The following is a 72,089-nucleotide window of genomic DNA, read 5'->3' as shown; positions in this document are numbered from 1 at the left end:
GATTTCAGATATTTTCTGGCTGAAATCGAGGGACTTGAGCAAAAATCAGATTCAGAGGTTGAAGAAGGACTGCTGATGCTGTTGGATTCTGACCTCCCTGCACTCAAAGTGGAATCTCTGGAGCTACAGAACTCGAAATGGCGCGCTTCCAATTGAGTTGGAAAGTATACATCCAGGGCTTTCCAGCAATATATAATAGTCCATACTTTCGCCAAAGATAGACGATGCAAACTGGCGTTCAACGCCAGCTCTCTGCCCAATTCTGGCGTCCAGCGCCAGAAAAGGATCCAAAACCAGAGTTGAACGCCCAAACTGGCACAAATGCTGGCGTTCAACTCCAAGAAGGACCTCTACACATGCAACACTCAAGCTCAGCCCAAGCACACACCAAGTGGGCCCCAGAAGTGGATTTATGCATCAATTACTTATTTCTGTAAACCCTAGTGACTAGTTTATTATAAATAGGACCTTTTACTATTGTATTAGACATCTTTGGACGCCTGGTTCTTAGATCAGAGGGGCTGGCCATTCGGCCATGCCTGGACCTTTCACTTATGTATTTTTAACGGTAGAGTTTTTACACTCCATAGATTAAGGTGTGGAGCTCTGCTGTTCCTCAAAGATTAATGCAAAGTACTACTGTTTTCTATTCAATTCATCTTATTTCGCTTCTAAGATATTCATTCGCTCTTCAACCTGAATGTGATGAACGTGACAATCATCATCATTCCCTATGAACGCGTGCCTGACAACCACTTCCGTTCTACCTTCGACTGAATGAGTATCTCTTAGATCTTTTAATCAGAATCTTCGTGGTGTAAGCTAGAATGATGGCGGCATTCAAGAGAATCTGGAAAGTCTAAACCTTGTCTGTGGTATTCCGAGTAGGATTCAATGATTTAATGACTGTGACGAGCTTCAAACTTGCGATTGCTGGGCGTAGTGACGGACGCAAAAGGATAGTAAATCCTATTCCAGTATGATCGAGAACCGACAGATGAATAGCCGTGCCGTGACAGGGTGCGTTGACCATGTTCACTGAGAGGATAGGATGTAACCATTGACAAGGGTGATGCCTCCAGACGATTAGCCGTGCCGTGACAGGGCATTTGGATCATTTTCCCGAGAGAAGACCGAAAGTAGCCATTGACAATGGTGATGCATTACATAAAGCTAGCCATGGAAAGGAGTAAGACTGATTGGATGAAGATAGCAGGAAAGCAGAGGTTCAGAGGAACGAAAGCATCTCTATTCGCTTATCTGAAATTCTCACCAATGATTTACATAAGTATTTCTATCCCTATTTTATTAATTATTTTTGAAAATCCCATTACTGTTTTATATCCGCCTGACTGATATTTACAAGGTGACCATAGCTTGCTTCATACCAACAATCTCCGTGGGATTCGACCCTTACTCACGTAAGGTATTACTTGGACGACCCAGTGCACTTACTGGTTAGTTGTGCGAAGTTGTGAACCATGGTATTGGCATCATGTTTTTGGCGCCATTACCAGGAAAAGAAAGAGCGATGAATTTTACATAATTAAAGTGTAATCATAATTTCTGCGCACCAAGTTTTTGGCGCCGTTGCCGGGGAAAGAAAGAGCGATGAATTTTACATAATTAAAGTGTAATCACAATTTCTTCGCACCAAGTTTTTGGCGCCGTTGCCGGGGATTGTTCGAGTTTGGACAACTGACGGTTCATCTTGTTGCTCAGATTAGGTAATTTTCTTTTTGTTTTCTCTTCAAAATTTTTTCAAAAAAAAAAAATTTCTTTCAAAATTTTCTCCTTTGTTTTCGAAAAAAAAAAATTTTTAAAATAAAAATGTTTTCAAAAATTTTATAATTTTATTCAAAATTTTTAAAAATGAATTATAGTGTTTCATGAAGCATGTGAAGCCTGGCTGGCTGTAAAGCCATGTGTAAATTCATTTGGACTGAGGCTTCCAATTTATTATCAAGAGCAAGCTAGCTGGTGCTAATCCACCTACTACTGTTCATGATCTACCTGTTACATGCTAAAGCTTGGCTGGCTATTAAGCCAAGCCTGACCCTTTGATTGGAGCTTTAGACTAAAGAGCATAAGATTCCTGAAATTCATATTAAAAATTTTGGAATCCTTATTTTTCTTTTTCAAAGTGATTTTCGAAAAAATTAAAAGAAAATACAAAAAAATCATAAAATCATAAAAATCAAAAATATTTTTTGTGTTCTTGTTTGAGTCTTGAGTCATGTTATAAGTTTGGTGTCAATTGCATGTGCATCTTGCGTTTTTCGAAAATAATCATGCATTCATAGTGTTCTTCATGATCTTCAAGTTGTTCTTGGTAAGTCTTCTTGTTTGATCTTTGCATTTGCATATTTTGTGTCTTTTCTTATTTTTCATATGCATTCTTGAATTCTTAGTGCCTAAGCATTAAAGATTTCTAAGTTTGGTGTCTTGCATGTTTTCCTTGCATTAAAAATTTTTCAAAAATATGTTCTTGGTGTTCATCTTGACATTCAAAGCGTTCTTGTTGTTCATCTTGACATTCATAGCATTCTTACATGCATTCATTATTTTGATCTAAAAATCTCATGCATTGCATCATTTTCATGTTTTTCTCTCTCATCATTCAAAAATCAAAAATCAAAAAAATATCTTTCCCTTTTTTCTCTCTCAAAAATTCGAAAATTAGATTTGACTTTTTCAAAAATTTTTAAAATCTAGTTGTTTTTATGAGTTAAATCAAATTTTCAATTTAAAAATCTCACCTTTTTCAAAATCTTTTTCAAAAATCAAATCTTTTTCAAATTTCTTAGTTATTTTTGAAAATTCCAAAAATATTTTTTTCAAAAATCTTTTTTTTATCTTTATCACATAGTTTTCGAAAATAACATAATCAATTAATGTTTTGATTCAAAAATTTCAAGTTTGTTACTTACTTGTTAAGAAAGATTCAAACTTTGAGTCCTAGAATCATATCTTGTGATTTCTTGTGAATCAAGTCATTAATTGTGATTTTAAAAATCAAATCTTTTTCAAAAACTAATTTCAATCATATCTTTTCAAAATATCTTCTTATCATATCTTTTTCAAAAAAAAAAAAAAAAAACTTGATTTCAAAATATCTTCTCTAACTTCCCAACTCCTTATCTTTTCAAAATTTATTTCAACCAACTAACTAACTTTTGTTTGTTTCTTATCTTTTTCAAAACTACCTAACTAACTCTCTCTCTAATTTTCGAAAATATCTCCCCCCTTTTTCAAAATTTCTTTTTAATTAACTAATTATTTCAATTTTTAAATCTTAATTTTCGAAAATTACTAACCTTTTTTAAAAACTATTTTCAAAAATCACTAACTCTTTTTCAAAAAATTATTTTCGAAATTTTTCCTCTCTCATCTTATTCTATTTATTTATTCATCTACTAACATCTCTCCCTCACCCACCAAAAATCCGAACCCTCTCTCTCTCTTTCTGAGTTCAGATTTTTCTCTTCTTCTTTTCTTCTACTAACAATAAGGAACCTCTTTACTGTGACATAGAGGATTTCTCTTCTTTTCTTTTTCTCTTCTCTTTCTTATGAGCAGGGACAGAGAAAAAGGTATTCTTGTTGAAGCTGATCCAGAACCTGAAAGGACTCTGAAGAGGAAACTAAGAGAAGCTAAATTACAACAATCCAGAGACAACTTGATTGAAAATTTCGAACAAGTAAAGGAGATGGCAGCCGAACCCAACAACAATGCAAGGAGAATGCTTGGTGACTTTACTGCACCAAATTCCAATTTACATGGAAGAAGCATCTCCATTCCTACCATTGGAGCAAACAATTTTGAGCTGAAACCTCAATTAGTTTCTCTGATGCAGCAGAACTGCAAGTTTCATGGACTTCCATCTGAAGATCCTTTTCAGTTCTTAACTGAATTCTTGCAGATCTGTGATACTGTTAAGACTAATGGAGTAGATCCTGAAGTCTACAGGCTCATGCTTTTCCCATTTGCTGTAAGAGACAGAGCTAGAATATGGTTGGACTCTCAACCTAAAGATAGCCTGAACTCTTGGGATAAGCTGGTCACGGCTTTCTTAGCCAAGTTCTTTCCTCCTCAAAAGCTGAGCAAGCTTAGAGTGGATGTTCAAACCTTCAAACAAAAAGATGGTGAATCCCTCTATGAAGCTTGGGAAAGATACAAGCAGCTGACCAAAAAGTGTCCTTCTAACATGCTTTCAGAATGGACCATCCTGGATATATTCTATGATGGTTTATCTGAGCTATCAAAGATGTCATTGGATACCTCTGCAGGTGGATCTATTCACCTAAAGAAAACGCCTGCAGAAGCTCAAGAACTTATTGACATGGTTGCTAATAACCAGTTCATGTACACTTCTGAGAGGAATCCTGTGAGTAACGGGACGCCTATGAAGAAGGGAGTTCTTGAAGTTGATACTCTGAATGCCATATTGGCTCAGAACAAAATATTGACTCAGCAAGTCAATATGATTTCTCAGAGTCTGAATGGAATGCAAGCCGCATCCAACAGTACTCAAGAAGCTTCTTATGCAGAAGAAGCTTATGATCCTGAGAACCCTGCAATAGCAGAGGTGAATTACTTAGGTGAACCTTATGGAAACACCTATAATCCATCATGGAGAAATCATCCAAATCTCTCATGGAAGGATCAAAGGCCTCAACAAGGCTTTAATAATGGTGGAAGAAACAGGTTTAACAATAATAAATCTTTTCCATCATCCACTCAGCAAAAGACAGAGAACTCTGAACAAAATACTTCTAATTTAGCAAACTTAGTCTTTGATCTATCTAAGGCCACTGTAAGTTTCATGAATGAAACAAGGTCTTCCATTAGAAATTTGGAAGCACAAGTGGGCCAGCTGAGTAAAACGATCACTAAAATCCCTCCTAGCACTCTCCCAAGCAATACAGAAGAGAATCCAAAAGGAGAGTGCAAGGCCATTGACATAAGCACCATGGCCGAACCTATAAGGGAAGGAGAGGACGTGAATCCCAAGGAGGAAGACCTCCTGGGACGTCCAGTGGTCAATAAGGAGCTTCCCTCTGAGGAACCAAAGGACTCTGAGGCTCATCTAGAGACCATAGAGATTCCATTGAACCTCCTTATGCCATTCATGAGCTCTGATGAGTATTCCTCTTCTGAAGAGAATGAGGATGCTACTGAAGAGCAAACTGCCAAGTTTCTTGGTGCAATCATGAAGCTGAATGCCAAATTATTTGGTATTGAAACTTGGGAAGATGAACCTCCCTTGTTCATCAAGGAACTAAGTGATCTGGATCAACTGACATTGCCTCAGAAGAGACAGGATCCTGGAAAGTTCATAATACCTTGTACCATAGGCACCATGATCTTTAAGGCTCTGTGTGACCTTGGTTCAGGAATAAACCTCATGCCACTCTCTGTAATAGAAAAACTGGGAATCTATAGGGTGCAAGCTGCTAAAATCTCATTGGAGATGGCAGACAATTCAAGAAAACAGGCTTATGGACAAGTAGAGGACGTGTTAGTAAAGGTTGAAGGCCTTTACATCCCTGCTGATTTCATAGTCCTAGAAACTGGAAAGGAAGAGGATGAATCCATCATCCTAGGAAGACCTTTCCTAGCCACAGCAAGAGCTATGATTGATGTGGACAGAGGAGAATTAATCCTTCAATTGAATGAGGACAACCTTGTGTTTACAACTCAAGGATCTCTCTCTGCATCCATGGAGAGGAAGCAGAAAAAGCTTCTCTCAAAGAAGAGTCAAACAAAGCCCCCACAGTCAAACTCTAAGTTTGGTGTTGGAGAGTCTCAACAATGCTCTGAACATCTGTGAGACTCCATGAGAGCCCACTGTCAAGCTATTGACATTAAAGATGCGCTTGTTGGGAGGTAACCCAATTTTTATTTATCTAACAATATTTTTCTTAGTTATATGTCTTTATAGGTTCATGATCATGTGGAGTCACAAAATAAATATAGAAATTGAAAACGGAATCAAAAACAGCAGAAGAAAAATCACACCCTGGAGGAAGCATCTGCCTGGCGTTCAACGCCAGAACAGAGCATGGTTCTGGCGCTGAACGCCCAAAATGGGCAGTATCTGGGCGCTGAACGCCCAAAATGGGCATCATCTGGGCGCTGAACGCTAGAAATGGCCAGTAAATGGGCATTGGACGCCCAAAATGGGCACCAACCTGGTGCTGAACGCCCAGAGTTGTGTGCAAGGGCATTTTACATGCCTAATTTGGTGCAAGGTTGTAAATCCTTGAACACCTCAGGATCTGTGGACCCCACAGGATCATCTCAGGATCTGTGGATCCCACAGGATCATCTCAGGATCTGTGGACCCTATAGGATCATCTCAGGATCTGTGAACCCCATAGGATCCCCACCTACCTCCACTCACTTCTTCTCACCCTTCTTTCACACAATCCCATAAACACTCTTCCCCAAAACCCTTCACCAATCACCTCAATCTCTCTTCCCCATCACCTCTTCACCACTCACATCCATCCACTCTTCCCCATAAACCTACCTCATAAACTCCACCTACCTTCAAAATTCAAAATCAATTTCCCACCCAAACCCACCCTACATGACCGAAACTTAACCCCCCCTCCCTCCCCTATATAAAGCCTTCCATTCTTCCTCATTTTCACACAAACACAACCATCTCTTCTCTTTTTGGCCGAAACACAACCCCTTCCCCCTCTCCTCCATTTTTTCTTCTTCTTCATCTATTCTTTCTTCTCTTGCTCGAGGGCGAGCAAAATTCTAAGTTTGGTGTGGTAAAAGCATAAGCTTTTTGTTTTTCCATTACCATTGATGGCACCTAAGACCGGAGAATCCTCTAGAAAGGGGAAAGGGAAGACAAAAGCTTCCACATCCGAGTCATGGGAGATGGAAAGATTCATCTCCAAAGCTCATCAAGACCACTTCTATGATGTTGTGGCCAAGAAGAAGGTGATCCCTGAGGTCCCTTTCAAACTCAAAAGAAATGAGTATCCGGAGATCCGACATGAAATTCAAAGAAGAGGTTGGGAAGTTCTAACAAATCCCATCCAACAAGTCGGCATCCTAATGGTTCAAGAGTTCTATGCCAATGCATGGATCACCAAGAACCATGATCAAAGTAAGAACCCGGATCCAAAGAACTATGTTACAATGGTTCGGGGGAAATACTTAGATTTTAGTCCGGAAAATGTGAGGTTGGCGTTCAACTTGCCAAACATGGAAGAGAACGCACGCCCCTACACAAGGAGAGTCAACTTTGATCAAATGTTGGACCAAGTCCTTATGGACATATGTGTAGAAGGAGCTCAATGGAAGATTGACTTTAAAGGCAAGCCGGTTCAACTAAGAAGATTGGACCTCAAGCCTGTAGCTAGAGGATGGTTGGAGTTCATTCAATGCTCAATCATTCCCACTAGCAACCGGTCTGAAGTTACTATAGACCGGGCCATCATGATCCATAGCATCATGATTGGAGAAGAGGTGGAAGTTCATGAGATTATACCTCAAGAACTCTACAAGGTGGCTGACAAGTCCTCCACTATGGCAAGGTTAGCCTTTCCTCACCTCATTTGCCACCTATGCAATTCGGCTGGGATTGACATAGAGGGAGATATCCTCATTAAAGAGGACAAGCCCATCACTAAGAAAAAGATGGAGCAAGCAAGAAAGCCCATTCATGGAGCTCAAGAGGCGTATGAAGCTCATCACCATGAGATCCCGGAGATGCCTCAAATGCACTTTCCTCCACAAAACTATTGGGAGCAAATCAACACCTCCCTAGGAGAATTGAGTTCTAATATGGGACAACTAAGGGTGGAACATCAAGAACACTCCATCATCCTTCATGAAATAAGAGAAGATCAAAAAGCAATGAGGGAGGAGCAACAAAGACAAGGAAGAGACATAGAAGAGCTCAAGGACATCATTGGTTCCTCAAGAAGGAAACGCCACCATCACTAAGGTGGATTCATTCCTTGCTCTTATTTCTTCTGTTTTTCGTTTTCTATGTTAAGTGCTTATCTATGTTTGTGTCTTCATTACATGATCATTAGTAGTTAGTAACTCTGTCTTAAAGTTATGAATGTCCTATGAATCCATCACCTCTCTTAAATGAAAAATGTTTTAATTCAAAAGAACAAGAAGTACATGAGTTTCGAATTTATCCTTGAACTTAGTTTAATTATATTGATGTGGTGACAATGCTTCTTGTTTTCTGAATGTATGCTTGAACAGTGCATATGTCTTTTGAAGTTGTTGTTCATGAATGTTAAATATGTTGGCTCTTGAAAGAATGATGACTAGGAGACATGTTATTTGATAATCTGAAAAATCATAAAAATGATTCTTGAAGAAAGAAAAAGCAGCAAAGAACAAAGCTTGCAGAAAAAAAAATAGGCGAAAAAAAATATAGAAAGAAAAAGAAAAAGCAAGCAGAAAAAGCCAAAGCTCTTAAAACAAAGAGGCAAGAGCAAAAAGCCAATAACCCTTAAAACCAAAAGGCAAGGGCAAATAAAAAGGATCCCAAGGCTTTGAGCATCAGTGGATAGGAGGGCCTAAAGGAATAAAATCCTGGTCTAAGCGGCTAAACCAAGCTGTCCCTAACCATGTGCTTGCGGCGTGTAGGTGTCAAGTGAAAACTTGAGACTGAGCGGTTAAAGTCAAAATCCAAAGCAAAAAAAAAGAAAAAGAGTGTGCTTAAGAACCCTGGACACCTCTAATTGGGGACTTTAGCAAAGCTGAGTCACAATCTGAAAAGGTTCACCCAATTATGTGTCTGTGGCATTTATGTATCCGGTGGTAATACTGGAAAACAAAGTGCTTAGGGTCACGGCCAAGACTCATAAAGAAGCTGTGTTCAAGAATCATCATACTGAACTAGGAGAATCAATAACACTATCTGAACTCTGAGTTCCTATAGAAGCCAATCATTCTGAACCTCAATGGATAGAGTGAGATGCCAAAACTATTCAAGAGGCAAAAAGCTATAAGTCCCGCTCATCTGATTGGAGCTATGTTTCATTGATAGTTTGGAATTTATAGTATATTCTCTTCTTTTTATCCTATTTGATTTTCAGTTGCTTGGGGACAAGCAACAATTTAAGTTTGGTGTTGTGATGAGCGGATAATTTATACGCTTTTTGGCATTGTTTTTAGTAGGATCTAGTTACTTTTAGGGATGTTTTCATTAGTTTTTATGTTAAATTCACATTTCTGGACTTTACTATGAGTTTGTGTATTTTTTTGTGATTTCAGGTATTTTCTGGCTGAAATCGAGGGACTTGAGCAAAAATCAGATTCAGAGGTTGAAGAAGGACTGCTGATGCTGTTGGATTCTGACCTTCCTGCACTCAAAGAAGATTTTCTGGAGCTACAGAACTCGAAATGGCGCGCTTCCAATTGCGTTGGAAAGTAGACATCTAGGGCTTTCCAGCAATATATAATAGTCCATACTTTAACCAAAGATAGACGACTCAAACTGGCGTTCAACGCCAGCTCTCTGCCCAATTCTGGCGTCCAGCGCCAGAAAAGGATCCAAAACCAGAGTTGAACGCCCAAACTGGCACAAATGCTGGCGTTCAACTCCAAGAAGGACCTCTACACGTGCAACACTCAAGCTCAGCCCAAGCACACACCAAGTGGGCCCCGGAAGTGGATTTATGCATCAATTACTTATTTCTGTAAACCCTAGTGACTAGTTTATTATAAATAGGACCTTTTTCTATTGTATTAGACATCTTTGGACGCCTGGTTCTTAGATCAGAGGGGCTGGCCATTCGGCCATGCCTGGACCTTTCACTTATGTATTTTTAACGGTAGAGTTTCTACACTCCATAGATTAAGGTGTGGAGCTCTGCTGTTCCTCAAAGATTAATGCAAAGTACTACTGTTTTCTATTCAATTCATCTTATTTCGCTTCTAAGATATTCATTCGCTCTTCAACCTAAATGTGATGAACGTGACAATCATCATCGTTCCCTATGAACGCGTGCCTGACAACCACTTCTGTTCTACCTTCGACTGAATGAGTATCTCTTAGATCTCTTAATCAGAATCTTCGTGGTGTAAGCTAGAATGATGGCGGCATTCAAGAGAATCCGGAAAGTCTAAACCTTGTCTGTGGTATTCTGAGTAGGATTCAATGATTGAATGACTGTGATGAGCTTCAAACTCACGATTGCTGGGCGTAGTGACAGACGCAAAAGGATAGTAAATCCTATTCCAGTATGATCGAGAACCGACAGATGAATAGCCGTGCCGTGACAGGGTGCGTTGACCATGTTCACTGAGAGGATAGGATGTAACCATTGACAAGGGTGATGCCTCCAGACGATTAGCCATGCCGTGACAGGGCATTTGGATCATTTTCCCGAGAGAAGACCAAAAGTAGCCATTGACAATGGTGATGCATTACATAAAGCCAGCCATGGAAAGGAGTAAGACTGATTGGATGAAGATAGCAGGAAAGCAGAGGTTCAGAGGAACGAAAGCATCTCTATTCGCTTATCTGAAATTCTCACCAATGATTTACATAAGTATTTCTATCCCTATTTTATTAATTATTTTCAAAAACCCCATTACTGTTTTATATCCGCCTGACTGAGATTTACAAGGTGACCATAGCTTGCTTCATACCAACAATCTCCGTGGGATTCGACCCTTACTCACGTAAGGTATTACTTGGACGACCCAGTGCACTTGCTGGTTAGTTGTGCGAAGTTGTGAACCATGGTATTGGCATCATGTTTTTGGCGCCATTACCAGGGAAAGAAAGAGCGATGAATTTTACATAATTAAAGTGTAATCACAATTTCTGCGCACCAAGTTTTTGGCGCCGTTGCCGGGGAAAGAAAGAGCGATGAATTTTACATAATTAAAGTGTAATCACAATTTATTCGCACCATGGATCTATCCACATGAGAAAGACAATTGAAGAAGCTCAAGAGCTCATTGATACAGTTGCTAGAAATCAGCATCTGTACCTAAGCAGTGACTCTTCCATGAAAGAAGAGGCTAAAACAATAACTGCTGAACTCAGTCCTGCAGAGCAAGCTGCTGAATTCAAGGATAAACTACAAGAGACAAGGATGGCTAATATAAACATGGAAGTACAATTAAAGCAAACAAAGCAGCAGCTGTCAAAACAAATAACAGAAGAATGCCAAGCAGTTCAATTAAGAAGTGGGAAGACATTAAATACCCCACCTCAAGGCAGCAAGAAGCCAAGAAATGAGCAAACCACCCAAAATCCACCTGAGGACAGTAAGAGCCCAGGAAAAAATAATTCTGGCGCTAAAACGCCAGAAATTGGGTGGAAGGCTGGCGTTGAACGCCCAGACCATGCTCAGGACTGGCGTTCAACGCCAGAAACAAGCAAGGATCTGGCGTTGAACACCCAAAAGAAGCATAGTTCTGGCGTTCAGACGCCAGGAACAGATGAGGAGCTGGCGTCTAACGTCACTCCAGCTTCTAACTCTGGCACTCAATTGCCAGTGAGGGATCAGACACACACAAGTGCTGATGACAACCCATCTAAAAAGGCCTCTTCAACCACTTTTGTAGGAAATAAACCTACAGCAACTAAGGTTGAGGAATATAAAGCCAAGATATCTTATCCTCAAAAACTCTGCCAAGAGGAGCAGGATAAGCAATTTGCTCGCTTTGCAGATTATCTCAGAACTCTTGAAATAAAGATTCCATTTGCAGAGGCACTTGAGCAAATACCTTCTTATGCCAAGTTCATGAAAGAGATCTTGATTCATAAGAAGGATTGGAGAGAAACTGAAAGAGTTCTCCTCACTGAAGAATGCAGTGCAGTCATTCTGAAAAGCTTTCCTGAAAAGCTTAAAGACCCTGGGAGTTTTCTGATACCATGCACATTAGAAGGTAATTGCACCAAGACAGCTTTATGTGATCTTGGGGCAAGCATCAACCTAATACCTGCATCCACTATCAGAAAGCTTGGTTTAACTGAAGAAGTTAAACCAACCCGAATATGTCTCCAACTTGCTGATGGCTCCATTAAATACCCATCAGGCGTGATTGAAGACATGATTGTCAGAGTTGGGCCATTCACCTTTCCCACTGACTTTGTAGTGCTGGAAATAGAGGAGCACAAGAGTGCTACTCTCATTCTAGGAAGACCCTTCCTATCAACTGGACGAACTCTCATTGATGTCCAACAGGGGGAAATAACCCTGAGAGTCAATGATGATGAGTTTAAGTTGAATGCTGTCAAAGCCATGCAGCATCCAGACACATCAAAAGACTGCATGAAAGTTGATCTTATTGACTTTTTGGTAGAAGAGATCAACATGGCTGTGAGTCTCGAATCAGAATTGGAAGACATCTTTAAAGATGTTCAGCCTGATTTGGAGGATTCAGAGGAAATGAAAGAGCCTCTGAAATTTCCTCTGGAAGAGGAAAAACCTCCTAAACCCGAGCTCAACCCATTACCACCATCCCTGAAATATGCATTTCTGGGAGAAGGTGATACTTTTCCAGTGATCATAAGCTCTGCTTTAAATCCACAGGAAGAGGAAGCACTTATTCAAGTGCTAAGGACACACAAGACAGCTTTTGGGTGGTCCATAGGTGACCTTAAGGGCATAAGCCCAGCTAGATGCATGCACAAAATCTTATTGGAGGATAATGCTAAACCAGTGGTTCAACCACAGAGGCGGCTAAATCCAGCCATGAAGGAAGTGGTGCAGAAAGAGGTCACCAAATAACTGGAGGCTGGGATTATTTATCCTATTTCTGATAGCCCCTGGGTGAGCCCTGTTCAAGTTGTCCCCAAAAAGGGAGGCATGACAGTGGTTCATAATGAAAAGAATGAACTGGTTCCTACAAGAACAGTTACAGGGTGGCGCATGTGTATTGACTACAGAAGGCTCAATACAGCCACCAGAAAGGATCATTTTTCTTTACCATTCATAGACCAGATGCTAGAAAGATTGGCAGGTCATGATTATTACTGCTTTTTGGATGGCTACTCAGGCTATAACCAGATTACAGTAGATCCCCAGGATCAAGAGAAAACAGCATTCACATGTCCATCTGGAGTGTTTGCTTATAGAAGGATGCCATTTGGGCTGTGTAATGCGCCTACAACCTTCCAGAGATGCATGCTCTCTATTTTCCCTGATATGGTGGAAAAATTTCTGGAAGTCTTCATGGATGACTTCTCAGTATATGGAGACTCATTCAGCTCCTGTCTTGATCACCTGAAACTAGTTCTGAAAAGATGCCAAGAGACCAACCTGGTTTTAAACTGGGAAAAATGTCACTTTATGGTGACTGAAGGGATTGTCCTTGGGCATAAAATTTCAAACAAGGGAATAGAGGTGGATCAAGCAAAAATAGAGGTAATTGAAAAATTACCACCACCTGCCAATGTTAAGGCAATCAGAAGCTTTCTAGGGCATGCAGGATTCTATAGGAGGTTTATAAAGGATTTTTCAAAAATTGCAAAACCTCTGAGCAATCTGCTAGCTGCTGACACGCCATTTGTGTTTGACACAGAGTGTCTGCAGGCGTTTGAAACGCTGAAAGCCAAGCTGGTCACAGCACCAGTTATTTCTGCACCAGACTGGACATTACCATTTGAGCTAATGTGTGATGCCAGTGATCACGCCATTGGTGCAGTACTGGGGCAGAGGCATGACAAGCTTCTGCATGTCATTTATTATGCTAGCCGTGTTTTGAATGATGCCCAGAAAAATTACACAACCACAGAAAAAGAATTGCTTGCAGTGGTTTATGCCATTGACAAGTTTAGATCATACTTAGTAGGATCAAAAGTGATTGTGTACACAGATCATGCTGCTCTTAAATATCTACTCACAAAGCAGGATTCAAAACCCAGACTCATATGATGGGTGTTTCTTCTATAAGAGTTTGATATAGAAATAAGAGACAGAAAAGGGATAGAGAACCAAGTGGCTGACCATCTGTCCCGGATAGAGCCAATAGAAGGGACGTCATTCCCCTCTCTTGAAATCTCTGAGACCTTTCCTGATGAGCTTTTGTTTGCCATTCAGGAAACACCATGGTTTGCAGACATTACAAACTACAAAGCTGCAAGGTTCATTCCCAAGGAATACAGTAGGCAACAAAAGAAAAAATTAATTACTGATGCAAAGTACTACTTGTGGGATGAACCCTATCTCTTTAAGAGATGTGCAGATGGCATAATCCGTAGGTGTGTGCCTAAAGAAAAAGCACAAAGGATCTTATGGCATTGCCATGGGTCACAATATGGAGGTCATTTCGGAGGTGAGCGAACAGCCACCAAGGTCCTCCAATGTGGCTTCTACTGACCTACACTCTACAGAGATTCCCGAGAGTTTGTACGTAACTGTGACAGTTGCCAGAGAGCTGGTAATTTGCCTCACAGTTACGCCATGCCTCAACAAGGAATCTTGGAGATTGAGTTGTTTGATGTATAGGGTATTAATTTCATGGGGCCTTTCCCACCATCATACTCAAATACTTATATTCTGGTGGCAGTTGACTATGTATCAAAATGGGTTGAGGCCATTGCCATACCCACCAATGATACTAAAACAGTGCTAAAGTTCCTCCAGAAACATATATTCAGCAGGTTTGGTGTTCCCAGGGTACTAATCAGTGATGGGGGCACTTACTTCTGCAACAAACAGCTTGACTCTGCCATGGTCCGGTATGGGATTCGCCACAAGGTGGCAACTCCATATCATCCACAGACAAATGGGCAAGCTGAAATCTCTAACAGAGAACTAAAAAGAATCCTAGAACGGACTGTAAGTACCCGTAGAAAGGATTGGGCATGAAGCTTGGATGATGCTCTGTGGGCTTACAGAACAGCATTCAAGACTCCTATAGGGACCTCTCCATACCAACTTGTGTATGGTAAGGCATGCCACCTGCCCGTGGAACTGGAGCATAAAGCCTACTGGGCAACCAGATTCCTAAACTTTGATGCCAAATTAGCTGGAGAAAAAAGATTGCTCCAGCTAAATGAGATAGAGGAATTCAGATTCACTGCTTTCGAAAATGCCAAGCTTTATAAAGAAAAATAAAAAAAGTGGCATGACAGAAAGCTGTCATCTAGAATCTTTGAACCAGGACAAAAGGTTCTGTTGTTTAACTCTAGGCTCAGGCTATTCCCCGGGAAACTGAAGTCCCGGTGGAGGGGACCATATGTGATTACAAGTGTATCACCATATGGTTATGTGGAGCTTCAAGATATTGATTCTAACAAGAAGTTCATTGTTAATGGACAGAGAATCAAGCACTATCTTGAAGGCAATGTTGAGCAAGAGTGCTCAAGGCTGAAGCTAGATTAAAAGCTCAGCAAGGTCCAGCTAAAGACAATAAAGAAGCGCTTGCTGGGAGGCAACTCAGCCATGGGGCATCACTTCCTCTAAGCATTTTGCCCTATTCTTGATTTTATTTGTTTATATAAAGTTCACTGATACTAAGGTAAAGAGTCAATTTTATAAGTTCACATGGTTACAGAAGGATTCTGCACACAAAACAGAGAAAAAGAGCTCACTGGCAAGAAAACGCCAGTAAGAGTCTGTTTTGGGCGTTCAACGCCCAAAAGAAGCATCCACTGGGCGTTGAACGCCAGTAAGGATAGCCATCTGGGCGTTAAATTCCAGACAAAAGCATCTTCTGGGCGTTGAACGCCAGAAAGAAGCTCCTTCTGGGCGTTTAACGCCAGATTTACAGTGTCCTGGGCGCTCAGAAAAACGCCCAGTGACAAAGGAGTTCCTGGCGTTCAACGCCAGAAAGAAGCAACAGTTGGGCGTTGAACGCCCAGGAGAGGCAGCATTTGGGTGTTGAACGCCCAAAACATGCAGCGTTTGGGCGTTCAGACGCCAGGATGGTGGGGAGGAGGTGAATTCGTTTTTACTTCATATTTTTCATTCTAAATTTAATTTTCATGTTTCAATTCATGATTTCTTGCATAAACATGTTAAGAACCCTGATTTCTAAAATCCCTAATTTCTAAAAACCCTATTTTAAAAATATCAAATATATCTTAATCCATAAGCACAAATCCTTTTTTTTATTCAATTTAACCCTTTTTCAAAATTTTCAAAACAAATCTATCTCTTTTCATTCAAAAATCTTCTCAACTAATCAATATCTTTTTCAAATTTTCATACTATCTTTTTCAAAAATCCAAATCTATCTTTTTTCAAATATCTTTCATATCTTTTCAATCTTAAATCATATCTTCTATCTTATCTTTCTTTGTATTTTCGAAATAACCCACCCCTCTCCCTTTAAATATGGATTCGGCCTCCCTCCCCTCTCATCCACCATCCTACACTAGCTCTCCTTCTATCCCTCTGCTTTGTTTTCTTTTGCTTGAGGACAAGCAAACCTCTAAGTTTGGTGTATTTATTCGTGATCACTAAACCATACCCACTAAGATCATGGCTCCTAAAGGAAAACAACCCACTCCAAGAGGCAAGAAAGAGAGTGTTCCAAAACCACTTTGGAATCAAGGGAAGTTCTTAACTAAAGAACATTCAGACTATTATTACAAAATAATGGGTCTAAGATCAGTGATCCCGGAAGTTAGATTCGATCTGAAAGAAGACGAATATCCGGAGATCCAGGAGCAAATCCGAATCAGGAACTGGGAGATCCTAGCCAATCCTGAAACGAAAGTGGGAAGGAATATGGTCCAGGAGTTCTATGCTAATATGTGGCATACAGACAGGCAAAGACTATCTGGATCTGCTATCTATGACTATCGGACCTTGGTCAGAGGAAAGATTGTTCATACCCACCCTGATAAGATCAGGGAGATCTTAAAGCTACCTCAGCTGAAAGATGATCCAGACTCCTTCAATAGGAGAATGATGAGAACAGACAAGGGCCTGGATAAGATTCTAGAGGATATATGCACCCCTGGAGCCAGGTGGACCACCAGCACGAAGGGTGTCCCAAATCAACTCAAAAGAGAAGATCACAAACCAGTCGCCAGAGGATGGCTGGACTTCATTGGGCATTCTCTGTTGCCCACTAGCAACCATTCTGAAGTCACTATTAGAAGAGCAGTGATGATCCATTGCATCATGATGGGAAAAGAAGTGGAAGTTCATCAACTGATTTCAACTGAATTCTACAAAATTGCAAACAAAAATTCCAAAGATGCCAGGTTGGCTTATCCAAGCTTGATTTCTATGCTCTGCAAGGACGCTGGAGTAAGGATGGGAATAACTGAGTATATCTCAGTTGAGCGGCCAATCACCAAAGCATCAATGGAAAAATAACAATCACAGGATGACCCCATCAAGAAGAGAACACAGGAAATTCTCCCAGAAATCCCTCAATCTGAATACTGGGAGTATCTTAAAACATCTATTACCAAGATGCAAGAAGCTATGGAACAAATACAGAAAGAACAGAAGGAACAAAGTAGCATTCTTTGCTATTTGCTTAAAGAACAGGAGGAGCAAGGGCGTGATTTAAGGGAATTGAAGCGCCAGAAATTATCTCTTGAAGGACCAAGCACCCCGCAGATTAGAGGAACATCCACTTCCCAGAACAAAGATTGTTAAATTCCAATCTTAGCCTTAACTTTGTGATAACTGTTTTTATTTTAGTTTTACCTTAGGAGTCATATAGTAGTAATTAGTATCTATATTTTTTATTTTATCCCCAATTAAGCTATAATTTAATTTTATCATCATCATTAAACATGAATAAAATAGAAGAATTTCTTTAGAATAAGAGGCAATATTTTTTTTGAGTTTTTAATAAGATAAATTCTAATTATTTATATCTGGTGGCAATGCTCTATGTCTTCTGAATGAATGCTTGAACAGTACATATGTCTTTTGAATTTGATGTTTAAGACTGTTAAATATGTTGGCTCTTGAAAGAATGATGAACATGAGACATGTTATTGATAATCTGAAAAATCATAAAAATGATTCTTGAAGCAAGAAAAAGCAGCAAAGAACAAAGCTTGCAAAAAAAAAAAATATAGAGAAAGAAAAAGAGAAAGCAAGCAGAAAAAGCCAAAGCTCTTAAAACCAAAAGGCAAGAGCAAAAAGCCAATAGCCCTTAAAACCAAAAGGCAAGGGTAAATAAAAAGGACCCAAAGGCTTTGAGTATCAGTGGATAGGAGGGCCTAAAGGAATAAAATCCCGGCCTAAGCGGCTAAACCAAGCTGTCCCTAACCATGTGCTTGTAGCATGAAGGTGTCAAGTGAAAACTTGAGACTGATCGGTTAAAGTCAAAGTCCAAAGCAAAAAGAAAAGTGTGCTTAAGAACCCTGGACACCTCTAATTGGGGACTTTAGCAAAGCTGAGTCACAATCTGAAAAGGTTCACCCAATTATGTGTCTGTGGCATTTATGTATCCGGTGGTAATACTGGAAAACAAAGTGCTTAGGGCCACGGCCAAGACTCATAAAGTAGTTGTGTTCAAGAATCAACATACTGAACTAGGAGAATCAATATCATTATCTGAATTCTGAGTTCCTATAGATGCCAATCACTCTGAGCTTCAATGGATAAAGTGAGATGCCAAAACTATTCAGAAGCAAAAAGCTACTAGTCCCCCTCATCTAATTAGAATCTGAGCTTCACTCAAAAACTCTGAGATATTATTGCTTCTTAAAATTATTCGTATTCTATTTTATTTATCTAGTTGCTTGAGGACAAGCAACAGTTTAAGTTTGGTGTTGTGATGAGCGGGTATTTTATACGCTTTTTGGGGTTAATTTCATATAGTTTTTAGTGTGTTTTAGTTAGTTTTTAGTTTATTTTCAGTAGTTTCTAGGCAAAATTTATATTTCTGGACTTTACTATGAGTTTGTGTTTTTTTCTGTGATTTTAGGTATTTTCTGGCTGAAATTGAGGGAGCTGAGCAAAAATCTGATTCAGGCTGAAAAAGGACTGCTGATGCTGCTGGATTCTGACGTCCCTGCACTCAAAGTGGATTTTCTGGAGCTACAGAACTCCAAATGGCGCGCTTCGAATTGTGTTGGAAAGTAGACATCCAGGGCTTTCTAGCAATATATAATAGTCCATATTTTTCTCAAGGATAGATGACGTAAACTGGCGTTCAACGCCAGTTCCATGTTGCTGTCTGGCGTCCAGCGCCAGAAACAAGTTACAAGTTGGAGTTCAATGCCAGAAAAGGATCCAAAGCTGGCGTTGAACGCCCAAAACAGCCCTATGCACGTGATTAGCTTAAGTCTCAGCCCCAGCACACACCAAGTGGGCCCCAGAAGTGGATTTCTGCACCATCTATCATAGTTTGTTCATTTTCTGTAAACCTAGGTTACTAGTTTAGTATTTAAACAACTTTTAGAGGTTTATTTCGCATCTCATGACATTTTAGATCTGAACTTTGTACCTTTTGATGACATGAGTCTCTAAACTCCATTGTTGGGGGTGAGGAGCTCTGCTGTGTCTCGATGAATTAATGCAAGTATTTCTGTTTTCCATTCAAACATGCGTATTCCTATCTAAGATATCCATTCGCACTTCAATATGAATGTGATGAACGTGACAATTATCATCATTCCTCCACGAACGCGTGCTTGACAACCACTTACGTTCCACCGTAGAATGAATGAATATCTCTTAGATCTCTTGATCGGAATCTTCGTGGTGTAAGCTAGATTGATGGCAGCATTCAAGAGAATCCGGAAAGTCTAAACCTTGTCTGTGGTATTCTGAGTAGGATTCAGGGATTGAATGACTGTGACGAGCTTCAAACTCGTGAGTGCTGGGCGTAGTGACAGACGCAAAAGGATAGTAAATCCTATTCCGGTACGATTGGGAACCTGCAGATGATTAGCCGTGCGGTGACAGCGCATTTGGACCCTTTTCACTGGAAGGATGGATGGTAGCCATTTACAACGGTGATCCACCAACACATAGCTTGCCATAGGAGGAACCTTGCGTGCGTGAAGAAGAAGACAGGGAGAAAGCAGAGATTCAGAAGACAAAGCATCTCCAAAACTCCAACATATTCTCCATTACTGCATACCAAGTATTTATTTTATGTTCCCTTGTTCATTTGCAAGTCAACTGATAATTATAATTGACCTCCTAACTGAGATTTACAAGATAACCAGAGATTGCTTCAAACCAACAATCTCCGTGGGATTCGACCCTTACTCACGTAAGGTATTACTTAGATGACCCAGTGCACTTGCTGGTTAGTGGTACGAATTGTGAAAAGTGTGATTCACAATTCGTGCACCAGACCTCAACAAGAGCATGAGGAAATCCCTCATCAAGAAATCCCTGAGATTCCTCAAGGGATGCATTTCCCTCCACACAACTATTGTGAGCAACTCAACACCTCTTTAGGAGAATTGAGTTCCAACATGGAGAAACAAAGGCAAGGAAGAGACATAGAGGAGCTCAAGAACTCCATTGGTTCTTCAAGAGGAAGAACTAGCCGCCGTCACTAAGGTGGACCCGTTCTTTAATTTCCTTGTTCTTATTTTTCTGTTTTCGGTTTCTATGCTTTATCTTTTGTCTATGTTTTTTTTGTCTTTATTACATGATCATTAATGTTTAGCGTCTATGTCTTAAAGCTATGAATGTTTCATGAATCTTTCATGTTTCTTAAATAAAAAATGTTTTCTGAAAAAGAAAAAGGAGTACATGAATTTCGAATTCTATCTTGAAAATAGTTTAATTATTTTGATGTGGTGGCAATACTTTTTGTTTTCTGAATGAATGCTTGAACAATGCATATTTTTTATAGTGAAGTTTATGAATGTTAAAATTTTTGGCTCTTGAAAGAATAATGAAAGCAGTGAAAAACACAAAGCTTGCAAAAACATGGCAAAAAATAAAGAAAAAAGAAAGAAAAAGAAAAAGCAAGCAGAAAAAGCCAGTAACCCTTTAAACTAAAAGGCAAGGTTAAAAAGGATCCAAGGCTTTGAGCATTAATGTATAGGAGGGCCCAAAGGAATAAAATCCTGGCCTAAGCGGCTAAATCAAGCTGTCCTTAACCATGTGCTTGTGTCATGAAGGTCCAAGTGAAAAGCTTGGGACTGAGTGGTTAAAGTCGTGATCCAAAGCAAAAAGAGTGTGATTAAGAACTCTGGGCACCTCTAACTGGGGACTCTAGCAAAGCTGAGTCACAATCTGAAAAGGTTCACCCAGTTATGTGTCTGTGGCATTTATGTATCCGGTGGTAATACTGGAAAATAAAATGCTTAGGGTGACGGCCAACACTCATAAAGTAGCTGTGTTCAAGAATCAACTTACTAAACTAGGAGAATCAATAACACTATATGAATTATGAGTTCCTATAGATGCCAATCATTCTGAACTTCAAAGGATAAAGTGAGATGCCAAAACTGTTCAAAGGCAAAAAGCTACTAGTCCAGCTCATCTAATTAAAACTAATCTTTTTTGATATTTTTGAAATTTAATGTATTTTCTCTTATTTTTATCCTATTTTGTCTTTGGTTTCTTGGGGACAAGCAACAATTTAAGTTTGGTGTTATGATGAGCGGATAATTTATACGCTTTTTGGCATTATTTTTACATAGTTTTTAGTATGTTTTAGTTACTTTTTATTATATTTTTATTATTTTTTATGCAAAAATCACATTTCTGGACTTCACTATGAGTTTGTGTGTTTTTCTGTAATTTCAGGTATTTTCTGGCTGAAATTGAGGGACCTGAGCAAAAGTCTGATTCAGAGGCTGAGAAAGGATTGCAGATGCTGTTGGATTCTGACCCTCCTGCACTCGAAGTGGATTTTTTGGAGCTACAAAAGCCCAATCGGCGCGCTCTCAATTGCGTTGGAAAGTAGACATCTTGGGCTTTCCAGAAATGGATAATAGTTTATATTTTGCCCGAGATTTGATGGCCCAAATTGGCATTTAAACGCCAGCCGGAGACCCTTTTCTGGCGTAAAATGCCAAAACTGGCACCAGAACTGCAGTTAAACGCCCAAACTGCATCCAAGCTGGCGTTTAACTCTAGAAAAGGCCTATGCACGTGTAAAGCTCAATGCTCAGCCTAAACACACACCAAGTGGGCCTCAGAAGTGGATTTCTGCACTATCTGCACTTAGTTACTTATTTTCTGTAATCCTTAGTAACTAGTTTAGTATAAATAGCACTTTTTACTATTGTATTTGCATATGATATTTGGACTTGGGAGGCTGGCCATTCGGCCATGCCTAAACCTTTTTCTCTTATGTATTTTCTATGATAGAGTTTCTACACCTTATAGATTAAGGTGCGGAGCTCTGCTGTTCTTCATGAATTAATGCAAGTACTATTGTTTCTCTTTCAATTCACGCCTACTTCTTCTCCAAGATATACTCTCGTACTTAATTCAGTTAAGTCAGAATGAAGGGGTGACTGACGAATGGATTTTTGATGGTATAGAATTTCACAAATGAATTCTCGTTGCAAGTATAGTTTCTAAACCAAGCAATAATCCTTTCATACAAAAGATTGTTTGTCACAAGTAACAAACCCCTAAATTTATAACCGAAGTATTGGACCTCAGGTCGTTCTCCCTAGGAATTACAATAAAGTGTCTTGTTATTGGTTATGAGTTATTTTGGGGTTTTGGATAAGAAGCATGAAAAGTAAATGGCAATGAGAATAAACTAACAACTATAAAAGGCTCTTGGTTTGGTATGAAAATTAGAAGTCCTATCCTAGTTATCCTTCTCAATTGTGATGAGAATTGTTCATTGCTACCACTTAGTTAACCCTTACTAATTAAAGGAAAGTCAAGTGGATGAATTGACTTGAGCCACAAGTCCTAGTCAACTCCCAAGGAAAGACTAGCTTTGGTGCACTCCAAACCAATTAGCAATCTCTCCAATTATCAATCAACAAAGGGATTAGATAACTCAAGTGTCACTAATTACTCTACTTAGGCCAAGAGGAACAAAATCTACACTAAAACTAGAAGAGGCATTTCAACAAACACATAGAGTGCAATAGAAGTAAACATTATTAAATGCAAGAATTAAAGGAATCTACAACTACAAAGGTAAGAGATCAACAATAGAAAAGCAAAGAAGAACAATTATTATGAATTACCTCTTATTGAATTGGAAGAATGTAGAAGGAACAATACTAGATCTACAACAAAGTATAAGAACAACATAAAGGAAATTACAACAAAGGAATAGAAGAAGATTGAATGTAGCAACAAAGAATTGAGAGATAGAAGTGGAAGAATGCAAAGATTAAAACCTAGATCTAAAAACTAAACCTAATTCTAATCCTAATTCTAGAGAGAAGAGAGAGCTTCTCTCTCTAGAAACTAACTCTCACTACTAAACTAAGCTAAAACTAAACTAATGGTAACTAACTTCTAAAGTATGAAAAGTATCTCTATTCCCCCTTCAATCCTTGGCTTAAATAGCATCAGAAATGAGTTGGATTGGGCCCACAAGGCTTTAGAATTCGCTGGCCACGTTTTGTTTTAAGTGAACCAGGTGGCAGCAACGGCGCGTGCGCGTACTATGCGCATACGCGTCACCATGCGTGGTTCAACCATAGCAAATCTTATATCGTTTCGAAGCCCCAGATGTTAGCTTTCCAACCCAACTGGAACCGCATCATTTGGACCTCTGTAGCTCAAGTTATGGTCGATTAAGTGCAAAGAGGTCGGCTTGACAGCTTTCCGGTTCTTTCATTTCTTCATGAGTTCTCCAACTTTTCATGCTTTCTTTCTTCATTCCCTTGATCCAATCTTTGCCTCCTAAACCTTAAATCACTTAACAAACATATCAAGGCATCTAATAGAATCAAGGTGAATTAAATTTAGCTATTTTGAGTCCTAAAAAGCATGTTTTCACATTCAAGCACAATTAAAGGAGAATATACAAAACCATGCTATTTCTTGAATAAATATGGGTAAAAGGTGATAAAATCCCCAAAAATCAATACAAGATAAACCCTACAAATGGGGTTTGTCAGTGACCCGTGACAATCACCCACTATCTTCGTTACTCGCTTAGCCAAGATCCGCGTGCTTGACAACCACAAGCGGTCTACATGATGTTCAACGTAGTCATTGGTCGATAGCTGGAGTATAATCTCTTAGGTCTCTGATTCACTGACCGAGTCTATGAGATTAGAACCTTCGTGGTAGAGGCTAGAACTAATTGGTAGCATTCCTGAGATCCGGAAAGTCTAAACCTTGTCTGTGGTATTCCGAGTAGGATCTGGGACGGGATGACTGTGACGAGCTTCAAACTCACGAATGTTGGGCACAGTGACAGTGTGCAAAAGGATAGAGAGATCCTATTCCAGCACAAGTAGGAACCGACAGATGATTAGCCCTGCGGTAGCTGTGCCTGGTATTTTTCATCTGAGACGAGAAATCCGACAGTTGATTAGCCGTGCAGAAATCGTACCTGGTATTTTTCATCCGAGAGGATGGATGGTAGCCATTGACAACGGTGATCCACCAACATACAGCTTGCCATGGAAGGGAGCACGCATGATTGGATGAAGACAATAGGAAAGCAGAGGTTCAGAAGCAACAAAGCATCTCCAAACGCTTATCTGAAATTTCCACCAATGAAATACATAAGTATCTTTATTTTAATTTACGTTTTATTTATCTTTCAATTATCAAAACCCATAACCAGTTGAATCCGCCTGACTAAGATTTACAAGATGACCATAGCTTGCTTCAAGCCGACAATCTCCGTGGGATCAACCCTTACTCACGTAAGGTATTACTTGGACGACCCAGTGCACTTGCTGGTTAGTTGTACCGGAGTTGTGAAAAGTGTGATCACAATTCTGTACACCAATTAACACACACACTCAAACCCAAGCTAATCAAAGATACAATTCAAGGACATAATGGTTTTTCACTTAGGGTGAATGATGTGGTAAAATGAAGAACAAAAAAGGAAATTGTAAAGGCTCAAAAGTGGTTGCAAATGTAGATATAAGGGTTGGCCATATGGATTAGTGAGTTAAACATAAAAAATGGCATCAATCATACTAAATGCATTCGAAACAATAAATATAGGATATAAAGATTAGAGCAAATCTAAGATTACAATCATAAAAGGAGTATATAACACACAAGAACAAAATTTGTGATTGAAAATATACAACCACACAATTTAAGCTCAAATCTCACTTGGTATTTGTTCTAGCTCTTTTCTATGTTCCATAAGAAGATACTTCAAGCAAGTTCAAAAAATAATTTTCAAATCTAATCAATGGAATGCCCAAAAAGAGATTTCTTGAAAATTCTTTGTCGTTTTATCAAAACTTATTTACTATATGTATATATGTATATATGTTGTGATGGATGCAATTTCAAAATCTTTCCTAGGACAAAATTTTCAAAAACAAAAACTTATTCCTAATTTTCAACAAGCAAAAATTAACATGAACAATTAGGACAAAATTGACTAGGCATTATACTATTCACATCATCCAGTCACAACTTCCGAATATATACTAAGGAAAAGATGCAAGAAATGTAACATGCAATAACTAGAAACAAACTATGCATAAGCTAAGATATATATACTAGAATAAAATTGCAATGCAACAATCAAAATCACTCTAAATATCTACAAGAGACATAATAAAAAGAAACAAAAATAAAGTGCGAAGTGTTTGGAAAAGAAAATTTACACCCCAAATTGACCAATCCTCCCCCACACTTAAGTGTTGCACAGTCCTCCGTGCACAAACAAAATCCGGAAAGAATGTCTCTCAAGAGCTCCACCTTCGGTTGGCGGATGCGGACGCTTGGGTTGTGTGGAAATCTCCAAGTCCAATGTGTGCTCGACATCTCCATCCTCAGTGTCCTCCTCCTCTCCCGGCTCCTTGCCTCACGTCTCATCCTCAAAAAGAATGAATAAAGTATAATTAAGAATCATAGGGCAAGTGGCACAAAAGGGTAAAGAAGTGAGCAAATAAGCATCAAATTGAGGAAGTTTGCCTAGTTGTGTGGTATGATGAAGAGATGAGCCATGTGTGTATTCTAAGTGTGCACGTGGTTAGAATACACACAACGGCCGGTTAAAATGACATCCATACAATCAAAAAGTAAGAATGAGTTCCTCAATTAAATGTCCTAAGATGCAAGTAAGAGGTGAGATCAATTAAACACAAGCAATCTTAGACAATTACAACAAGAGTGAATTGAATATAGGAAATATTGGATATTGAAGGTGTGCAAGTGAAAGAGTAAAAGTGATGTAAATTAGCACAACACACAATAACCAATACAATGATGAAAAGAAAATTACTTATTCATCCTTAGGAAAAATCAAATAATCACATGGTTAAGGTGTTTGTTACAAAAAGTGACAAGTCTTGATAGAATCAAGCCAAGTCAACTCAAACAAATACAAAGTATTAACAAGAAACAAGGACCTTGTGATGTGATTATATTGACTTAAAAACCATGATGAACAAGCAACTCAATTCAATTCACTAAATTTCATGTGTACTCATAAAAGTTTCACCTAATATGCAACATGTAAATGTGCAAATCCAATTAAGTTCTAGAAATTTAAGGCCAAGTATAAGTGCATTGATGAAATTCAATCAATAAGCAACCAAATCAAACAACAAGCAAACACTTGCAAATTATTCAATTAACAAACAACTAAAGCAAAACTAATACAATCACTAAAGGAGAATTAAAAGCAAACAAAACAAAGTAGAGCAAGTAGAGAATAGGGCAAAAGCAAGAGAGGAGAGGGGTGGAAAAAAGAAGAGGAGAAGAAGTAGAGAGAAGAGGAGAAAAGAAGTATATGGGTGAGAAAACGGATGCGTGCGTCGCACGGGCAGGTGTGCGTATGCACACTAGGTGGAAGATGCGCTTGTGCGCGTGCACAACAATGTGCGGGCGCTTCGAATAGAAGGGGCAAAAGGACCTGTGCGCACACACAGGAACGTGTGTGGACGCACAAAAGGAAAAAGAGGAGGGTGTCCCCACGCACAAGGGGTGCGTGTGCTGCGAGCAGAGGAGTTGCCAAAGGTTGTGCGTGCGCACGGCGCTGTGCGCATGCACAGGTGGTTTTTTTTTTACATAGAATGAAGCGTCAACATTGCCAGCTATCACGCCTTCTGTGCGTACGCACATAGGTCCGTGCGCACGCACAGAGGCAAAAAGAGAGGGGTGCAGACGCATAAGGAGTGCGAACGCTCCCAACAGAGGAGGCACAAGCTGGTGTGCGTGCGAACAGGTGGGTGCACGCGCACAGAACGCGAAAATTGGGGTTGTGTGCGTACGCACATGCACATGCTCTATTTTTTTCTAAAAAAAATTAGTGCTCTAAGGCAGCAAATTTGAAATCCAAAATAGCTTTTCAATCCCAACACGTATTATTCAACAAAAACACATGATCAAAGCTAAAATTTAAGCAAATTAAGATTGAAATTAAACTATACCTAGGCTATTTACAAGAGATAAAATGCAATGGATTGAAACTATGTACAAAGAGAGGGTTAGAAAAGTGTTACCATGGTGGAGTGTCTCCCACCTAGCACTTCTATTTAGAGTCCTTAAGTTGGACTTTATTGAGAAGCTCTAACAATGCTTGGGTCTCCATATTCTCCATTGATTGCACCAAGTTTTAGTGGAGTGTCCAACAAGCCATGAGCTCCCAATAAGAACAACAAAACAAACAAGAAAAACATATTCACAATATTAACAAATTCACAATAGTAAACAAAAAGCAAGATATTCACGTAGTAGCAAAGAAGAAACAAGCTATTTACATATTAACATATTTACAATAGCCAAAAACATACACCATTCACTACAAGAAAAAGGCGTATTTGTAACAAAAAATATTGTTACAAAACGTCAAAATTTTGAAACAAAAGTTTTTTGTAACAAAAAAAGGGTCCATTGCAGTAAGTCCCGTTACAAAAAGTTTTTGTAACGAAAAATGGAACTGTTACAATTCAATACCATATTTTGTAACATTTTTTCCTGATACAAAAAACCAGAAGTCGTTACAAAAGTGGTAACAAATTTTGATCTTGAAGGTATTTTTCGTGACAGTCAATTTTTTTCCTATCAAAAAATTTTGTTACAAAATGTAACATGATTTTGTAACATTTTTTTCTTTAGTTACAAAAGTAAATTAATTATTTTGTAACAACTTTTTTTATTACAAATTACATGCATAATATACTAAATTATTTTTTAAATTAACTAATATATTAACGCTTTTAATAAGCAAGTTTACATGTATATAATATGCAAAAACATACATAAATCAAACAAGATCCTTTTAGCTAAAATTGTCTTGAAGCAAAATAACATTAGCTAGTGAGTACATTGATTAGTTCAACCAAAACATAAAAGTTCTAACATAAAAGTTCAACCAAAACATAAAAGTTCTAATATAGATTAGTGTCTCTATGCATCAAAACATTCTTGAGCCCTCAAGGTAGCATATGGTCACCATTTCAGCACTCCTATGAATAAGAAAAACCGAAACAAAAAAGTTAGAAACAAGATATAACACTAATTATAATTTTTCCACTAAGTTTTATCCAAAATGTTTAGAAAAATTTTGGCAGAACCTCCCCTAAATCTTGGATATTTCCACCGTCCATGGTTCCAACAAACACAACCAATTCACAACTTGCACCCTTTCAAACAACACAATGCAGTTTAATTGAGCAACCAAATAGGACAACAACCAAATAGTGAATAACAAAACCCAAAGCTTCCAGCTTCCAACAACCAAAACAGTGAAGCACTTAGCCGGATAATCAATCAATTGAGCTTAGCAATAGTTGAAAACCAAAAGCAATTAAATACCAACTCAATCAATTAATTGAATCAAAGATGAATATTGAAAACAGCTTAAAATAAATTCCGGCAGCATTTCAGCAGTAAATTTGCCTATTTCACAATTTCAATCAATCAATTCAAATTCCATATGAATTCTTTGATAGTTAAAAACACAAAAAATCATAATGAATTCATAGGAAGGAAGTAAATAAGCCAATTCCAGCAAGAAAACATGAGGAAACAATTAAAACCAATCCAACCAGCAAGAAGCAGAGCAGCACTCAGCAGAACAGCAATCATGGCCCATCATACAGCATCCAAAACATTAAAATGAACAAAGGTAATGGATTTAGGCAGCATTCTATTCATTGAAGTCAATAACCATTACACTTGCAAGCAGCAGGAGCATAGCAGTTTATCCATTAATTCAACAGAAAATCAATCAAGTCAAACTAAACGATTTCAGCAACAGATTTATCAATAAAACCAATCTCAGTTCAGCAACCATCATCTATTCCAACACAAACAACAATAACTCAGCAGCATTTCCTTTCTCATTGAATTTAACAATCATTCAATAAGCAAGCAATGAGGGGGGACAAATCAGCAGCAACCAACAGCAAGTAAAGAGCAGCAATAACAACTTAATGTGAGAAATTATTCAACAACAAATACACACACAAATACAAGGATTACTTAAATGACTCATCATGCTTATCCACATAAGTCTGCAGTGAAACCACTTACCGTTTCACTTAAGAGGCTTGTAACAACAGCTTTTTTTATCAACTTCTTTCTCATTCTCCTTTTCAGGCTCACTGTCAGTACTGGTGGGAGGTGGAAGTGCTAAAGCACCAAACATGGCTTCGTCATGAGCAGCTTGGATTTGTTCCTCCCTTCTTGCCTTGATAAGAAAATGGATTCGATCTATGTTTAGTCTTCCATACATAGATGATGCATGTATGTTAACAAGGAACAAAACTGACTATTCATGAATATAAGAAGAGGAATATACCTCTATTTTAGAATACTGGAAACTCTGGCCAATTTGCTTGACCAAGTAAGCATCATCTTCAGCCACTGCAGATAGGTGGGCAAATACAATCAGTTCAATTAAGTTTTAGGCTTCAAGCCAAACCCCAAACCAGTACTCATTATCATTTATAAGAAAAAATATCATTGGCATTCAATAATTAAAAGAATCACCATGACTAAGTAATGAACAATTAAAATAAGTAAGTATTGGTGGTATTAACAAGCACACAACAACAGTACTCAACATTGGATCAATTAAAAATGAAGTTTACATTATCAGGATTCAGGATCCTGTGTTGCATTATCAGGAAAACATAGGAAGACTAAAAAAATTGTCCATTTTAAAACAGATTGTATTTGCAATGAAGAAATCTGGGCAAATTTATTTAGAATAATGAAATTGACAAACAAGTCCAACCTTCAATTTTCTCATCTTCAAGAGGCGCATCCTTGTCAATGAAAGCAGCTCCGACACCTAGAAGAACAAAACCCGGCATAAACGAACCATGGTTGGAACCCAAACTGGAGTGGGATAGGGTTTGGCAGCTGCAGGGGAGTCCTCCAGCGGCTGCAGGAGCGGTTTTCCAGTGCTATTCGGTGAGGTAGAACAGCGGCGGTAACTTCCTCCGCCGTCACCTCCTCTCTTCCGGTGACAAGCTCCAGCGGCAAGGATGGTCGAGCTCCCTTCTAAAAATGGCAACGATGTTACTTTCTCCTTCTCTGCCTAGTTCGATGGCGACGGCTCGGCTGGGGTTTGGTGGCAGTGATTTCTTCGTCGGCGACCACAAGATGCGGCTTCTCGATCGTGTCTCTCCTCGGGCTCCCACAAGCGACGGCGACAGACTCAGAGGCGGCGGCGACGGCACGCGCAGCAGCAGTCCGTGATGGTGACGATGGCGGCGCTGGCTTCTTGGCGAGGACCATGGCGGCGCTGGCTTCGTGGCGAAGATGATGGCATCTGCAGGAACACTTAGAGACGACGACGGACGCAAGGACAGGGACTTCTCCTTCCTCGCGCACGCTATCTGGTCCTTGACAACGGTGGTTCAGCCATGGTTCAGCAGACAGAGAAAAAGAGAAAGGAGCAGAGGAGGAAGAAGAAGAGAAGGGTGATTCGGGTAGCTGAGGCAGTGAGCTCGCTGAGGAGCAAGGGGGTGAACGGTGGTGATGAGGTGGTGATGATCAAACTTGATGATAATGGCTGAATGGGGGATAAAGTTGCTCTGAAGAGGAGGAAAAGTGAAAGGGAGAGGCTGCGCTAGGGTTCCTGGGTAAAAGGGGAAAATTATGGGTTAATTAGGGTTAGGGTTTATAGGGTTTAATTTGGGACAAAAGCGAAATTAAGAATTTTGGGTAAATTGGGGTTGGTAAATTTTTAATAAAATTAAAGTATATTGTATAAATTTGAAATCTAATTTAATCTCTTAAAATTACTTTAAAAATATTACTCAATTATCAATTTATTAATCAATTTTTAATCAAGTATTCTAATTTAAAATTAGAAATAATATAATTTATTTTCTGTTTATAAAAATTAAAGTATTAAATTCTAAAATCTCAATTATTTAAATTAGATCATATAAAATTCTTATTATTTTATATTTGCTAAACTTTATTATTTAAATATAGAAAATAATTCGATAATTATAAAATCAGATAAAATCTTAAATTACTTTAAATTCAATTAATCAAAATTTACTTTAATTATCTTTAATAAATAATTTCTGAGATTAAAATACTTAATAAATAAATAAATGAAAATTAGCTCTTAATAAATTTTTTTCTGAAATTTATGCATCTTACAACGCACACGACGGGACGAAGACCACCGAAGACCACCAGATCGCCGCTCACAACACAACGGTAGAGGAGACGGTAATAACAGACGAGATGACGACGAGGAGAACGTTTTCCAAAAACTACGCCGGTCCTTCTTCTTCCGACAAGATCTCCATTGCGCTTCCTGGAGTGGTAGACGGCGCAGAGTGTTCGTGAGTGAGGGGTGGGGAGACTTAGGATTTTTTACTACAGTGTATCCCTTTTTACAGCTTTTAGTATTTTGTTTTTTTTTCTTTTATATTTAGTTACTTTTATTTATATTTATAATTTAATAAAATTTCTTTAAGTGACATAAATTAATTTTTAGTTAATTTTAAAAATCTGATTATTAATAAAAATTATATATTAATTATTTAAAAGAATATAAAATAATATTTATAATTTTTAAAAATTAATGAATACATACATTATGTAAAAAAATTAAATTTTTGAAACAAAATAAAATTATTTTTAAAAAAATATATACACATTTTTTTTATTTTTAAGGTATTTAACATTTTGAAAAAAGAATTTGTTATAAAATATACTTATATTTTATGACAAATAATTAACTTGTTACAAACAATATTGAATTTGTAACAAATTAATTTTTTGTTACAAAAAAATTAGAGTATTTGAAACAAAAAGTTATTTTGTTACAAAACAATTGGAGTTTTTGAAACAAAAATAAAAATTGTTACAAAATGTTTTGAATTTTTGCAACTTATTTTTTTTTTGTTATAAATTATTACAATATTTTGTAACAAAACATTATATCGTTACAAAAACTAACATAATTTGTAACAAAATAAAACAGATTGTTACAAAATATTATCATGTTTTGTAACAACTTGTAATGTTGTTACAAAATATTATTCTTTTGTAACAATAAAAAATTGTTATTACAAAATACTATTTTTTTGTAACAATTTTAAATTTGATACAAATTTTTTGTTACAAATATTCCATTTTCTTGTAGTGATTGCAACTCCCCGGCAACGGCGCCAAATTTGATAGAGAGAAGAATTTTTTGTATGGTTTGGAATCAATCAAAACACAAGCATCAATTCGTTGGTAGCATAGTCCAAACCAAAAATGAATTCTCAAGATCAAATAATAAATTCAAACTAAATATAAACCGAGAGTAATTAAACCTCGGGTTGTCTTTTCTAGGAATTGCAATGAAGTATACAATTATTGGCTATGAGAGAGAGCATGGGGATTGTGAATGCAAGAGAGAGCAAGAAATGTAAATAGCAAGAAAGCAAATAAACATGCAAGGAATGTAAATGGCAACTCTTGGCAAGAGTTGGAGAATTTGGGTATCCTATCCTAGTTGTGGACCACAAACATGACAATTATGTGAAATCAATCCAAACTAGTCAATTCTCCTTGAGAATTGGTCAAAAGCATAATTGATCTCAATCCATAAGTCCTAGTCAACTCACTAATTACTTAGTGAAAGACTAGCGTCAATGCAAACCAAATCAATTAACTATTCCCACACAATGTGGAATGGACATCCACAACTCAATTCCACCCAAACATCCAATTTCTTAACCAAGAGTGTGAAAACTAAATATGCAAGAAATTAAACGTCAAAGCAATAAAAGTCAAAAGCAATTAAAAGCAAGAAAAAGAAACTTCAAATGCAAGAAAACATCTTGGCAAGTAATTGAGAGTTAAGGCTACCTATCCTAGTTGTTAACCATAAACACATGATGGTTATGAAGAGTTAATCCTACTTAGTCAACCTTACATCGAAGATAAGTCAAATAGGCATAGTTAATTTCAATTCCTAAGTCCTATGTCAACACTAGGGGTCACATAGAGTCAAAGGAGACCAAATTAACTAACTACTCTAATATATCAAACAAGAATGGACATCAATGACTCAAGAGACACCAAAGTCAACAATTCCAAGCCAAGAGTGTAGAAAAACTAAGGTGAAAACTAAGCCAAGTATTTTATCAAATACTTGGTGTGCATGAGAATAAAATAATATTAAATTGAAATAAAATAAATTCTAACTACCAAAAGTAAGAAAGTAATAATAACAACTAGAGAAAGCAATAAATGACATGGAAACATAAAATTCATTAATTGAAAGTAAAATTAACATAGAGTGTTCATAACATAAAAATAGCAAAAGAAAGGAAACTACAAGAGAAATAAAGAAGAGAAAGACAAGAAAATTATGAAAACATAAAGGAAACTATATTAAAACAATAGTTAAAGACAAAAATTAAAGAGAAATTAACTAAACCTAACCTAATTCTAGAGAGAGCGGGGAGCTTCTCTCTCTAGAAACTAAGAGAAAACATCATAAAAGCTAAACCTAATTGCCCCCCTTCATCCTTTTTCAATTTGGCCTTAAATAGCTTCAAAAAATGAGTTGAATTGGGTTTTGGGAGCCCAGAAATCACTGCCAGTGAGTTGCAATTAATGAGGTCACGTGCAGGGACCTGTGCGGACTTGTGCGTCCGCACACATGCTGAATTCCGACTTGTGCGTATGCACAAGTACCTGTGCGTACGCACACTTAAACTTATGTCCACTATAGCAAATTGCATATCATTTTGAAGCTCCGGACGTTAGCTTTCCAATGCCACTGGAACCGCCTCATTTGGACCTCTATAGCTCAAGTTATGACCAATTTAGTACAGAGAGGTCAGGGCTCGCAGCTTTCCAAATCCTTCATTTCTTGAATTCTTCCCTTTTGCATGCTCTTTTCCTCACTTCTTAAACCCAAACTTGCCTTAAAAACCTGAAATCACTTAACAAATACATCAAGGCACCAAATGAGATTAAAGTGAATTAAAATTGACTAAAATAAGCACAAAAGAGCATGTTTTCACTTTCAAGCACAATTTAGGAAGAAATCTCAAAAGCATGCTATTTAGATGAATAAATGTGGGTTTGTGTGATGAAATCCACTCAAATTAAACCAAAATATATCGTAAAATATGGACTCATCAGATTCCTCTCCAGTGGGAGCTCCATTTGCCATTCAAAGACCATATTGTGTTCCTCGTGAGTAGCTATTCAATTTAATCGGTCTAGTATTTTCAATTGATTAAGTTTTTTCTTAATTTTGATTGCCCCTATTTTTGTGAGTTTTGTGGTTTTTTCTAATAATATTGTTTATGGTGGAGGTTGTTGTGTTTGCTAGTGTTGTTGGGATTGTTATTGTTTATGTTTTTGTTGCTACTTTGGCTTGAAGTTGAAGGAGTTAGTAAATTTTATTTGCCTTGAGGTATGTTTTCTAAATTAATTAGTTTTAGTTATTAAATTTCTTTAAATAAGAAATCAATGTGATAATTATAGTGAAACTAATTTATGAAAAAAATATTATTTTGTGAATTATTTCATGTCTAGGTTTGTGTCACCATCACATTCATGTCTCACTTCGCGTATATTACTCTGCTCAATAAGGAGCTTACTCGACAGTTTGAATAGCAGAGAAGCAACAAACGCAGTAAGTAGAGCTTGAGATGCGTTACCATATTGAGCATGATGAGTGGAGATGGACTCACCAGAAACACCAAAATGAGATCACCTGACTCCAGTATACCATCTCTACTCACACTTTAACCATGACTGAGATGAAAAGCTCGTTTGGCCAGATGTTGAGCTCTATAAAGTTCATGCGATGTGTTGGTTCCTCTTCCACCAGCCTTATTGACGTCTCACACATCTACTACCTATTTCGGTCCAACCCATTAAGGACCCTGGGTCCAGTCAAAAGTCACCGACCCGCCGGGTTAATAGACTCGAACTACGAGGTAACCTGTGCGTCACCTCCTGTTCCAGAGAGGAAACATGGATAGCTAGCAGAAGCTTCCATACAGGTGGGCCTAATCGCAGAGGGCCCACCAGAGTACAGTGTATAAATGGGGAGAGACCTACCCCTCTCCCCAGGTACGTCACCCTTCTGACCCTAATTAGCCGCCTCTTCGTACGGACACTGATTTTAGCATCGGAATGTCCTTGGAGGTGGCCCCACCCGCCAACAAATAGGCTGAATGCTTCGTTCCAGTAGCTCACGCTCAGGTCCAGATCATCTCACCCCTTGGCTCCATCGTCAACCTCACCCGATCTACCAAATGTAACACCCTACCACACAGAGCTTTACGCCCAGGATGTAAACCAGAGGTGGCGAGGCGCTACGACCTCTAAAAATAAAAATACTAATGTAATATAATTGAAGGAAGTTGTAACTAGCAGCCTTGAAAGAGAAGTTAATCAAAAGCGAAACAAAAAATGCATCACTCACGAAAGTTACGCATAGATGGATAAGCAAGTTTCGAAAGGAAGGTTTAAAACATATACATATGGATCAGAATTCCAAAATACAGATAACAAGCTCCGACTCGACCTGCGAAGCTAAGGCTGGCCAGAGTATGCTTATATATATATATATATATATATATATATATATATATATATATATATATATATATATATATATATATATATATATATATATAACCCAAAATACAACCCCAAACTGTAAAATGAACACCTGTTTCTCCAATCTCATTTCAATCTCACTCTCCTCTAGTCCTCCATATCACCAGTGGAACAACCTTCAACGTCACTTTAGCCAGAATGAGGGATCTCTCAGTTGCATAAACATATAATACAGACAAAAAAAACACAGATAGAATGCAGCTATAGCAAATAAATCAGATAGCGGTTGGTCACAGGCAAGCATTTAGGCAATCAAAAACAAATACATACACAAACAAGTCATACAAATGCATATGATGCATGTTTGTCCTATGGCTAATGAGTTCATTTGTTGGTTATATAGCTAAACCCGACATGTCCGGTAGCTAATCCGGACACTATCTCTCTGTTGCACAATAATACCATTAGAGGGAATTCGTGTCCTGTCACCATTAGAGGGATTATGTGCCTGTCACCATTAGAGGGAATATGTGCCCTGTCACCACTAGAGGGAATATGTGCCCTGTCATCTTTACAACCAGAGAGATAACACAGATGTACTCATCATCAATCAACCACAATCATGCCTCGTTTATCATAATCATTCAATTTCATAATTCAAACTCAGTTTTCACCATTCTTCTTCCTCATCTCTTTCCCGGAGCAAGTGGACAACGCCACTGTCTCTTACCCGGGGTCATATATCTCATTCATTTACATATTCCTCGAGTTAACTTCAAAACCGTGTCTGAATTTAAACTCTTTTCAAAAGACAAAGGAAAACTATTTATTAGTTAAACCCCTTGACAAGGCCTCTAAACTTTAGGGGAGTGACAACCAATCTAATTTCAAAACTAAATCTTTTAAACTCAAACATAATTCATTCTTTTCTTAAATAAATCAAGATCAAATAAAATAATTCTTTCAATCCAAATTAACCAAAATAAAACTTCTCAGAATTCTTCTAAAAATTCCGACAGCACCTCCTCTAAAACTTTCACATTACATTATATTTTATCTACGAGAAACCAAAACCATTCATTGGTCGATTCCCCCTAAACTCGAAACACCTCAAAAACCTCTCATTTCTCAAGCTCGAAGCTTCCAAATGTCAATTGCTCAAGCTTAATCACCCAAACTTCGTTCCAAATTGCCTAATTGAACTCCAAATCAACAAGAACACAATCTAATTCACACAATATCACTATAATCATCATAGAGTTCACTAAATTAGAAATTCACCAGGAAATAGGAGTTCCTTACCTCACCCACGGCTTAAATGAACAAGACCCAACAAATTATGCTAGCTAATTTAATACTAAAACATCAAAATTGCAAAATCATCAATTACAAATCTCATATATATTTGAAATTGAAAAGGAAAGATCTAGGTGATAAAGAATGAATTTCTTACCAAATTGGTTAGTGGGTTTTGTAGAGAATTCTGAGATGAACGCATGGCCATTGACGGCTCGTCAATTGGAGCTCTGGATTGAAAGTTATGTGGAATTGAAAATTGGAAGTGGGTCACGCTAAGTGTTTTCTTAGCTTGCTTCTTCCCAGCGTAAATGGAGTATGGAAAGGGACAAGAAGGTTGAAGTCAATTAAATGAGGTGAATGGGTTGGGCCCGATTTGGCCTGTTCGGCCCAGTTTTGGGATAAAACTTTTAAAATTAGTGTCAAAATTTATATTTTAATTATTTCTACTTCATTAAACTATAAAACTTATTTTCTTAATTTTTTTGATTAATAATTAATTTATTAGTTAATTATTTACTAATTACCTGGGGTTTACATCCTATCCCCCTAACAAAAATTTTTGTCCTCGAAAATATCGTTCACTACAAGAGTTCGCGAGAGTAGTTCCGTTTCCAACCTAATGGATAGTTTCTCAAATTTTGCCAATCTCCACAACAACCTAATGGATAGTTTCTCAAATTTTGCCAATCTTTGTAGTCCTAATGTCCTCCCAATCTTCGCGCTTCCGCTGTGTCACTCTGATCACTTCTTGTTAAGAACTTACCTATTTATTTATGCTAAATAATATTTCATATGGAAAATCATGATTTTCACAACTCAATCATGTGTTACTAATGAATGCTATTCTTCAGTATTATTCAGAGCGGTTAAAATTTGGTTACTAATTCCTTTATTACCTCAGATCTGAGGATCGAATCTGGCTACATTCCGGTTTTTCCTGTGTGGGAAATCTCTGACCAAATGTCCTAACTTTCTGCAATTATAACATAAGCCCGAACCATAATGGCATAGCCTGTTAGGGTGATAGCTCCCACATTTCTGACAACTCGAATCATCTGAAACAGCCATCGTCTTTTTTCTCTGCCATTTCCTTGGTGGTCATCATTCGTTCCGGAGTTATTGTGAGTTTGTGACCTTGAGGGAATTGTTGTGTGTATCCTCTTTTCTTGAATCCTTAGCCCTTTGGTGTGAAATTCAGATTGTACTCCTTCCGCTGGAATTCTTGGTGATCATTCTCTACCATAGCAACCTTTCTTAAACATTCCTCCCTAACTCTACTCTTGTTTATCAATTTAGAAAAAATTCTAATCTCCATGGGGCCCATTGAACTCAAAATATCACTCGAAGTCCTCCTTCATATTTGATGCACTTCCATTCCTCAAAGTCTCCCAGAGCACCCTGGCAAATTATGGAGAATCGGCACAATTTCTCAAATATATTCGTTTATTCAGCGACCGACATCTGACCTTGTTTCAATTGTAGCACTTCAAGTTCCTTAGCTGTCCTGATGGAGTTAGAAAAATATTTCTTGTAGAATTCAGATCGAAAAGCATCCCAAGGTATTGCGGTGTTTCCTTGCTGTAGGAGACGCCGGGTTCCCTTCCACCAATACTGTGCTTCGTCCATCAGCTGATATGTGGCAAATTCAACATACAGATCTTCAGGCACCTGTTATGCTTGCAAGGCTCTCTCCATAGCCTAAAACCAATTATCTGCCTCTGTGGGGTTTGTCATTCCTCTAAAGACTAGTGGGTTTACTTTCAAGAAGGTTGCTAAGGTCATTGGTCCATTTCAACTGTTACCTCCGTTTCTGTGATTAACTTGCTGACCAAGGGCTTCAGCCACTACCTGCATAGCAGCTCCCATGTTCTCCAGAGCATTCGTAAAGTTCACGGGATCATTCATAGTTGTTTTAGGTTCTGCACTAATATTTCGGGCTTTGCCTCGACCGTGTTTGCGTCCACGAGTCATCATTTGGTTCCTGTTCACACCAAACAAGTGATATTAAGGTGATCAGTCTCAATATCTCACGTCTAATGCTTCAAAGTTCTAAATACATGCTCATGAAAAAATATGCCACATATATCAATTAGATATTCTAGGTAGCATATACACAGAACACAGAGTATGCACAGAAGTATAGTCAGTCTGTCCTTCAGGCTCTACAAGAATGAACTCCTCTGATACCATAATGTAACACCCTATCACACAGAGCTTTATGCCTAGGACGTAAACCAGAGATGGTGAGGTGCTACGTCCTCTAAAAATAAAAATACTAATGTAATATAATTGAAGGAAGTTGTAACTAGCAGCCTTGAAAGAGAAGTTAATCAAAAATGAAACAGAAAATACATCACTCACGAAAGTTACACATAGATGGATAAGCAAGTTTTGAAAGGAAGGTTTAAAAAATATACATATGGATCAGAATTCCAAAATACAAATAACAAGCTCCGACTCAACCTGTGAAGCTAAGGCTGGCCAGAGTATACTTACATATATATACATAACCCAAAATACAACCCCAAACTATAAAATGAACACTTGTTTCTCCAAGTCAACCTCTAGGAGGGACAAAGTACAAAATACAAGGGAGCGGAGAACAACTACGTAAATATATATACAATCAGAGCATAATGCTAAACCCAAAATATAGCTCTTCGCTTCTAAAAGGTTTCCAAAATGCTCAGTGCGGTGCCTCCTGACCTGCATCTGCAAAATAGCAACATATGTATGGAATGAGAATCAGAGGTTCTCAGTATGGTAAATGTGCCCACGTAGATAATATATAAGATTTCGGGAAAGCTAGAGGAAATCCTAGAACTTCGATACCATATTCAAAACTAAGAGTTATACTTTAAATCAAAAATCAAGTAAACTATCTAATGTACTCAGGTTCTAATCCAAATATAACTTAACACTTCAATCTCACTCTCCTCCAGTCTTCCGAATCACCAGTGGAATAACCCTCAGCGTCACCTTAGCCAGCATGAAGGATCTCTCAGTTACATAGACATATAATACAGACAAAGAAAATACAGATAGAATGTAGTTACAGCAAATAAATCAGATAGCGGTTAGTCAAAGGCAAGCATTTAGGTAATCCAAAACAAATATATACACAAACAAGTCATACAAATGCATATGATGCATGTCTGTCCTATGGCTAATAATCTCATTTTTCAGTTATATTGCCAAACCCGACATGTCTAGTAGCTAATCCGGACACAGTCTCTCTGTTGCACAATAATACCATTAGAGGAAATACGTGCCCTGTCACCATCAGAGGGATTATGTGCCCTGTCATTATTAGAGGGGATATGTGCCCTGTCACTCTTACAACCAGAGAGATAACCCAGACATACTCATCATCAATCAACCACAAGTTTATCATAATCATTCAATTTCATAATTCAAACTTAGTTTTCATCATTCTTCTTCCTCATCTCTTTTCCGGAGCAAGTGGACAACACTACTGCCTCTTACCCGAGGTCACATATCTCATTCATTTACATATTCCTTGGGTTAACTTCAAAACCATTTTTGAATTTAAACTCTTTTCAAAAGACAAAGGAAAACTATTTATTAGTTAAACCCCTTGACAAGGCCACTAAACTCTAGGGGAGCGACAACCAATCTCGTTTCAAAACCAAATCTTTTAAACTGAAACATAATTCATTCTTTTCTTAAATAAATCAAAATCAAATAAAATAATTCTTTCAATCCAAATTAACCAAAATAAAACTTCTCAAAATTCTTCTAAAAATTTTGACAGCACCTCCCCTAAAACTCAAACTTCTGTCACCCTTCAAGGGTCCCAACCATCAAACTAAACACCTCTCAGTCATTCAAATCATTCCTAGTATCAAATCATTTCAAAATCAAACCAATTCCAATATTAAATATTTTTCTAAAACTAACCAACTCAAACAACAAACCGTTTATAAAATTGAATCATACATATATCAACCAATCTATTCAATTCAATTTCACAAACTCAGCATCAATTCTCAACACATCAATAATCATGTTTATTTTATACTCATGAAAGTCATAATCCAACACATACAAATTCATTTATCCTTTATACACATATAGTATATGATGAGCGGATAATTTATACGCTTTTTGGCATTGTTTTTAGGTAGTTTTTAGTAGGATCTAGCTACTTTCTAGTATATTTTTATTAGTTTTCAAGAAAAATTCACATTTCTGGACTTTACTATGAGTTCATGTACTTTTCTGTGATTTCAGGTATTTTCTGGCTGAAATTGAGGAACCTGAGCAAAAATCTGATTTAGAGGCTGAAAAAGGACTGCAGATGCTGTTGGATTCTGATCTCCCTGCACTCGAAATGGATTTTCTGGAGCTACTGAAACCAAATTGGCGTGCTCTCAATTGCTTTGGAAAGTAGACATCCTGGAATTTCCAGCAATATATAATAGTCCATACTTTACCCGAGTTTTGATAACGCAAACTGGCATTTGAACGCCAACTTTCTATCCTATTCTGGCGTTAAATGCCAGAACTGGCATAAAAGCTGGAGTTAAATGCCCAAACTGGCACCAAAGCTTGTGTTTAACTCCAAGAAGAGTCTCTACACATGAAAGCTTCAATGCTCAGCCCAAGCACACACCAAGTGGGCCCGGAAGTGGATTTTTGCACTATCTGCATTTAGTTACTCATTTTCTGTAAACCCTAGTGACTAGTTTAGTATAAAAACTACTTTTAGTGATTTATTTCATATCGAAGAATGAACATTTAGATCATCTTTATCTTTGATCACGTTTTGGGGGCTGACCATTCGGCTATGCCTGGACCATTATCACTTATGTATTTTCAACGGTAGAGTTTCTACACCCCATAGATTAAGGTGTGGAGCTCTGCTGTTCCTCGTGAGTTAATGCAAAGTACTATTATTTTTCTATTCAATTCAAGCTTATTCTTATTCTAAGATATTCATTCGCACAAAAGAACATGTTGAATGTGATGATCAAGTGACACTCATCACCATTCTCTCTTATGAATGTGTGCCTGACAAACACTTCTGTTTTACATGAAAACAAGCTTGAATGCATATCTCTTGGATTCCTGGTCCATGCGTTTGATTGTCTCTCCTGACAACAGAGCCTTCAATTCCTTGAGATCAGAGTCTTCGTGGTATAGGCTAAAATTATTGACGGCCACTCTTGAGATCCGAAAAGTCTAAACCTTATATGTGGTATTCTGAGTAGGATCTGGGAAGGGATAACTGTGACGAGCTTCAAACTCGCGAGTGTTGAGCGTAGTGACAGACGCAAAAGGATCAATGGATCCTATTCCAACATGAGTGAGAACCGACAGATGATTAGCCGTGCGGTGACAACACATTTGGACCATTTTCACTGAGAGGACGGACGGTAGCCATTGACAACGGTGATCCCCCAACATATAGCTTGCCATGGAAAGGAGTATGAATGATTGGATGAAAACAATAGGAAAGCAGAGATTCAGAAGCAACAAGCATCTCCATACGCTTATCTGAAATCCCACCAATGAATTACATAAGTACTTCTATCTTATTTTATATTTTATTTATATTTTAATTCTCAAAACCACATAACCATTTGAATCTGCCTGACTGAGATTTACAAGATGACCATAGCTTGCTTCAAGCCGACAATCTCTGTGGGATCAACCTTTACTCACGTAAGGTTTATTACTTGGACGACCTAGTGCACTTGCTGGTTAGTTGTGCGGAGTTGTGAAAAAGAGTTGAGATTAAGATTGTGCATACCAAGTTTTTGGCGCCATTGTTAGAGATCACAATTTCATGCACCAAGTTTTGGCGCCGTTGCTGGGGATTGTTCGAGTTTGGACAACTGACGGTTCATCTTGTTGCTCAGATTAGGTAATTTTATTTCGATTTTAAGCTTTTTTATTTTCGAAAAAATTTTCAAAAAAATAAATTATTCTATGTTCTTCAGAATTTTTAAGAACGAATTCTAGAGTTTCATGATGATTTGTTGAAGTCTGGCTGGTTATGAAACCATGTCTAAACTTTTGGACCGAGGTTTCAACTTATCATCACAAGAACTTGTTGATTTCTATCAATCTTCCTGTTGAATGTAATGATCTGCTAAAGCTTGGCTGGCCATTGGCCATGTCTAGTGTTTTGGACCGGAGCTTTCACTGAAAGCTTGGCTGGCTAGTAAGCCATGTCTAATTCCGGGACCGGAGTTTTAGACTAACATTGCATGATTCCTGGAATTCTCATTAAAAACTTTGAATTCCTTATTTTCTCTTTTTCCAATTAATTTTCGAAAAATTACAAAAAAATAAAAAAAATCATAAAAATAAAAAATAATGTGTGTTTCTTATTTGAGTCTAGTGTTTATTTTTAAGTTTGGTGTCTTGCATATTTTTAATTTTCTTGCATTTTTCGAATATATACATTATGTTCGTCATTAATCTTCAAGTTGTTCTTGATGATTTACATGGGTCTGATCTTTAAATTCTCTTGTTTTGTGTCTTTTGTTGTTTCTCATGTGTATTCTCAAGTTGTTAGTGTCTCTAATATGAAAAATTTTTAAGTTTGGTGTCTTGCATGCATTGTTTATCTGATCTTAGTTTTCCATGATTAGTTCATTTTGCTGTTTTTCATCATTAAAAATTCAAAAAAAATTTCAAAACTTTGTCTTTTCAAGTCAATAATACAGAGAATTGAAGATTCAGAACACACAGCAGAGGAATTACAAAGAAAAAGCTGGACGTTCAAAATGCCCAGTGAAAAAGGAAAATTGGTGTTTAAATGCCAGCCAGGGTGGCTGGGCGTTAAACGCCCAAAAGGGTAGTATTTTGGGCATTAAACGCCAGAATGGATACCATTCTGGGCGTTTAACGCCAGGATAGCAGCAAGGAGGTAATTTTGTTTTCAATTCAAATCTTTTTCAATTTTGAAAGTTTTTAAACTAATTTTTCAAAATCTTATCTTTCTCATATCCTATCTTATCAATCATATCCTTTTCAAAATAAAATCTTTTAAATTATTTTTCAATATTTTCGAAAATCCTTGCTACAATTAATGATTTTATTCAAAAATTTCAAGTTGTTACTTGCTTATTAAGAAAGGTTCAATATTTGAATTTTAAAATCATATCTTTTAAATTTCTTGTTAGTCAAGTAATTAATTTCCAATCATATCATTAATTTAAAATCTTTTCAATTTGTTTTTCAATCATACCTTCTCAATCGCATCTTTTTCAAAATAATTTTCAATCATATCTTTTTGATTGCCAATTTCAAAATCTTTTTCAAAATCACTTAACCACTTTCTCACTTTTAATTTTTGAAAACCATCATTCACTTTTTCAAAATTCTTTTTAATTATTTTAAAAATTTTTAGTTTTATTTAAAAAAAAATTATTTTCGAAAATTATCCTCTCTACCTTATTTTTCTATTCTTCTTTTCCTCTGACACCTCAAGGAATCTCTATACTATGACATAGAGGATTCCATACTTTCTTTGTCTTCTTCTCTATCATATGAGCAGGAACAAAGATAAAGGCATTCTTGTTGAAGCTGATCCTGAACCTGAAAAGACCTTAAAGAGAAAGCTAAGAGAAGCTAAAGCACAACTCTCTAGAGAGGACCTAACAAAAATTTTCAAAAAGGAAGCAGACAAAACAAACATGGCCAAACCCAATAACAATGGTGGAGATGCAAAGAAGATGCTTGGTGACTTTATTTCACCATCTTCTGACTTCTGTGGAAGGAGCATCTCAATTCCTGCAATTGGAGCAAACAACTTTGAGCTTAAGCCTCAATTAGTTTCTCTAATGCAGCAGAATTGCAAGTATCATGGACTTCCATTGGAAGATCCTCATCAATTTTTAGCTGAATTCTTGCAAATCTATGACACTGTTAAGACTCATGGGGTTGACCCTGAGGTCTATAAATTTATGCTTTTCCCTTTTGCTGTAAGAGACAGAGCTAGGACATGGTTGGACTCACAACCTAAGGACAGCCTGAACTCTTGGGAAAAGCTGGTCAATGCCTTCTTGGCAAAGTTCTTTCCACCTCAAAAATTGAGTAAGCTTAGAGTAGAATTCCAAACCTTTAGACAGAAGGAAGGCGAATCCCTCTATGAAGCTTGGGAAAGATACAAGAAATTGATCAGAAGGTGTCCTTCTGGTATGCTTTCAGAATGGAGCATCATATGCATATTCTATGATGGTCTGTCTGAACTGTCCAAGATGTCATTGGACAACTCTACTGGTGGATCTCTTCATCTGAAGAAGATGCCTGAAGAAGCTCAGGAACTCATTAAAATGGTTACAAATAACCAATTCATGTACACTTCTGAAAGGAATCCTGTGAATAATGGGACAACTCAGAAGAAAGGAGTTCTTGAAATTGATACTCTGAATGCCATATTGGCTCAGAATAAAATATTGACTCAGCAAGTCAATATGATTTCTCAGAGTCTGAATGGATTGCAAGCTGCATCCAACAGTACTAAAGAAGAATCTTCGGAAGAAGAAGCTTATGATCTTGAGAGCCCTGCAATGGCAGGGGTGAATTACATAGGAGAACCCTATGGAAACACCTATAATCCTTCATGGAGAAATCATCCAAATTTCTCATGGAAGGATGATGAGCGGATAATTTATACGCTTTTTGGCATTGTTTTTACTATGTTTTTAGTAGAATCTAGTTACTTTTAGGGATGCTTTCATTAGTTTTTATGTTAAATTCACATTTCTGGACTTTACTATGAGATTGTGTGTTTTTCTATGATTTCAGGTATTTTCTGGCTGAAATTGAGGGACTTGAGCAAAAATCAGATTCAGAGGTTGAAGAAGGACTGCTGATGTTGTTGGATTCTGACCTCCCTGCACTCAAAGTGGATTTTCTGGAGCTACAAAACTAAAAATGGCGCGCTTTTAATTGCTTTGAAAAGTAGACATCCAGGGCTTTCCAGCAATATATAATAGTCCATACTTTGGCTGCGTTTAGACGACGTAAAAGGGCGTTGAACGCCAGTTCCACGCTGCTGTCTGGAGTTAAACGCCAGAAACACGTCACAAGCCAGAGTTGAACACCAGAAATACGTTACAAACTGGCGTTCAACTCCAAGATTGACCTCTACACGTGTAACATTCAAGCTCAGCCCAAGCACACACCAAGTGGGCTCCGGAAGTGGATTTATGCATCAATTACTTAATTCTGTAAACCCTAGTAGCTAGTTTATTATAAATAGGACTTTTTACTATTGTATTAGACATCTTATGATCTTCGGATCATCTTTGATCAGTTTTATGCTATCTTAGACTTTCATGGGGGCTGGCCATTTGGCCATGCCTGAACCATTATCACTTATGTATTTTCATACGGTAGAGTTTCTGCACTCCATAGATTAAGGTGTGGAGCTCTGCTGTTCCTCAAAGATTAATGCAAAGTACTACTGTTTTTCTATTCAATTCAACTTATTCCGCTTCTAAGATATTCATTCGCACTTCAACCTGAATGTGATGAACGTGACAATCATCATCATTCCCCCACGAACGCGTGCCTGACAACCACTTCCATTCCACCTTAGATTGAATGAGTATCTCTTGGATCTCTTAATCAGAATCTTCGTGGTATAAGCTAGATTGATGGCGGCATTCATGAGAGTCCGGAAAGTCTAAACCTCGTATGTGGTATTCCGTGTAGGACTCTGGGATTGAATGACTGTGACGAACTTCAAACTCGCGAGTGCTGGGCGTAGTGACAGACGCAAAAGGAGGGTGAATCCTATTCCAGTATGATCGAGAACCTCAGATGATTAGCCGTGCTGTGACAGAGCATTTGGACCATTTTCACAAGAGGATAGGATGCAGCCATTGGCAAGGGTGATGCCTCCAGACGATTAGCCATGCAGTGACAGCGCATCGGACCATTTTCCAGAGAGGATTAAAATTAGCCATTGACAACGGTGATGTCCTTACATAAAGCCAGCCATGGAAAGGAGTAAGACTGATTGGATGAAGACAGCAGGAAAGTAGAGGTTCAGAGGAACGAAAGCATCTCTATACACTTATCTGAAATTCTCACCAATGATATACATAAGTGTTTCTATCCTTGTTTTCTATCTATTTATTATTTATGTTCACAAACTCCATAACTATTTTATATCCGCTTGACTGAGATTTAGAAGGTGACCATAGCTTGCTTCATACCGACAATCTCCGTGGGATCGACCCTTACTCACGTAAGGTTTATTACTTGGACGACCCAGTGCACTTGCTGGTTAGTTGTATCGAAGTTGTGAATGAAAAACGATTTATTAAGACGTGCGTACAGAGTTTCTGGCGCCGTTGCCTGAGATCACAATTTCGTGCACCAAGTTTTTGGCGCCGTTGCCGGGGATTGTTCGAGTTTGGACAACTGACGGTTCATCTTGTTGCTCAGATTAGGTAATTTTCTTTTTGTTTTATTTTCAAAAATTTTTCAAAAATCTTTCAAAAAAAATTTCTCATCTGTTTTCGAAAAAATAAAATAAATATTTTCAAAAATATATTTTTCTTCAGAATTTTTAAGAATGAATTCTAGAGTTTCATGAAGCATGTTGAAGCCTGGCTGGCTGTAAAGCCATGTCTAATTCTTTTGGATAGGGGCTTCCAAAGGGTATGTCAGCTGTGGCATGTCTGAGTTACATACTAAAGCTTGGCTGGCTATTAAGCCATGCCTAACCCTCAGATTGGAGCTTTAGAATAAGAGTGCAAGATTCCTGGAATTCATATTAAAAATTTTGGAATCCTTATTTTTCTTTTTCACATTAATTTTCGAAACATAAAAAAAATTTAATAAAATCATAAAAATAAAAAATATTTCATGTTTCTTGTTTGAGTCTTGAGTCAAGTTGAAAGTTTGGTGTCAATTGCATATTCATCTTGCATTTTTCGAAAAATTCATGCATTCATAGTGTTCTTCATGATCTTCAAGTTGTTCTTGGTAAGTCTTCTTGTTTGATCTTAATGTTTTCATGTTTTGTGTCTTTTCTTGTTTTTCATATGCATTCTTGCATTCATAGTGTCTATACATGAAAAATTTTTAAGTTTGGTGTCTTGCATGTTTTCTTTGCATTAAAAATTTTTCAAAAATATGTTCTTGATGTTCATCTTGACATTCAAAGTGTTCTTGGTGTTCATCTTGACATTCATAGCATTCTTGCATGCATTCATTATTTTGATCCAAAATTTTCATGCATTGAGTCTTTTTCATGTTTTTCCCTCTCATCATTAAAAATTCAAAAATCAAAAAAAATCTTTCCCTTTTTTCACTCATAAATTTCGAAAATTTGAGTTGACTTTTTCAAAACTTTTTAAAATCTAGTTATTTTTATGAGTCAAATCAAATTTTCAATTTAAAAATCTTATCTTTTTCAAAATCTTTTTCAAAAATCAAATCTTTTTCATTTTTCTTATTTATTTTCGAAAATTTTAAAAATATTTTTCAAAAATCTTTTTCTTATTTTTATCTCCTAATTTTCGAAAATAACATCATCAATTAATGTTTTGATTCAAAAATTTCAAGTTTGTTACTTGCTTGTTAAGAAAGATTCAAACTTTGAGTTCTAGAATCATATCTTGTGATTTCTTGTGAATCAAGTCATTAATTGTGATTTTAAAAATCAAATATTTTTCAAAACTAATTTCAATCATATCTTTTCAAAAATATCTTTTTATCTTATCTTTTTCAAAATCATATCTTTTTCAAAAATTTGATTTTAAAATATCTTTTCTAACTTCTTATCTTATCTTTTCAAAAATTGATTTTCACATTTGTTTCAACTAACTAACTAACTTTTTGTTTGTTTCTAATCCTTTTCAAAACTACCTAACTAACTCCCTCTCTCTCTCTAATTTTCGAAAATATCTTCCCTCTTTTTCAAAATTTCTTTTTAATTAACTAATTATTTTAATTTTTTATTTTAATTTTCGAAAAATTACTAACCTTTTTCAAAAACTATTTTCGAAAATCACTAACTCTTTTTCAAAAATTATTTTTGAAAATTCTCTCTCTCTCTTATCTCCTTCTATTCATTTATTCATCTACTAACACTTCATCTCACCCAAATTCGAACCGCCTCTTCCATCTGTGTTCGAATTTTTTTTCTTCTTCTTTTCTTCTACTCACACAGGGACCTCTATACTGTGGTAAAAAGAACCCCTATTATTATTATTTTTCTGTCCCTCTTTTTCATATGAGCAGGAGCAAGGACAAGAATATTCTTGTTGAAGTAGATCCAGAACCTGAAAGGACTCTGAAGAGGAAACTAAGAGAAGCTAAATTACAACAATCCAGCAAGCACCTTTCAAAAATTTTCGAACAAGAAGAGGAGATGGCAGCCGAAAATAATAATAATGCAAGGAGGATGCTTGGTGACTTTACTGCACCAAATTCCAATTTACATGGAAGAAGCATCTCCATCCCTACCATTGGAGCAAACAATTTTGAGCTGAAACCTCAGCTAGTTTTTCTGATGCAGCAGAACTGCAAGTTTCATGGACTTCCATCTGAAGATCCCTTTCAGTTCTTACTTGAATTCTTGCAAATCTGTGATACTGTTAAGACTAATGGAGTAGATCCTGAAGTCTACAGGCTCATGCTTTTCCCTTTTGCTGTGAGAGACAGAGCTAGAATATGGTTGGACTCTCAACCCAAAGATAGCCTGAACTCTTGGGATAAGCTGGTCAAGGCTTTCTTAGCCAAGTTCTTTCCTCCTCAAAAGCTGAGTAAACTTAGAGTGGACGTTCAAACCTTCAGATAGAAAGAAGGTGAATCCCTCTATGAAGCTTGGGAGAGATACAAAGAACTGACCAAAAAGTGTCCTTCTGACATGCTTTCAGAATGGACCATCCTGGATATATTCTATGATGGTCTATCTGAATTGGCTAAAATGTCATTGGATACTTCTGTAGGTGGATCCATTCCCCTAAAGAAAATGCCTGCAGAAGCTCAAGAACTCATTGACATGGTTGCTAATAACCAGTTCATGTACACTTCTGAGAGGAATCCTGTGAGTAATGGGACGCCTATGAAGAAGGGAGTTCTTGAAATTGATACTCTGAATGGCATACTGGCTCAGAATAAAATATTGACTCAGCAAGTTAATATGATTTCTCAGAGTCTGAATGGAATGCAAGCTGCATCCAACAGTACTCAAGAGGCATCTTCTGAAAAAGAAGCTTATGATCCTGAAAACCCTGCAATAGCAGAGGTGAATTACATGGGTGAACCTTATGGAAACACCTATAATCCATCATGGAGAAATCATCCAAATTTCTCATGGAAGGATCAACAAAAACCTCAACAAGGCTTTAATAATGGTGGAAGACATAAGTTTAACAATAGTAAACCTTTTCCATCATCCACTCAGCAACAGACAGAGAACTCTGAACAGAATACCTCTAATTTAGCAAACTTAGTCTCTGATCTATCTAAGGCCACTGTAAGTTTCATGAATGAAACAAGGTCCTCCATTAGAAATTTAGAGGCACAAGTAGGCCAGCTGAGTAAAAGGATCACTGAAATCCCTCCTAGTACTCTCCCAAGCAATACAGAAGAATCTGAGCGGATAATTTATACGCTTTTTGGCATTGTTTTTAGTATGTTTTTAGTAGAATCTAGTTACTTTTAGGGATGTTTTCATTAGTTTTTATGTTAAATTCATATTTCTGGACTTTACTATGAGTTTGTGTGTTTTTCTGTGATTTCAGATATTTTCTGGCTGAAATTGAGGGACTTGAGCAAAAATCAGATTCAAAGGTTGAAGAAGGACTGCTGATGCTGTTGGATTCTGACCTCCCTGCACTCAAAGTGGATTTTCTGGCGCTACAAACCTCAAACTGGCGCGCTTCCAATTGTGTTGGAAAGTAGACATCCAGGGCTTTCCAGCAATATATAATAGTCCATACTTTGGCCGATTTTAGACGACGTAAAAGGGCGTTGAACGCCAGTTCCACGCTGCTGTCTGGAGTTAAACGCCAGAAACACGTCACAAGCCAGAGTTGAACACCAGAAATACGTTACAAACTGGCGTTCAACTCCAAGATTGACCTCTACACGTGTAACATTCAAGCTCAGCCCAAGCACACACCAAGTGGGCTCCGGAAGTGGATTTATGCATCAATTACTTACTTCTGTAAACCCTAGTAGCTAGTTTATTATAAATAGGACTTTTTACTATTGTATTAGACATCTTATGATCTTCGGATCATCTTTGATTAGTTTTATGCTATCTTAGACTTTCATGGGGGCTGGCCATTCGGCCATGCCTGAACCATTATCACTTATGTATTTTTATACGGTAGAGTTTCTGCACTCCATAGATTAAGGTGTGGAGCTCTGCTGTTCCTCAAAGATTAATGCAAAGTACTACTGTTTTTCTATTCAATTCAACTTATTCCGCTTCTAAGATATTCATTCACACTTCAACCTAAATGTGATGAACATGACAATCATCATCATTCCCCCACGAACGCGTGCCTGACAACCACTTCCGTTCCACCTTAGATTGAATGAGTATCTCTTGGATCTCTTAATCAGAATCTTCGTGGTATAAGCTAGATTGATGGCGGCATTCATGAGAGTCCGGAAAGTCTAAACCTTGTCTGTGGTATTCCGAGTAGGACTCTGGGATTGAATGACTGTGACGAACTTCAAACTCGCGAGTGCTGGGCGTAGTGACAGACGCAAAAGGAGGGTGAATCCTATTCCAGTATGATCGAGAACCTCAGATGATTAGCCGTGCTGTGACAGAGCATTTGGACCATTTTCACAAGAGGATAGGATGCAGCCATTGGCAAGGTTGATGCCTCCAGACAATTAGCCATGCAGTGACAGCGCATCGGACCATTTTCCAGAGAGGATTAAAATTAGCCATTGACAACGATGATGTCCTTACATAAAGCCAGCCATGGAAAGGAGTAAGACTGATTGGATGAAGACAGCAGGAAAGCAGAGGTTCAGAGGAATGAAAGCATCTCTATACACTTATCTGAAATTCTCACCAATGATATACATAAGTGTTTCTATCCTTGTTTTCTATCTATTTATTATTTATGTTTGAAAACTCCATAACTATTTTATATCCGCCTGACTGAGATTTACAAGGTGACCATAGCTTGCTTCATACCGACGATCTCCGTGGGATCGACCCTTACTCACGTAAGGTTTATTACTTGGACGACCCAGTGCACTTGCTGGTTAGTTGTATCGAAGTTGTGAATGAAAAACGATTTATTAAGACGTGCGTACATAGTTTCTGGCGCCGTTGCCTGAGATCACAATTTCGTGCACCAAAGGACCAACAGAAGCCTCAACAAGGCTTCAATAATAATGGTGGAAAAAATAGGTTTAGCAATAGCAAGCCTTTTCCATCATCTTCTCAGCAACAGACAGAGAATTCTGAACAGAGCCATTCTGGCCTGGCAACCATAGTCTCTGATATATCCAAGACCACACTAAGCTTCATGAATGAAACAAGGTCCTCAATTAGAAATTTGGAGGCACAGGTGGGTCAGCTGAGTAAGAAGATTACTGAAACTCCTCCCAGTACTCTCCCAAGTAATACAGAAGAAAATCCCAAGAGAGGGTGCAAGGCCATAACCATGACCAACATGGCCGAACCTGGAGAGAGTGAGGAGGACATGAGTCCCAATGAGAAAAGCCTCATGGGACGTCCTCTGGATAGAAAGGAGTTTCCCTTTGAGGAACCAAAGGAATCTGAGGCTCATACAGAGACCATAAAGATTCCATTGAACTTCTTTCTGCCATTCATGAGCTCTGATGAATATTCTTCCTCTGAAGAGGATGAAGACATCACTGAAGAGTAAGTTGCTAAATATCTAGGAGCAATCATAAAGCTGAATGCCAAGTTATTTGGTACTGAGACTTGGGAGGATGAACCCCCCTTGTTCACCAATGAACTGAATTCATTAATGAGGCAGACATTACCTCAAAAGAAACCAGATCCTAGAAAATTCTTCATACCTTGTACCATAGGCACCATGACCTTTGAGAAGGCTCTATGTGACCTGGGGTCAGGGATAAACCTCATGCCACTCTCTGTAATGGAGAAACTGGGAATCTTTGAGGTACAAGCTACAAGAATCTCACTAGAGATGGAAGACAAATCAATGAAACAAGCTTACGAACTAGTAGAGGACGTGCTAGTGAAGGTTGAAGGCCTTTACACCCCTGCTGATTTCATAATCCTAAACACTGGGAAGGATGAGGATGAATCCATCATCCTTGGCAGACCCTTTCTAGCCACAGCAAAAGCTGTGATTACCTTAAGTTGAATGAGGACTACCTTGTATTCAACACTCAAGGTTCTCCTTCTGTAACCATGGAGAGGAAGCATAAAATGCTTCTCTCAATACAGAGTCAAACAAAACCCCCACATTCAAACTCTAAGTTTGGTGTTGGGAGGTCATAACCAAACTCTAAGTTTAGTGTTGAGAGGCCACAACCAAACTCTAAGTTTGGTGTTGAGAGGTTCCAACCCTGCTCTGATTATCTATAAGGCTCCATGAGAGCTCACTGTCAAGCTATTGACATTAAAGAAGCGCTTATTGGGAGGCAACCCAATGTTATTTAATTATATCTATTTATTTTCTATTGTTATTTTATGTTTTCTTTAGGTTGATGATCATATGAAGTCACAAAAACAACTGAAAAATCAAAAATAGAATGAAAAATAGTATTAAAAATAGCTCACCCTGGAGGAAGAGCTTACTGGCATTTAAACGCCAGTAAGAATAGCAGAATGGGCGTTAAATGCCCAGTCTGGCACTATTCTGGGCGTTTAACACCAGAAATAGGCACCAAGTTGGCGTTAAATGCCAAGAAAGGGAGAAAAGCTGGCGTTAAACACCAGAAACAAGCAGCAATCTGGCGTTTAACGCCAGGATTGCACTCTAAGGGCATTTTGCACGCCTAAATGGAGCAGGGATGCTAAGTCCTTCACCTCTCAGGATCTGTGGATCCCACAGGATCCCCACCTACCCCACCTCTTCTTCTCTCCTCTTTACACCTTTTTATAACACTCTTCCCCAAATACCCTTCACCTATCAAATCTCACCCTCTTCCTTAAATACTCTTCACCAATTACCTCATTCACTTTTCTCCAAAACACCACCTACCTTCAAATTTAAAACTCTTTTTCCCTCCCAAACCCAACCCCAAATACACGAACCAAACCTCCCCCCACTCCTATATATACCCCTCATCACTCCTTCAATTTCACACATCACAAACACCTTATACCCCCTTGACCGAACTTACCCTCACCCCCCATCTCCTCCATTTTCTTCTTCTCTCCTTTATTCTTTCTTCTTTGCTCGAGGACGAGCAAACACTTTAAGTTTGGTGTGGTAAAAGCATTGCTTTTGTTTTCCTATAACCATTTATGGCACCTAAGGCCGGAGAAACCTCTAAAAAAGAGGAAAGGGAAGGCAAAAGCTTCCACCTTCGAGTCATGGGAGATGGAGAGATTCATCTCAAAGGTCCATCAAGACCACTTTTATGAAGTTGTGGCCAAGAAGAAGGTGATCCCTGAGGTCCCTTTCAAGCTCAAAAGGAGTGAGTATCCTGAGATCCGACATGAGATTAGAAGAAGAGGATGGGAAGTTCTCTCCAATCCTATTCAATAAGTCAGAATCTTAATGGTTCAAGAGTTCTATGCAAACGCATGGATCACTAGGAACAATGATCAAAGTATGAACCCGAATCCAAAGAATTGGCTTACAATGGTTCAGGGGAAATACTTAGATTTCAGTCCGGAAAATGTAAGGTTGGCATTCAACTTGCCAATGATGCAAGAAAACGCATGCCCCTACACTAGAAGGGTCAACTTTGATCAAAGGTTGGACCAAGTTCTCATGGACATATGCGTGGAAGGAGCTCAATGGAAAAGTGACTCAAGAGGCAAACCGGTTCAATTGAGAAGACCGAAGAGCTATGAGGGAGGAGCAACAAAGGCAAGGAAGAGACATTGAGGAGCTCAAGCACTCCATAAGATCTTCAAAAGGAAGAACTAGTAGCCATCACTAAGGTGGACCCGTTCTTTAATTTTCTTGCTCTTTATTTTCTATTTTTCATGCTTTATGTTTTATTTATATTTGTGTCCTTATTACATGATCATTAGTATCTTAGTGTCTATGCCTTAAAGCTATGAATGTTCTATGAATCCATCACCTTTCTTAAATGAAAAATGTTTTAATTACAAAAGAACAAGAAGTACATAGTTTCGAATTCTATCTTGAAATTAGTTTAATTATTTTGATGTGGTAGCAATACCTCTTGTTTTCTGAATGAATGCTTGAACAGTGCATATTTTTGAATTTGTTGTTTATGAATGTTAAAATTGTTGGCTCTTGAAAGAATAATGAAAAAAGAGAAATGTTATTGAAAATCTGAAAAATCATAAAATTTATTCTTGAAGCAAGAAAAAGTAGTGAAAAGCTTGTAGAAAAAAAAAGAAAAAAAAAGAAAATGCAAAAAAAAAAAAAGAGAAAGAAAGAAAAGAAAAAGCAAGCAGAAAAAGTCAATAGCTCTTTAAACCAAAAGGCAAGGGTAAAATAAAAAGGATCCAATGCTTTGAGCATTAATGGATTGGAGGGCCCAAAGGAATAAAATCATGGCCTAAGCGGCTAAACCAAGCTGTCCCTAACCATGTGCTTGTGGTGTGAAGGTGTCAAGTGAAAAGCTTGAGACTGAGCGGTTAAAGTCGTGATCCAAAGCAAAAAGAGTGTGCTTAAGAACCATGGACACCTCTAATAGGGGACTCTAGCAAAGTTGAGTCACAATCTGAAAAGGTTCACCCAGTTATGTATCTATGGCATTTATGTATCCGGTGGTAATACTGGAAAACAAAGTGCTTAGGGCCACGGCCAAGACTCATAAAGTAGCTGTGTTCAAGAATCAACATACTGAACTAGGAGAATCAATAACACTATCTAAATTCTGAGCTCCTATAGATGCCAATCATTCTGAACTTCAAAGGATAAAGTGAGATACCAAAACTGTTCAGAGGCAAAAAGCTACTAGTCCCACTCGTCTAATTGGAGCTAATTTTCATTGATATTTTGGAATTTGTAGTATATTCTCTTCTTTTTATCCTATTTGATTTTTAGTTGCTTGGGGACAAGCAAAAATTTAAGTTTGGTGTTGTGATGAGCAGATAATTTATACACTTTTTGGCATTGTTTTTAGGTAGTTTTTAGTAGGATCTAGCTACTTCCTAGTATATTTTTATCAGTTTTTAAGAAAAATTCACATTTCTGGACTTTACTATGAGTTTGTGTGTTTTTCTATGATTTCAGGTATTTTCTAGCTGAAATTGAGGGACCTAAGCAAAAATCTGATTCAGAGGCTGAAAAAGGACTGCAGATGCTGTTGGATTCTGACCTCCCTGCACTCGAAATGGATTTTCTGGAGCTACAGAAACCCAATTGGCGCGCTCTTAATTGCGTTGGAAAGTATACATCCTTGGCTTTCCAGAAATATATAATAGTCCATACTTTGTCCGAGTTTTGATAACGCAAACTGGCGTTTGAACGCCAACTTTCTACCCTATTCTGGCGTTAAACGCCAGAACTGGCATAAAAGCTGGAGTTAAACGCCCAAACTAGCACTAAAGCTAGAATTTAACTCCAAGAAGAGTCTCTACACATGAAAGCTTCAATGCTCAGCCCAAGCACACACCAAGTGGGCCCTAGAAGTGGATTTTTGCACTATCTGCATTTTGTTACTCATTTTCTGTAAACCCTAGTGACTAGTTTAGTATAAAAACTACTTTTAGTGATTTATTTCATATTAGAGAATGAACATTTAGATCATCTTTATCTTTGATCACGTTTTGGGGGCTGACCACTCGGCCATGCCTGGACCATTATCACTTATGTATTTTCAACGGTGGAGTTTCTACACCTCATAGATTAAGGTGTAGAGCTCTGCTGTTCCTCATGAATTAATGCAAAGTACTATTATTTTTCTATTCAATTCAAGCTTATTCTTATTCTAAGATATTCATTCGCACACAAGAACATGATGAATGTGATGATCAAGTGACACTCATCACCATTCTCTCTTATGAACGCGTGCCTGACAAACACTTCCGTTCTACATGAAAACAAGCTTGAATGCATATCTCTTGGATTCCTGGTCCATGTGTTTGATTGTCTCTCCTGACAACCGAGCCTTCAATTCCATGAGATCAGAGTCTTCGTGGTATAGGCTAAAATTATTGGTGGTCATTCTTGAGATCCGAAAAGTCTAAACCTTGTCTGTGGTATTCCGAGTAGGATCTGGGAAGGGATGACTATGACGAGCTTCAAACTCGCCAGTGTTGGGCATAGTGACAGACGCAAAAGGATCAATGTATCCTATTCCAACATGAGTGAGAACCGACAGATGATTAGCCGTGCGGTGACAGCGCATTTGGACCATTTTCACTGAGAGGACGGACAGTAGCCATTGACAACGGTGATCCCCCAATATATAGCTTGCCATGGAAAGGAGTATGAATGATTGGATGAAGACAGTAGAAAAGCAGAGATTCCGAAGCAACAAGCATCTCTATACGCTTATCTGAAATCCCACCAATGAATTACATAAGTACTTCTATCTTATTTAATATTTTATTTATATTTTAATTCCCATAACCATTTGAATCTGCCTAACTGAGATTTACAATATAACCATAGCTTGCTTCAAGCCAACAATCTCCGTGGGATCGACCCTTACTCACGTAAGGTTTATTACTTGGACGACCCAGTGCACTTGCTGGTTAGTTAAGCGGAGTTGTGAAAAAGAGTTGAGATTAAGATTGTGCGTACCAAGTTTTTGGCGCCATTGTTAGAGAACACAATTTCATGTACCAGTATACCATATACATAATCTATCAATAACTTATTCAGTTCATTTCTATCTTATGGCCTTCTAGCCTTAGTTTTCACGTTACATTATATTTTATCTACGAGAAACCAAAACCATGCTTTGGCCGATTCTCCCTAAACTCAGAACACCTCAAAAACCTCTTCTTTCTCAAGCTCTAAGCTTCTAAATGTCAATTCCTCAAGCTTAATCACCTGAATTTCATTCCAAACCGCCTAATTGAACTCCAAATCAATAAGAACACAATCTAATTCACACAATATCACTATAATCATCATAGAGTTCACTAAATTGAAAATTCACAAAGAAATAAGAGTTCTTTACCTTACCTATGGCTCAAATGAATAAGACCAACAATTTTTGCTAGCTGATTCATTCCTAAAACATCAAAATCGTAAAATTCTCAATTCCAAAGCTCATATATATTCAAAACTAAAGAGGAAACATCTAGGTGGGAAATATTGAATTTCTTACCGAATTGGTTAGTGGGCTTTGTAGAGAATTCTGAGACAAACGTGTGGTCACTAACGGCACCTCAATCGGCACTCCGAATTGAAAGTTACGTGGAATTGAAAAATGGAAGTGGGTTATACTAAGGGTTTTCTTACCTTGCTTCTTCCCAGTGTAAACAGAGTATGGAAAGGGACAAGAAGGCCGAAGTCAATTAAATGATGTGAATGGGTTGGGCCCGGTTCAACTGGTTTGGCCTGTTCGGCCCAATTTTGGGCCAAAACTTTTAAAATTAGTGTCATAATTCATATTCTAATTATTTCTACTTCATTAAACTATAAAACTTAATTTTTTTATTTCATTGATTAATGATTAATTTATTAGTTAATTATTAACTAATTACCTGGGGTTTACACAAAACACTCGAGCCACCGAACATTGGTGCCGTCTGTGAGGTCCTGGGGCGAGGATGGAGCTATTCCCCCACGTGGAAGAAGTACGAGAGGAGGAGGGACCCTGCTTGAGAAGAAGGGTAGGCTCTGCAGCCTCCTCTGAAGAACACTCGAGACCAAGGTTTCGTAGGAGCGACCCCCTCCAGATCTCCCAAAAGACGCCCGTTTGGTGGTACGGGCAATGACAACTCAAAGATCATGCAGGAACTCCAACACCGAGTGCAAAATCTAGAAAAGGAGCTAGCGGCGAGAGACTGTTACCGTCCTGAACTCAGCAAAGACTCTTGCCCTAGCCTGTCCCGCACCCGATCTTCCACAAAGAGATCGGAAGACCAAGGGAGAAGCCCCAGGAGGGACAGCAGACAAGAACGAACTGAGGCTCGATCTGATTCTACCCATGTTAGGTCGGAAGGCTGCGGGCAGACCAGGAGAGAAAGAGAGGAAGGAAGCGATGGGACCCCATCATTATGGATGCAACCCCTTTCCACCCCTCGATCTTTAAGGTCTGGCTACCGAAAAACTTCGACAAGCCCACAGACATGAGGCAAGACAGGACGAAGGACCCCTAAGAACATCTAACGGCTTTTGAGGCCAGGATGAACCTGGAGGGTGTTGGCGATGCCATCAGGTGCGGAGCTTTCCTGGTAACTCTGGCAGTTCCCACGATACGATGGTTTAATGCGCTCTCGCAAGAGTTCATTATGACTTTTGCGGATATTTTCCGCAGTTTCTTGGCGCAGTTCATCACACATATAGCCAAAGCTAAGCACCCAATTGACCTGTTGGGGGTCACCCAACGGGCTAGCAAGTCGATGAGGAAATTTGTCGACCGATTCAATGATGAATGTGTAGCGAACTTGTTGAATGAAGACTTTAGAAATCACCTTACCACCAAGACCGTGTGGACCATGGGAGAAATCCAAAATATGGCGAGGGAGTATATCAATGATGAAGAGGTCAGTCAAGTGGTGGCGGCCAATAAATTGCAGCCACCCAACCTGCCAGCTCGTCACCCCGGGTATGCGGAAAAATCAAAGGGGACGCCGAAGGAAGGAACGGCAGGCAAGCCGTATAAGCCGTTTTCCCGAGTAGGCAAGTTCACTAATTATACCCCTCTCACGGCACCTATCATGGAAGTTTACCAGCAAATTGTAGACAAGGTCATCATGTCAAAACCCTGAAAGTTGAAAGATAGGACAAGAGGAAAGAAAAGCCTCTACTGTGACTATCATAAGGGTTTTGGACATAAAACTCAAGACTGCTTCAATCTGAAGGATGCTCTTGAGCAAGCCATTCGGGAGGGCAAGATGACCAAGTCTCACAGTTTATATGAGAACCAAGAAGGAGAGAGCGTGAACGGTCTGAGGAGGATCGCAGCCGAGCTGTAAAGCTAAGGCAAGGGTCCTTCGAGAATACTAACAATGCCCCAACCGTAGTCATTAATGTGGTGGTGGGAGAGATGCACGACCCAAGTCGAAGTCAGCAACAAGAAAGGATGCTAAAGTCCTAGCCATCTCCTCGTGAAATCCAAAGGCTAAATCCATGGAGCTTCCTGATATATCTTTCGGCCTAGAAGATCGATGGTGCTACGAACTCCCCAAGAACCCACCCATGGTGATCACAGCAATGATTCGAACTGGCCTGGTCAAATGAATCCAAGTAGACAGCGGAGCTTACTCGAACATTATGTTCAGGAATGTGTTTGATGCCCTAGGGCTCAAAGAAACCGACCTTAGAACCCACCAACAAGGGGTCGTTGGTTTGGGTGATAACTATATAAGGTCTGACAGGTTAATTGCACTCCCTATCTGTGTTGGAATCAAAGAGAGCAAAAGGTTAGTAATGGTAAAGTTTGTGGTCCTGAGGGACTTTACTGCCTATAATATCATCTTGGGAAGGAGAACCATCAAGGAGTTCTCAGCTGTCATATATACGAAGTTCTTGATAATGTAGTATGTGACGGATAGCGGATCCATAGGTTCCATCCGAGAAGACTTGGAAACGACGGTCGGTTGCAACAATGCCAGTCTCTCATTGAGGAAGAATTCAAAAGAGGCAGCCAGAGTGTTCCTAGTGGATTTCGACGCAAGGATTGACGATAAGCCGAAGCCAGAGCCTCAGGGAGACCTAGAGAAGTTCCGAGTGGGAGACACGGAGGACAAGTTCACTTTCATTAACCGAAATCTCCTCCATGAATTAAAGGAACCTCTCATCGAGGCCGTCAGAGCAAATGGCCACTTGTTCGCCTAGACCCCAGCCAACATACTAGGGGTGAACCCCGATTTCATGTCGCACTGCCTGGCTATGAAACCAGACGCTAAGCCAGTAGCACAACGGCGAAGGAAAATGTCGCCCGAGAGAGCTAACATGGTGGCCAAACAAATGGCCAGCTTGTTAGAAGTCAGCTTTAAAAGGGAATTAGAATACTCGACGTGGCTCTCCAATGTAGCCCTTGTCAAGAAGGCCAACGGGAGGTGGAGAATATGTGTGGTTTACTCAGATTTTAGTAAAGCATGCCCAAAAGACTCTTTCCCTCTCCTGAACATTGATGCCCTAGTAGACACAGCTGTGAGGTACCGATTTCTAAGCTTCATGGACGCGTACTCGGGATACACCTACCATAGGATGATGAGTATGGTCTTCAAGGATCTTATCGGCAAAACGGTCAAAGTGTATGTTGACGATGTCTTGGTTAAGACAGCCGAGCCAGGCAACCTAGTTGCTGACCTCAAAGCCGTCTTCAAGTCGTTCCGAAAGCACAACATGAGGTTGAACAATTTGAAATGCGTGTTTCACTATGGAGGTAGAAAAGGTTCTGGGCTTTATGATCACACAGAGGGGGGTTGAAGCCAACCTAGACAAATGCGAAGCCATCCTTTGAATGACAAGCCCAGGCTGTGTTAAGGACGTACAAAGATTTGACGATAGGCTTACGACTTTGTCCCGTTTCTTCGGAGCATCGGCAGCAAAGGCCCTCCCTCTTTCAATCTAATGAAAAAGGGAATAGCCTTTGACTGGACCCCAGCATACGAGGAAGCCTTCAACCATTTCAAGAAGATTCTGTCAGAACCACCAGTTCTCGAGAAGTCGAAAGCAGGAGAGACCCTGTACCTTTATCTACCCGTAATGGAGGAGGCCATGGCGGCTGTCCTGATTCGAGAAAAAGACAAATTCCAGCAACCTATGTACTTCATCAGCAAGATGCTCTAGGGGGCGGAGCTTAGGTACACCAAGTTGGAAAAGCTAGCCTATGCTTTATTAATCTCCTCCTGGAGGTTAAGATAGTACTTCCAAAGTCACCCGATCAAGCTGAAAACTGACCAAGCCATCTGCCAAATTTTGCAGAAACCTGACCTAGAAGGCCGCATGATGGCATGGGCGATAGAGTTATCTCAGTACAACATCCAATACAAGCCTTGACATGCAATCAAGGTTCAGGCGATGGCAGATTTTTTGGTAGAAGTAACTGGGGATTCTTCTGGATACTCAGGCATACGATGGAAGTTCCACATCGCTAGAGTATCCAACTAGGCATCCGAAGGAGCCGGGATCATTCTGGAAAGCTCGGAAGGTGTGACCTATGAGTAGTCAATTAAATTTGAGTTCCCAATCTCTAATAATCAGGCTGAGTACGAGGCCTTGATAAGGGGCTTGACCTTATTTAAAGAGGTCGGAGCAACAAGGGTCGAAGTCAACAGCGACTCGCAAGTTGTAACTTCTCAAGTTAATGGAACCTACCAAGAAAGAGACCTTTTACTGCAAAAATACTTGGAGATAGTGAACATGTTATGTGAGCGTTTTGAAGAAGTGGCAGTTCAGCATGTACACAGGGAGAGGAACGCCAGAGCTGACCTCCTGTCTAAGCTAGCAAGCACGAAACCTGGCACGGGAAACTGATTCTTAATCCAAGAATTAGTAAAGGAGCCATCGGTGACCCTTTGTGTGACCCAAGTGCTAAACCCTCCCTCATGGATGGACCCAATTCACCATTTCCTGGAAGATGGGGTGCTTCCTGAAGACAAAAAAGAAGCCAAAGTCATAAGGAGAGAAGCTTCCAAATATGCAGTAATACACGGGCAACTGTACAAACGGGGACTCAACCAACCCTTGCTGAAGTGCCTACTTCCTGACCAGATAGACTACTTTATAAGTGAAGTCCATGAGGGGTGTTGTTGTGGCCATCACATCGGAAGGAAGGCACTAGCAAGGAAGCTCGTGAGAGCCGGGTATTATTGGCCTTCCATGATGGTGGATGCCCAAGAACTTGTAAAGAAATGCAAGAAGTGTCAAGAGAATGCGAACTTTCACAAGGCTCCAGCAGAGGAGCTGAGTTCCATGTTGGCCTCCTAACCCTTTTCCCAATGGGAAGTCGATCTCTTGGGGTCGTTCCCGATGGCCCCAGGGCAAGTAAAGTATCTCATAGTGGCCATCGTTTACTACACCAAGTGGGTGGAAAAGGAGCCGTTAGCCAGCATATTGTCAGCAAATTGTCGAAAGTTCTTGTGGAGACAGGTAATATCTAGGTTTGGAATTCCAGAGACCGTGATCTCGGATAATGGGACACAGTTTGCTGACAGGAAGTCTGGAGAGTTCTTATATGGGTTAGGAATCAAACAGAAGTTTTCCTCAATGGAGCATCCCTAGAGCAAAGTCAAGGCGGCGAACAAGATCTTTCTCAATGGACTGAAAAAGCGCCTGGATCAGAGAAAGGGATGTTAGGCAGACGAGCTAGCATCAGTCTTATGGTCTTATAGGACAACGCCACAGTCTTCCATCGGGGTGATTCCTTTTTGGCTTACATACGAGGTCGATGTGGTCATCCCTGTGGAAATCAGTAAACCAAGCGCACGGCTACTCCTCGGCGGGGGAACTAAAGCAATTGAAAAAGATTTAATCGATGAAACAAGAGAGTTGACCCACTTATCGAAATCTGCACTAAAATAGAGGATAGCCTTGCGCTTCAACAGCAAAGTGTTGAACAAGAACTTTGAGGAAGGGGATTTGGTGTTATAGCGTAATAACATTGGTCCGCCGACCCCAGGAGAAGGTAAGCTAGCAGCTGATTGGGAAGGCCCGTACAGAGAAAAGGAAGTCCTCGGGAAGGGAGCTTATAAGCTAAAACACTTGGATGGGAGCGACATCCCGAGGATGTGGAATGTGGCGAACTTGAAGAGATTTTACTCCTGATAGGCGAGTTCCCGGTTTGACGGTTTTGTTTCCTTTACCTTTTATTTCAATTGTCATTTTTTTATTCTACCATTCCTATGATTGAATACTTTCTCTTTCAAACATGTGTATACTTTTGTTATTTATCAAAAAATCTTTTAAGTTTTTAATGCGAGAGGTACCTTTCCCCCTACACTCTACACGAGGTTACGGTAAGGGGGTGTGACAAGGCCTACCGTTGAGAAATGAAATAACGCCATTATTCATTTTATCGTTGTTTTAGCAGCAGTCTGGGACTGATCACCTCGGGAGCCAACATGGTTACAATTAACAGATATCCAATGAATAATGACTTATAGCCCGATGGCCAAGGAGTAAAGCAACAGATAAACACTACGAATGAAATAATTCTACGAATGAAAATGATAGCAAAAAAGGCGTCATGTCGGCCTATTAATAATCTAGAGTTAAGTCGCGGCAACAATTTAAAGACAAGATTGTTCAAAATTACAAGTCAAGGCACCACATCGTCCCGATAATTTAAAACACAAGCAAAGAGCAAAATACAAGACACATGACCTCACGGCTTTGGGATGTTGACGATCTTCCCATCTTGGACCATCCTAAAGGTTCCAATCAGTGAAGTGTTGAAGTCGGGAGCAAGGACCAAGATCTAGGCCTTAATCCCCTCCTCGGTAGCCTTGACATCCTTCCGAGCATCCCTAATAACTTCTTTGTGAGCCTGAGCCTCTTGCTGAGCAACCTCGGTTGACCTTGTGATGTCAGCAGCTTTCCCTTCCAGCTCCTTAACTTTTTTCCTCCAGTTCTTTCGCGTTCGCCTCGCCAGTCGTGGCCTCACCTCGAGTGCTATTAAGTTGGCCTGAAAGAGAGAGGTTGCACTCTGTTAGATGATTGATTTCAGTGGCACTCTCCTCGGCTGTTCTCTCTGCTTTGGTAAGAAGGGCCTTCAGCAGACTCCTCTTTAGCCTTCAGCCGGGCGATATCTCTCTGGGCATCCCTAAGTTTATCTTCCGCGAGTTGGCTTTGAGCCAGCACCAGTTTCACTTTTCTCGCGATAGCAGATGCCCGAAGAAGACTGCGGTAGGTCCACCTCGCCTGGGCGGCAAGGTCCTCTTCCCGGAAGAACTCTTCCATGCCCAGGAGAAGCTGGGAGTTATTGAAATGTCTAACGTCAAAATTTTTCTCCATGACTGTCAGAGTCTTGGCAGAGCCAGAACTGATTTTCCTTTTCTTCGGGTTAGTCACAATGATCAAGTCGCGGTTATCATCTCGAGATCCTACCTCATGTCCCTGGATCGGCTCATCAACAACAAGGTTTTTTGGTGGGTTCTCGGGTGGTGCATCGCCAAAAGGATGAGGTTGTTCTTGATGGCCTTCGTTCACGACCTGACCACTTCCCTTGCCGATGACTGAACCCGCGGCGACGTCGGGCCTGGGACCCGCCGAAGGTGTAGCCGAGCAGTTGTCGTCACTATCTTCCACAGAAAGAAAGTGGGTCATTAGCTCAGCCATCTTGGTTTTCCCAACAGCCATGGAAAGTGCGAAAGATAAAACACAAGTTATGAAGTTGGGAAACTGGTGCGCAGAAATTGTGATTACACTTTAATTATGTAAAATTCATCGCTCTTTCTTTCCCTGGTAATGGCGTCAAAAACATGATGCCAATACCATGGTTCACAACTTCGCACAACTAACCAGCAAGTGCACTGGGTCGTCCAAGTAATACCTTACGTGAGTAAGGGTCGAATCCCACGGAGATTGTTGGTATGAAGCAAGCTATGGTCACCTTGTAAATCTCAGTCAGGCGGATATAAAATAGTAATGGAGTTTTTGAAATTAATTAATAAAATAGGGATAGAAATGCTTATGTAAATCATTGGTGAGAATTTCAGATAAGCGAATAGAGATGCTTTCGTTCCTCTGAACCTCTGCTTTCCTGCTATCTTCATCCAATCAGTCTTACTCCTTTCCATGGCTGGCTTTATGTAATGCATCACCATTGTCAAGGGCTACTTTCAGTCTTCTCTCGGGAAATTGATCCAAATGCCCTGTCACGGCACGGCTAATCGTCTGGAGGCATCACCCTTGTCAATGGTTACATCATATCCTCTCAGTGAAAATGGTCAATGCACCCTATCACGGTACGGCTATTCATCTGTCGGTTCTCGATCATGCTGGAATAGGATTTACTATCCTTTTGCGTCTGTCACTACGCCCAGCAATCGCGAGTTTGAAGCTCGTCACAGTCATTCAATCATTGAATCCTACTCAGAATACCACAGACAAGGTTTAGACTTTCCGAATTCTCTTGAATGCCGCCATCATTCTAGCTTACACCACGAAGATTCCGATTAAGAGATCTAAGAGATACTCATTCAATCTAATGTAGAACGGAAGTGGTTGTCAGGCACGCGTTCATAGGGAATGATGATGATTGTCACGTTCATCACATTCAGGTTGAAGTGCGAATGAATATCTTGGAAGCGAAATAAGATGAATTGAATAGAAAACAGTAGTACTTTGCATTAATCTTTGAGGAACAGCAGAGCTCCACACCTTAATCTATGGAGTGTAGAAACTCTACCGTTAAAAATACATAAGTAAAAGGTCCAGGCATGGCCGAATGGCCAGCCCCTCTGATCTAAGAACCAGGCGTCCAAAGATGTCTAATACAATAGTAAAAGGTCCTATTTATAATAAACTAGTCACTAGGGTTTACAGAAATAAGTAATTGATGCATAAATCCACTTCCGGGGCCCACTTGGTGTGTGCTTGGGCTGAGCTTGAGTGTTGCACGTGTAGAGGTCCTTCTTGGAGTTGAACGCCAGCATTTGTGCCAGTTTGGGCGTTCAACTCTGGTTTTGGATCCTTTTCTGGCGCTGGACGCCAGAATTGGGCAGAGAGCTGGCGTTGAATGCCAGTTTGCGTCGTCTATTTTTGGCCAAAGTATGAACTATTATTTATTGCTGGAAAGCCCTGGATGTCTACTTTCCAACGCAATTGGAAGCGCGCTATTTCGAGTTCTGTAGCTCCAGAAAATCCACTTTGAGTGCAGGGAGGTCAGAATCCAACAGCATCAGCAGTCCTTCTTCAACCTCTGAATCTGATTTTTGCTCAAGTCCCTCGATTTCAGCTAGAAAATACCTAAAATCACAGAAAAATATACAAACTCATAGTAAAGTCCAGAAATATGAATTTAACATAAAAACTAATGAAAACATCCCTAAAAGTAACTAGATCCTACTAAAAACATACTAAAAACAATGCCAAAAAGCGTATAAATTATCCGCTCATCACAACACCAAACTTAAATTGTTGCTTGTCCCCAAGCAACTGAAAATCAAATAGGATAAAAAGAAGAGAATATACTATAAATTCCAAACTATCAATGAAACATAGCTCCAATCAGATGAGCGGGACTTATAGCTTTTTGCCTCTTGAATAGTTTTGGCATCTCACTCTATCCATTGAGGTTCAGAATGATTGGCTTCTATAGGAACTCAGTGTTCAGGTAGTGTTATTGATTCTCCTAGTTCAGTATGATGATTCTTGAACACAGCTTCTTTATGAGTCTTGGCCGTGGCCCTAAGCACTTTGTTTTCCAGTATTACCACCGGATACATAAATGCCACAGACACATAATTGGGTGAACCTTTTCAGATTGTGACTCAGCTTTGCTAAAGTCCCCAATTAGAGGTGTCCAGGGTTCTTAAGCACACTCTTTTTTTTTTTTGCTTTGGACCTTGATTTTAACCGCTCAGTCTCAAGTTTTCACTTGACACCTACACGCCACAAGCACATGGTTAGGGACAGCTTGGTTTAGCCGCTAAGACCAGGATTTTATTCCTTTAGGCCCTCCTATCCACTGATGTTCAAAGCCTTGGGATCCTTTTTATTTGCCCTTGTCTTTTGGTTTTAAGGGTTATTGGCTTTTTGCTCTTGCCTCTTGGTTTTAAGAGCTTTGGCTTTTTCTGCTTGCTTTTTCTTTTTCTTTCTATATTTTTTTTCGCCTATTTTTTTTTCTGCAAGCTTTGTTCTTTGCTGTTTTTTCTTGCTTCAAGAATCATTTTTATGATTTTTCAGATTATCAAATAACATGTCTCCTAGTCATCATTCTTTCAAGAGCCAACATATTTAACATTCATGAACAACAACTTCAAAAGACATATGCACTGTTCAAGCATACATTCAGAAAACAAGAAGCATTGTCACCACATCAATATAATTAAACTAAGTTCAAGGATAAACTCGAAACTCATGTACTTCTTGTTCTTTTGAATTAAAACATTTTTCATTTAAGAGAAGTGATGGATTCATAGGACATTCATAACTTTAAGACAGAGTTACTAACTACTAATGATCATGTAATGAAGACACAAACATAGATAAGCACTTAACATAGAAAACAAAAAACAGAAGAAATAAGAGCAAGGAATGAATCCACCTTAGTGATGGTGGCGTTTCCTTCTTGAGGAACCAATGATGTCCTTGAGCTCTTCTGTGTCTCTTCCTTGTCTTTGTTGCTCCTCCCTCATTGCTTTTTGATCTTCTCTTATTTCATGAAGGATGATGGAGTGTTCTTGATGTTCCACCCTTAGTTGTCCCATATTGGAACTCAATTCTCCTAGGGAGGTGTTGATTTGCTCCCAATAGTTTTGTGGCGGAAAGTGCATTTGAGGCATCTCCGGGATCTCATGGTGATGAGCTTCACACGCCTCTTGAGCTCCATGAATGGGCTCTCTTGCTTGCTCCATCTTTTTCTTAGTGATGGGCTTGTCCTCTTTAATGAGGATATCTCCCTCTATGTCAATGTTGCATAGGTGGCAAATGAGGTGAGGAAAGGCTAACCTTGCCATAGTGGAGGACTTGTCAGCCACCTTGTAGAGTTCTTGAGGTATAATCTCATGAACTTCCACCTCTTCTCCAATCATGATGCTATGGATCATGATGGCCCGGTCTATAGTAACTTCAGATCGGTTGCTAGTGGGAATGATTGAGCATTGAATGAACTCCAACCATCCTCTAGCTACAGGCTTGAGGTCCAATCTTCTTAGTTGAACCGGCTTGCCTTTGGAGTCAATCTTCCATTGAGCTCCTTCTACACATATGTCCATAAGGACTTGGTCCAACCTTTGATCAAAGTTGACTCTTCTTGTGTAGGGGCGTGCGTTCTCTTCCATGTTTGGCAAGTTGAACGCCAATCTCACATTTTCCGGACTAAAATCTAAGTATTTCCCCCGAACCATTGTAACATAGTTCTTTGGATCTGGGTTCTTACTTTGATCATGGTTCTTGGTGATCCATGCATTGGCATAGAACTCTTGAACCATTAGGATGCCGACTTGTTGGATGGGATTTGTTAGAACTTCCCAACCTCTTCTTTGAATTTCATGTCAGATCTCCGGATACTCATTTCTTTTGAGTTTGAAAGGGACCTCAGGGGTCACCTTCTTCTTGGCCACAACATCATAGAAGTGGTCTTGATGAGCTTTGGAGATGAATTTTTCCATCTCCCATGACTCGGATGTGGAAGCTTTTGTCTTCCCTTTCCCCTTTCTAGAGGATTCTCCGGTCTTAGGTGCCATCAATGGTAATGGAAAAACAAAAAGCTTATGCTTTTACCACACCAAACTTAGAATTTTGCTCGCCCTCAAGCAAGAGAAGAAAGAATAGATGAAGAAGAAGAAAAAATGGAGGAGAGGGGGAAGGGGTTGTGTTTTGGCCAAAAAGAGAAGAGAGGGTTGTGTTTGTGTGAAAATGAGGAAGAATGGAAGGCTTTATATAGGGGAGGGAGGGGGGTTAAGTTTCGGCCATGTAGGGTGGGTTTGGGTGGGAAATTGATTTTGAATTTTGAAGGTAGGTGGAGTTTATGAGGTAGGTTTATGGGGAAGAGTGGATGGATGTGAGTGGTGAAGAGGTGATGGGGAAGAGAGATTGAGGTGATTAGTGAAGGGTTTTGGGGAAGAGTTTTTATGGGATTGTGTGAAAGAGGGGTGAGAAGAAGTGAGTGGAGGTAGGTGGGGATCATGTGGGGTCCACAGATCCTGAGATGATCCTGTGGGGTCCACAGATCCTGAGATGATCTTGTGGGGTCTACAGATCCTGAGATGATCCTGTGGAGTCCACAGATCCTGAGGTGTTCAAGGATTTACAACCTTGCACCAAATTAGGCATGTAAAATGCCCTTGTACACAACTCTGGGTGTTCAGTGCCAGGTTGGTGCCCATTTTGGGCGTCCAACGCCCATTTACTGGCCATTTCTAGCGTTGAACGCCAGAACCATGCTTGTTCTGGGCGTTCAGCACCAGCTCCTCTCCAGGGTGCATTTCTGGCGTTCAGCGCCCAAATACTGCCCATTTTGGGCGTTCAGCGCCAGAACCATGCTCTGTTCTGGCGTTGAACGCCAGGCAGATGCTTCCTCCAGGGTGTGATTTTTCTTCTGCTATTTTTGATTCCGTTTTCAATTTCTATATTTATTTTGTTACTCCACATGATCATGAACCTATAAAGACATATAACTAAGAAAAATATTGTTAGATAAATAAAAATTGGGTTGCCTCCCAACAAGCGCTTCTTTAATGTCAATAGCTTGACAGTGGGCTCTCATGGAGTCTCACAGATGTTCAGAGCATTGTTGAGACTCTCCAACACCAAACTTAGAGTTTGGATATGGGAGTTCAACACCAAACTTAGAGTTTGGTTGTGGCCTTCCAACACCAAACTTAGAGTTTGACTGTGGGGGCTTTGTTTGACTCTGCTTTGAGAGAAGCTTTTTCTGCTTCCTCTCCATGGATGCAGAGAGAGATCCTTGAGTTGTAAATACAAGGTTGTCCTCATTCAATTGAAGGATTAATTCTCCTCTGTCCACATCAATCACAGCTCTTGCTGTCGCTAGGAAAGGTCTTCCTAGGATGATGGATTCATCCTCTTCCTTTCCAGTATCCAGGACTATGAAATCAGCAGGGATGTAAAGGCCTTCAACCTTTACTAACACGTCCTCTACTTGTCCATAAGCCTGTTTTCTTGAATTGTCTGCCATCTCTAATGAGATTTTAGCAGCTTGCACCCCATAGATTCCCAGTTTCTCTATTACAGAGAGTGGCATGAGGTTTATTCCTGAACCAAGGTCACACAGAGCCTTAAAGATCATGGTGCCTATGGTACAAGGTATTATGAACTTTCCAGGATCCTATCTCTTCTGAGGCAATGTCAGTTGATCCAGATCACTTAGTTCATTGATGAACAAGGGAGGTTCATCTTCCCAAGTTTCAATACCAAATAATTTGGCATTCAACTTCATGATTGCACCAAGAAACTTGGCAGTTTGCTCTTCAGTAACATCCTCATTCTCTTCAGAAGAGTAATACTCATCAGAGCTCATGAATGGCATAAGGAGGTTCAATGGAATCTCTATGGTCTCTAGATGAGCCTCAGAGTCCTTTGGTTCCTCAGAGGGAAGCTCCTTATTGACCACTGGACGTCCCAGGAGGTCTTCCTCCTTGGGATTCACGTCTTCTCCTTCCCTTACAGGTTCGGCCATGGTGCTTATGTCAATGGCCTTGCACTCTCCTTTTGGATTCTCTTCTATATTGCTTGGGAGAGTGCTAGGAGGGATTTCAGTGATCCTTTTACTCAGCTGGCCCACTTGTGCTTCCAGATTTCTAATGGAAGACCTTGTTTCATTCATGAAACTTACAGTGGCCTTAGATAGATCAGAGACTAAGTTTGCTAAATTAGA

General features: G+C 39.1%; 1 protein-coding gene and 3 non-coding genes across 4 annotated transcripts; 1 reads left to right on the top strand and 3 right to left on the bottom strand.

Annotated features, from left to right (window-relative positions):
• Positions 1–4,105: 4,105 nt before the first annotated feature.
• Positions 4,106–4,213, bottom strand: LOC112745245 (small nucleolar RNA R71). Its single transcript, XR_003173182.1, has one exon. It is a non-coding gene; the product is annotated as a small nucleolar RNA R71 (small nucleolar RNA).
• Positions 4,214–45,406: 41,193 nt separating this feature from the next.
• LOC112745325 (small nucleolar RNA R71) lies at positions 45,407–45,514 on the bottom strand. Its single transcript, XR_003173260.1, has one exon. It is a non-coding gene; the product is annotated as a small nucleolar RNA R71 (small nucleolar RNA).
• A 4,583-nt stretch (positions 45,515–50,097) lies between these two features.
• On the bottom strand, positions 50,098–50,205 carry LOC112745628 (small nucleolar RNA R71). Its single transcript, XR_003173546.1, has one exon. It is a non-coding gene; the product is annotated as a small nucleolar RNA R71 (small nucleolar RNA).
• A 12,931-nt stretch (positions 50,206–63,136) lies between these two features.
• On the top strand, positions 63,137–63,514 carry LOC112742814 (uncharacterized). Its single transcript, XM_025792052.1, has one exon. The coding sequence runs from the start codon at positions 63,137–63,139 to the stop codon at positions 63,512–63,514; it is 378 nt and encodes a 125-aa protein (XP_025647837.1).
• Positions 63,515–72,089: the final 8,575 nt, after the last annotated feature.

The sequence above is a fragment of the Arachis hypogaea genome, chromosome 14, assembly GCF_003086295.3.
Source record: "Arachis hypogaea cultivar Tifrunner chromosome 14, arahy.Tifrunner.gnm2.J5K5, whole genome shotgun sequence".
In the NCBI taxonomy this organism is placed as follows: Eukaryota; Viridiplantae; Streptophyta; class Magnoliopsida; order Fabales; family Fabaceae; genus Arachis; species Arachis hypogaea.
The sequence above is the reverse complement of the archived record's forward strand: the minus strand, read 5'-3'. Positions and strand labels throughout refer to the sequence as shown.

Excerpts from the sequence above, each read along its gene's own strand:
- LOC112742814 (XM_025792052.1), top strand. The coding sequence starts at position 63,137 with ATGGACCCAATTCACCATTTCCTGGAAGATGGGGTGCTTCCTGAAGAC.